We start from the raw sequence: 72,089 nt of genomic DNA on the forward strand, positions 1-72,089 counted from the left end.
TCTCTCCCAACCCCACATATAAATCCGCCAACCTTACCCCCAAACCTAATCCTAAAGTCCAAGGGGGCACACAACCCCACTAACCCTAGCACACCCGGATTATACCTGGCCACACCCCCACAAACCAGATGGCTTGTGTAGGGAGGAGCAAGATCCAATAAAGGCAAGCGCTGGACCTGGTTAATGAAGGCACGGGCCAGATCAAAGTGACAGGGTTGCATGACACTGGATCTCAAGTGACGAGATCAAGAAGCACAAGAGGAATGAATCACCCACTGCCCGCACACGCTCATCGTATCAGGAATAGCTTCTTCCCCTCTGCTATCAGCTTCCGGGTAGACATTGAATCCTTGGACACTACCTCATTTATTTTTTAAATATACAGTATTTCCATTTTTGCACATTTTTTAAAAAACTATTCAATATAAGTAATTGGTTTACTTGTTTACTTATTATCATTTTTTTTCTCTCTCTCTGCTAGATTATGTATTGCATTGAACTGCTGCTGCTAAGTTAACAAATTTCACATCACATGCTGGTGATAGTAAACCTGATTCTGATATCTCTACCCGCCATCCAATTCAGAAGTAGAGGCTTATTATATGGTTAGTTAAACGTTAATCATGAATACAGTTATGCACAGTAGCAATTTAATCTTACATACTTACTTGGTTCATGATTACATGTAAAATTGTAAGCAGCTAGGAGCAAGTTACAAGACTACAATTCAAACCAAGATAAACCCAACAGCAAATCTCTAGCTCTTTAATTATATCAAAATGGCTATTACAGACAGTCCCCAGGTTACGAACGAATTCCATTCCTGAGTCCGTCTTTAAGTCGGATTTGTACGTAATTCGGAACAGGTACATCTGGTATTATTTAGCATCAGTTAGTCAAACGTTTGTCTTAGTATAGAGTATATATTTTACCCTTCTATACACATAAAACACTTAAGAAACATATGTATTTCAATAATTAAACCACTGCATTGCTTAGTAATAATTGTAGCTTTCATCGGGGCAGGGCCTTTCACATGTCACATTATCCTTTCACATTCTCACTTTATCCTTTAAAATTGTTCCAATCATTGACCGACTATAGCCTAACACTCTTCCAATGGCTGATGGCGTTTCACCTCTTTCCAATCGCTTTATTTCCACTTTATTTTCAATCGTGATCGTTTTCCGTCAACGGAACAGAAATACTGCGGATTCAGCAGCAGCCGCGGGTGGCAGGTCCCGAGCTCCCCCAGGTCCTAAAGTCCACCCACACTAACACAGATTAAATGGGACAAGTGGAGGTGGTACTGACTGGAAAAGGGGTGAATCTTGCTAAGAAAATTTTAAGCCAAATACAAAGTTACACACTCAACACAGTGTTAACAGCAACATGATCAGACTTAAAATGATGGACGCCGACGAAGTTTTAGCATAATAGGCTTTATGACAGGCCATTCGTAAGTACGAGTTGTTCATAAGTCGGACGTTTGTAACTCGGGGACTGCCTGTAATTTAAGTACATAGACTATTTTTTATAGCAAGAATGCAACTTGGTGTAACAGTACAGCAGCAGTATACTTAAAATATTTCTTATGAACGATGCATCAGTAGCTGCCATGTTTGACCCAAGTATTCTGTTGTTTACTAGGTCTGATTCTCCTTGCTCACCTTTGCTCCATATAACTTAATGCTCATGGTTAACAAAATCCATTAATCTCAAATTTGAAATCAATTTTGATCCATCTCTAATTTTTAAGTCACTTGCTGTGGTCTGACTTCCTTAACCAGCACATTGGTCCTTAAGCTAACCTTTCCAAGCCATCACTTATGCAATTCTCTTAAGTTTGATCCTGGAGTCCATATAGAATCCTGCTAACTCTTCTTAGCAGTGGTTCAAGATTTCCGGCATCTGTGGAGTTTCTTGCATCTCTGCCTGCCTAAGCCAAGTGGAATTTACTTTTGCCATTTAACCCACCAACTTGCACATCTTTAGGACGTTCAATGAAACCAAAACTACCAGAGAAAAAAATTACCTGGCCATGGTGAGAATGTGCAAGCTCATGTAGACAGCACTGCAGACCAGGTTGAAAACACATGCCATTCTACTGGCAGTGTCATTGGGCCACCCATTCATCATTGGAGCAAAAAAGCACAGAAACTTTCTTCTGATTTCCTTATTCATTCAGGTTCATTACTGCAATTATTTAGAAATGCAACAATCAATTAAGTCATAATACTGCAACGTGTAAATAACAGGTAGGATATGGGATCAAATCTTTTGTGATCATGCCCTGTGCTGGTACATAGCTGTTATTACCAAATCCTCCAACAATGATAGTTCCCCCAGTTAAAAATAAGTGGATAGAAACCCAAATACTGTAAAAACAGAAATATTCAGCAGGTCAAGTAGCATCAGAGGAGAGAGAAGGAATGAACCAGTTCCACTGAAAGCTCACTGTGAAATGTCAAAAACACAGGAAATTTTGTAGGTGCTGGAAATCTGGAACAACACACATAATGGTGGATGTACTCAGCAAGTCAAGCAACATCTCTGAAAGGAAATGAATTGTCAACATTTCAGCTCATGACCCTTCTTCAGGACATCTGGTACTAATGAAGGGTCTCAGTGCCAAATGTTTTTCTTCCTCTTCATTAATGCTGCCTGACTTTGAAATGTCCGTTCTGTTTCTCTCTCCACATATGCTTTCCAACCTGTCGAGTCATTCCAACAGTTTTGCTTTTAGTTTAGATTTTGAGCAATAAACCCTTTTTTTGGCTTTCCTAAATATTTAAGGTTGAAATGGCTAAAAGCAAGCCAGTCCAAAAGCATTACAATTAAGGTACAAGCAGAATGGAGACAGAGGGAGAGAGAGTGTGAGTGAGAGAAAAAGAGAAAGACTAAAAGAATGAGAAATAATGAGGGAAAAAAAGATTGATTTATCATCCTTAATAACAGAGTACACAAAGCACTTTACAGTAAGTACTTCTAAATGTAACCATTTGGAAAACCATCAACCTGTTTGTGTGAGATTCAACAAATTGCTAAATGATAGATATCTGTTTTGTTAATGATATAGGTTAAGAAATCAATATTGCCTAAGATACATTTCTATTCATGAAAGGTAAAACCATCTTACATAAAACAGCCCTCCCTTTGAAAAACTCAATTACATCAGTCGAAATATTATAGTCAAGTTTCTGTAACAGCACTTGAACCCACAACCTTCAAATTCAGAAGCAAGGTAATAGGCATGGACTATGTCGGCAGAGCAGTCATGTGAAGAATTTAACAAGAATTTGATCTTGATATCACTTTTTTTTTACTCTACATAGAACATAGAAATTTACAGCACATTACAGGCCCCTCGGCCCACAATGTTGTGCCAACCTTGTAACCTATTCTAGAAACTGCCTAGAATTTCCCATGCACACAGCCCTCTGTTTCTCTAAGCTCCATGTACCTATCTAAGAGGCTCTTAAAAGACCCTATTGTATCCACTTCCACCACCGCTGTCAGCAGTGCATTCCACAGACCCACCACTCTCAGTCTGACATCCCCCCGGTTCCTATTTCCAAGCACGTTAAACCTATGCCCCCTCGTGTTAGTCCTTTCAACCCGGGAAAAAGCCTCTGGCTAAACACATGATCAATGCCCCTCATCATCTTATACACGTCTACCAGGTAACTTCTCATCCTCCATCGCTCCAAGAAGAAAAGGCCAAGTACACTCAACCAATTTTCATAAGGTATGCCCTCCAATCCAGGCAATATCCTTATAAATCTCCTATACACTCTTTCTATAGTATCCACATCCTTCCTGTAGTGAGGTGACCAGAACTGAACACCTCCAAGTGGGGTCTGTAATATTACCTCACTCTTGTACTCAATCCCACGGTTGTTGAATGCTAACACACCATACGCCTTCTAAACAAAACTGGCAACCTGCGCAGCAACGGTATGTGTCCTGTTGACACAGACCCCAAGATCTCTCAGATCCTCCACACTGCCAAGAGTCTTACCATTTATTTTATATTTTGTCTTCAAACTAGACCTACTAAAATGAACCACTTCACATTTATCTGGGTTAAACTCCATCTGCCACTTCTCAGTCTTAGGTCTGCACCCTATCGATGTTGTGCTGTAACTTCTGACAACCCTCCAGACAATCCACAACACCCCCAACTTTTGTGTCATCAGCAAACTTACTAACCCACCCTTCTACTTCTTCATCCAGGTAACTTATAAAAATCACAAAGAGGAGGGGTCCCAGAAGAGATCCCTGCAGAACATCACCGATCACCGACCTCCACGCAGAATACGAACCGTCTACAACCCTTTGCCTTCTGTTGGCAAGACAATTCTGGATCCACAAAGCAAGGTCTCCTTGGATCCCATGCCTCCTTACTTTTTGGAGGACCCTTGCATGGGGAACCTTATCAAATGCCTTACTGAAATCCATATACACAACATCAACTGCTCTACCTTCAATGTGTTTTGTTACATCCTCAAAGAATTCAATCAGGCTCGCAAGGCACGACCTGCCCTTAACAAAACCATGCTGTCTATCAGTAATCAGATTATGTGTCTCCAAATGCTTATAAATCCTGCCTCTCAGGATCTTCTCCAACAATATGCCCACCATGGAAGTCAGACTCAGTGGTCTATAATTTCTTGGTTTTTCTCTACTCCCTTTCTTGGACAAGGGAACACCATTTGCAAACCCTCAATCCTCCGATACTTCTCCTGTCCCTATTGATGACACAAAGATCATTGCAAGAGGGTCAGCAATCTCCTCTCTCACTTCCCGGGTATATCTCATTCAGTCCCAGTGGCTTACCTAACTTAATGCTTTTCAAAAGCTCCAACACATCCTCTTTCTTAATGTCTATGTGCTCAAGTGTTTCAGTCTGCTAGAAGTCATCCCCACAATTGCCAAGGTATTTTTCCCCTGGTGAATACTGAAGCAAAGTATTCACTAATTACCTCCACTACCTCCTCCTCTGAATCCATGCACACATTTCCACTATCACACCTGATTGGTCATATTCTCACACGGCTCATCCCCTTGCTCTTCACATACTTGTAGAATGCCTTGGGGTTTTCCTTAATCCTGTTCACCAAGGCCTTCTCATTGCCCCTTCTGGCTCTCCTAATTCCATTCTTAAACTCCTTTCTAGCCTTGTAATTTTCTAGAGCTTTGGCAGTACCTAGTTTCTTGAACCTTTCATAAGCTTTTATTTTCTTCTTAACTAGATATTCTACATACTTTGTACACAATGGTTCTTTAACCCTACCATCCTTTCCCTGTCTCAGTGGAACATACTGATGCAGAAATCCATGCAAAGGTTCTCTGAACATTTGCCACATTTCTGCTGTGCATATATATGGGCCAGCTGGTGGCGCAATGACATCGGTGCTGGACCCGGGAGCGGAGGTTCAAAACCAGTCAGCTCCGCTCCTGAATACTCTTTCCATCCGTGCCGGGTTGAGTATATACACACACACACACACACACACACACACACACAGTGGTATGCAATAGTTTGGGCACTCCTGGTCAAAATTTCTGTTACTGTGAATAGCTAAGCGAGTAAAAGATGACCTGATTTCCAATAGGCATAAGGTTAAAGATGACACATTTCTTTAATATTTTAAGCAAGATTACATTTTTATTTCCATCTTTTACAGTTTCAAAATAACAAAAAAGGGCCCGAAGCAAATGTGTGGGCACCCTGCATGGTCAGTACTTAGTAACACCCCCTTTGGCAAGTATCACTTTCTATAGCCAGCTAAGAGTCTTTCAATTCTTGTTTGGGGGATTTTCTTTCTTTTTCAATCTTTTTATTAATTTCAAAATATTGAAATGAAACATAGCAATAATATAAATAGTAGGAGATATATTGTTACACTTAAAAAAGTAATTGCAAAACCAAATAGTGTAAATTAACAAAGCTCCCAATCATGTAGAACTAGATGATACAAAGCAAAAAAAAACTGGGAAAAAAATATGAAAAAGAAAAAAAACAAAACAAAAAAAAAAGCAAACCCCATCCCCAAAGAAAAACAGAATTAATCAACTAAACTAAAAGACCTGGGCAAAACTAACAACTTAAAAATGGAAAAGAAGAAAACCTTAGTGTCGACGACTCCATTCCCCTCCAACAACAGTACAGAGAGATAAAATAAGTTTGGAAATGATCAAATTACCTCAAATGAAAATGCTGAATGAATGGCCTCCAAGTTTTTTCAAACTTAATGGAAGGGTCATAAACTGCACTTCTAATTTTCTCCAAATTCAAACACACCATAGTTTGTGAAAACCAATGAAATACCTTAGGAGGGTTAATCTCTTTCCAATTCAACAAAATGGACCTTCTAGCCATTAAAGTAAGAAATGCAATCATCCTTCGTGATGAAGAGGTTAAATTATTTAAGTCTATCATTGGTAGTCCAAAGATAGCAGTAATTGGATGAGGTTGTAAGTCTATATTTAGGACCGTTGAAATAATATCAAAAATATCTTTCCAATATTTCTCCAACAAGGGACATGACCAAAACATGTGGGTTAAAGAAGCTATCTCGGAATGACATCTGTCACATATTGGATTAATATAAGAGTAATAGCGAGATAGTTTATCTTTGGACATATGAGTCCTGGGCACTACTTTAAACTGTATCAACCTATGCTTAGCACATACAGAGGATGAATTCACCAACTGAAGAATTTTTTCCCATTTTTCAGTCGGTATATTAATCTCAAGTTCTCTTTCCCAGTCAGCTTTAATTTTATTAGAAGCATCAGGACATAAATTCATAATTATATTATATATAATTGCTACTACACTTTTCTGAGAGAGATTTAAATCTAAGATTTTTTCCAAAGTGCCCATTGGATATGGGTGTGGAAAATTAGGGGAGACAGTAATTAAAAAGTTTCTAATCTGTAGACATCTAAAAAAGTGAGATCTGGGTAAGTTATATTTATTAGAGAGTTGATCAAAAGACATAAAACAATTATCCAAAAACAAATCGCGAAAAGATATTATACCTTTGGTTTTCCAATCAAAGTAAGCTTGATCCATCGTGGAAGGTTGAAAAAGAAAATTTAATATAATGGGACTTGCTAGAATAAATTGATTAAACCCAAAAAATCTTCGGAATTGAAACCATATACATAGAAACATAGAAAATAGGTGCAGGAGTAGGCCATTCGGCCCTTCGAGCCTGCACCGCCATTTATTATGATCATGGCTGATCATCCAACTCAGAACACCACCCCAGCCTTCCCTCCATACCCCCAGACCCCCGTAGCCACAAGGGCCATATCTAACTCCCTCTTAAATATAGCCAATGAACTGGCCTCAACTGTTTCCTGTGGCAGAGAATTCTACAGATTCACCACCCTCTGCGTGAAGAAGTTTTTCCTAATCTCGGTCCTAAAAGGCTTCCCCTCTATCCTCAAACTGTGACCCCTCGTTCTGGACTTCCCCAACATCGGGAACAATCTTCCTGCTTCTAGCCTGTCCAATCCCTTTAGGATCTTATACGTTTCAATCAGATCCCCCCTCAATCTTCTAAATTCCAACGAGTACAAGCCCAGTTCATCCAGTCTTTCTTCATATGAAAGTCCTGCCATCCCAGGAATCAATCTGGTGAACCTTCTCTGTACTCCCTCTATGGCAAGGATGTCTCTCCTCAGATTAGGGGACCAAAACTGCACACAATACTCCAGGTGTGGTCTCACCAAGGCCTTGTACAACTGCAGTAGTACCTCCCTGCTCCTGTACTCAAATCCTCTCGTTACAAATGCCAGCATACCATTCGCCTTTTTCACCGCCTGCTGTACCTGCATGCCCACTTTCAATGACTGGTGTATAATGACACCCAGGTCTTGTTGCACCTCCCCTTTTCCTAATCGGCCACCATTCAGATAATAATCTGTTTTCCTATTTTTGCCACCAAAGTGGATAACTTCACATTTATCCACATTAAATTGCATCTGCCATGAATTTGCCCACTCACCCAACCTATCCAAGTCACCCTGCATCCTCTTAGCATCCTCCTCACAGCTAACACTGCCACCCAGCTTCGTGTCATCCGCAAACTTGGAGATGCTGCATTTAATTCCCTCATCCAAGTCATTAATATATATTGTAAACAACTGGGGTCCCAGCACTGAGCCTTGCGGTACCCCACTAGTCACCGCCTGCCATTCTGAAAGGGTCCCGTTTATTCCCACTCTTTGCTTCCTGTCTTGCTAACCAACTCTCCACCCACACCAATACCTTACCCCCAATACCGTGTGCTTTAAGTTTGCACACTAATCTCCTGCGTGGGACCTTGTCAAAAGCCTTCTGAAAATCCAAATATACCACATCCACTGGTTCTCCCCTATCCACTCTACTAGTTACATCCTCAAAAAATTCTATGAGATTCGTCAGACATGATTTTCCTTTCACAAATCCATGCTGACTTTGTCCGATCATTTCACCGCTTTCCTGTGCTGTTATCACATCCTTGATAACTGACTCCAGCAGTTTCCCCACCACCGACGTTAGGCTAACCGGTCTATAATTCCCCGGTTTCTCTCTCCCTCCTTTTTTAAAAAGTGGAGTTACATTAGCCACCCTCCAATCCTCAGGAACTAGTCCAGAATCTAACAAGTTTTGAAAAATTATCACTAATGCATCCACTATTTCTTGGGCTACTTCCTTAAGCACCCTGGGATGCAGACCATCTGGCCCTGGGGATTTATCTGCCTTCAATCCCTTCAATTTACCTAACACCACTTCCCTACTAACATATATTTCGCTCAGTTCCTCCATCTCACTGGACCCTCTGTCCCCTACTATTTCTGGAAGATTATTTATGTCCTCCTTAGTGAAGACAGAACCAAAGTAATTATTCAATTGGTCTGCCATGTCCTTGCTCCCCATAATCAATTCATCTGTTTCGGTCTGTAGGGGGCCTACATTTGTCTTTACCAGTCTTTTTCTTTTCACGTATCTATAAAAGCTTTTACAGTCAGTTTTTATGTTCCCTGCCAGTTTTCTCTCATAATCTTTTTTCCCCTTCCTAATTAAGCCCTTTGTCCTCCTCTGCTGAACTCTGAATTTCTCCCAGTCCTCAGGTGAGCCACTTTCTCTGGCTAATTTGTATGCTGCTTCTTTGGAATTGATACTATCCCTAATTTCTCTTGTAAGCCACGGGTGCACTACCTTCCTTGATTTATTCTTTTGCCAAACTAGGATGAACAATTGTTGTAGTTCATCCATGCAACCTTTAAATGCTTGCCATTGCATATCCACCGTCAATCCTTTAAGTGTCATTTGCCAGTCTATCTTAGCTAATTCACGTCTCATACCTTCAAAGTTACCCCTCTTTAAGTTCAGAACCTTTGTTTCTGAATTAACTATGTCACTCTCCATCTTAATGAAGAATTCCACCATATTATGGTCACTCTTACCCAAGGGGCCTCTCACGACAAGATTGCTAATTAACCCTTCCTCATTGCTCAAAACCCAGTCCAGAATAGCCTGCTCTCTAGTCGGTTCCTCGATATGTTGGTTCAAAAAACCATCCCGCATACATTCCAAGAAATCCTCTTCCTCAGCACCTTTACCAATTTGCTTCACCCAATCTACATGTAGATTGAAGTCACCCATTAGAACTGCTGTTCCTTTATTGCACGCATTTCTAATTTCCTGTTTAATACCATACGTAAAGTATGCTTAACTATTGGGTTGTTCATTTGTTTATACGATTTAAAAGAAGTAAAAGGAAGTAAAATTCCTAAAACCGAAGCCAAGAAAAACCCTTGTAATGAATTAGATTCAAGATTTACCCAGTGAGGGTTTAAAGATACGTCCAAATCTCGTAACCAAAATTTTAAATATCGAATATTAATTGCCCAGTAATAGAATCTAAAATTCGGGAGGGCGAGCCCTCCCTCCTTTTTAGATTTTTGTAGATACCTTTTACCTAACCTAGGATTTTTGTTCTGCCAAATATATGAGGAAATTTTTGAATCTACGTTATCAAAAGAAGATTTTGGGATAAAAATTGGAACCGATTGAAATATGTACAAAAATTTGGGCAAAATGATCATCTTAATAGCATTAATCCCACCAATCAAAGACAAAGAGATTGGTGACCATTTGGTAAATAAAAGTTTAATCTGATCAATTAAAGGTAAAAAATTAGCTTTAAATAAATCTTTATATTTTTTCGTAATTGTTATCCCTAAATATATAAATGAATCAGTAACCAATTTAAATGGTAAACATCCATAAATAGGTACTTGCTTATTTAAAGGGAATAATTCACTCTTATTAAGATTCAATTTGTAACCAGAGAAGTTACTAAATTGAGCCAACAGACCTAGGATAGCAGGAATTGACTTCTCCGGGTTAGAGATGTATAACAACAAATCATCTGCATATAATGATAATTTATGTATTTTGTTTCCACGGGTAATACCAACAATATTTGGCGAGTCAGAAATAGCAATTGCTAAAGGTTCAACAGCAATATTGAATAATAAAGGACTAAGAGGGCAACCTTGCCTAGTACCATGAAAAAGACGAAAAAAAGGAGATCTATAATTATTTGTACAAACCGAGGCTACCGGGAAGTAATATAACAATTTAATCCAAGATATAAATGTCAAATTAAAATTAAATTTCTCAAGAACATTAAATAAATAAGGCCATTCAACTCTGTCAAAGGCTTTCTCAGCATCTAATGAGATAATACATTCCGGGGTAGTAAATGAGGGGGTATAAACAATATTCATTAATCTCCTAATATTAAAGGATGAATAGCGATTTTTAATAAATCCGGTTTGATCCATGGAAATAATTTGAGGTAACACCTTCTCCAACCTAGTTGCTAGAATTTTTGAAAAAATTTTAGAGTCTACATTCAGAAGAGATATCGGTCTGTATGATGCACAATCAGTAGGATCTTTATTCTTTTTAAGAATTAAGGAAATAGAGGCTTCATAAAACGATTGTGGTAATTTACCTAAACTGATTGCTTCCTTGAATATTCTAGACAACTTAGAAGAAAGAATGGAGGAAAAAACTTTTAAAAATTCCACTGTAAACCCATCCGGACCAGGTGCTTTACTGGAATTCAATGATGAGATTGTGGTTATTATTTCTTCCTCTGAAATGGAAGTTTCTAATGATAAGCAATCTTCGGGTGATAGTTTCAGAAAGCTCAATTTACTTAAAAAATCCTGCATGAAATTAGAATCATGAGGAAAATCAGAGTGATATAAAGAGGTATAAAATTCTTGAAAGGTTTGGTTTATCCCAGCATGATCAACTGTGAAAAAGTATCATCCTGTTTGCGAATCTTAGTAATTTGACGTTTAACCGTATCAAATTTCAATTGGTTAGCCAGTAATTTACCCGATTTATCGCTATGAATATAAAAATCACTTCTAGTTCTAGTTCTAGTTTGGAGGATCACTTCTAGTTTGGGGGATTTTCACCCATTCTTCCTCGCAAAAAGCTTCTAGTTCTGTGAGATTCTTCGGCCATCTTGCATGCACTGCTCTTTTGGGGTGTATCCACAGATTTTCGATGAAGTTTAGGGTAGGAGACTGTGAGGGCCATGGCAAAACCTTCAGCTTGTGCCTCTTGAGGTAGACCATTGTGGATTTTGAGGTGTGTTTAGGATCATTATCCTGTTGTAGAAGCTATCGTCTTTTCATCTTCAGCTTTTTTACAGACTGTGTGATGTTTGCTTCCAGAATTTGCTGGTATTTAATTGAATTCATTCTTCCCTCCACCAGTGAAATGTTTCCCGTGCCACTGGCTACAACACAAGCCTAAAGCATGATCGATCCACCCATGTGCTTAACAGTTGGAGAGGTGTTCTTTTCATGAAATTCTGCACCTTTTTTCCCTCCAAACATACCTTTGCTCATTGCTGCCAAAAAGTTCTATTTTAACTTCATCAGTCCACAGGACTTGTTTCCAAAATGCATCAGGCTTGTTTAGATATTCCTTTGCAAACATCTGACACTGAATTTTGTGGTGAGGATGCAGGAAAGGTTTTCTTCTGATGATTCTTCCATGAAGGCCATATTTGTGCAGATGTCACTGTACAGTAGAACGGTGCACCACCACTCCAGAGTCTACTAAATCTTCCTGAAGGTCTTTTGCAGTCAAACGGGGGTTTTGATTTGCCTTTCTAGCAATCCCACTATCAGTTCTCTCAGAAAGTTTTCCTGGTCTTCCAGACCTCAACTTCCACCATTCCCGTTAGCTGCCATTTCTTAATTACATTACAAACTGAGGAAAGGGCTACCTGAAAACGCTTTGCTATCTTCTTATAGCCTTCTCCTGCTTTGTGGGCAGCATTTATTTTAATTTTCAGAGTGCTAGGCAGCTGCTTAGAGGAGCCCATAGCTGCTGATTGTTGGAACAAGGTTTGAGGAGTCAGGATATGTATAAAGCTTTGAAATTTGCATCACCTGGCGTTTCCTAACAATGACAGTGAACAAGCTAATTAAGATCATTGTAAGGATCTTGTGCATTCAAACCCATTGTACTTGGTATATTTGGATCCTCAGATGTTCTGGAAGATCGTCAGCTGGCTTCCAGGGCAGAGAAATGGGCATAATTCCTCTACAGTAGCAGCAAGAGGAACAGCTATTGAGAGGGAGCACCATGCCACAGTACCAGTTTTTAAAACTTTGCCTGTCCATTCCAGACAATTTTTATATCTTCTCAGGTCTCCGTTTGCTCTGTTTCCTTTAAATTCTTTAGGAGTTCACTCGAAAATTTTACTTAAAGGTAAACGAATTAAAATTGCATTGTAGTTTTAATAGGAATAATATCCGTAGTCCAGATAATTTGGCAGTCCAGCACTACAGAAGTCCTGATCTTATTGGTTTAACAGTGTTTTAATGTATCCTGTTTAGCATCATATCTATTTATTGTATCTTGTACTCTATATTAACTTCAAGTTTCCATGGCCGTTCTCATTCTTCCCAACAAACTTTGCACTTCTCAGCATACTTCATCATCTTTTGAAGGAATGACGCCTAGATATATACCAGATTTATCCATTTCTGCTATTACTATATTGCGATAAACTGACCCAAGTATTTTTGTGTGTTTATAGTGGAATCAACACAAATTGTATAACCAATTTTTTTTTAGTATCAAAAGACAATTAACTGCTAGTCAAAAGCTGTTAAATGGTTTACTTCAGTATTTTAGAAAGGGATCAATAGGATTATAGCATTAGAGACAAATCAGGAAATAAAATGCTGTAGAAGTTACACGATAGTCAATACATCCATAATTGTTCTTTTCACTCTCTGATCAAATTCTGTTAGAACAAAATGATGAATAGTCACACAGCCTCTGCCACCTGTGCAATCCAAATGATGAAAGCTCATTTGCAAAATATAATGACCTCAGCATTCATTTGCTTGGCACTGTATTTTTGAAGTTCAATTTCATACCACTCAATGCTTTTACATGTTTATCATGGAAATAAGATGATTCTGCTCAATTAACAATATTTAATCTGGAACTTCCAGGCATGGTGTTCCTGTCCACACAAGACAGCATTGCACAGAAAGGTGACTGGAATACAAAACTCATTAGGTCATTTGCAAAAAGACAGTATTTTCATATTCTTTCATTTACTTCAGGGGTGTTATTTAAGGAACTTATCTCCACTGTACTGTTGAAGCCTGCCTGGGAACAGAGGTGATGATTGCAAACTGTCCAGGTGAACCTGAACGAAAGGTATACCGTTCCTCATCATTGAGAGAATTCAGTTTCTGCCTGATGTGCAGCAGAAGGCTGAGGAGCAAGGAGAGGGGAGAGTATGGAAGAGGAGGGAAAAGAAAAGCAACAGTGCATAGAAGGTAGAATAAAAGATTGGAGTTGTCAGGTGGCTATCTGCAGAGAGCCATGATAACCTTGTGAGCATTTTAAGATTTTGATGCGATAACTTTGGACCAAACAGCAGCTGTGTGGGGCAGCTGGTCCCAAGTCAAATGGAAGGGTACTGCTGAAAATTTAGGGGTGAGAGGCATGATTCTAATGGTATAATAGTTCACAACACTCTCAAGCTCCACAATGCCACTTGTACACTGCTCTAATTGGACACCCAATGGACTTCCAACTAGTCCAACACATTGTTGCCTCCAGGCTCCTTACAATAAATGCAATCAATCTCTGGCAGCAGTTTGTTCCCTGGTGGTACAGAGTTCTTTTAACTGACATCTCTATATCCTGGAGAAAAGGAATTTCTTGGTGATGAGCAAGAGTTCACTGGAGACTGTCCGCCAAGGCTCAAAATCATCTGTCTTTTGCACAACTAGCACACCAAGTATCTACTTTCTCAGAAGGCATTAACTCTTACAGATGTTTATATATGCACCAAGAAACCATCCTATCCTGATATATACTATCTCACACAAAATACTGGAGGAACTCAGCAGGCCAGGTGGCATCCATGGAAATGAACAAACAGTCAACGTTTCAGGCTGACACCCTTCTTCAGGATTGGAAAGGATGGGGGAAGACACCAGAAGGATAGTTAGAAGGTGATAGGTGATACCAGGTGGGTGAGAAAGGTAAATGGCTAGAGATGACGGAGTCTGATAGGACAGGAGAGTGGACCATAGCAGAAATGGAAGTGGACACAAGGGGAGGTGACAGACAAGTAGAAAGGAGGTAAGAGGTCAGAATGGGGAATAGAGGAAGAGGGAAGAGGGTGGGAAATTTAATTTTTACTGGAAGGACAACTTGATATTCATGCCGTCAACCTACCTTATTCTACCTTCTATTCTATCCTGATACATCTTAGTAAGGCAAATGCCACGCCTAAGACTGCAAGATATTGCAGAGATGTGAACGAAGTCCCATCCTTCACGCAAATCAATCGCCCTTTCGTGGACTCCATCTACACTTCCTCAGGAAAGCAGTCAATATAACCAAGAATCTCTCTTACCTTAGTTACTCCCTCTTCTTCCTCCCATTGGGCAGAAAATACATGAACTCAGAGCATGAACCACTAGGTTCAAGGAAAACTTTGCTATCAGACTCTTGACCAATCATGTATTAAAGGTTGAATTCCTGCTTTGCCTTGGCCCTTGCACTTTATTTGTCTACTTGCATTCCACTTTCCCTGAAACTTCAATACTATGTTCTGCATTGTTTTCTTCTTGTTACATCGATGTACTTAGTTATGTCATGATCCATCATACATAAGCTTTTTATTGTATCTCACTACATATGACAATAAAACCATACCTTTGCTTCAGTGGACATCCACATCTTTCTATTCACTGCTGCATCTGGTATCTGATACCCAATACACACGACAATGGAAATGTGAAGTCCTGGCTCCGCAGAAAATCTCTATGACATCACCCATGGTCCTTTTTTTTTTTTGACAACTCTTGCATGCTGTCAGTCAGGCCAAGAAATGGACCACTGCAGCCTTACCAAGTATACAGCCCATCACAGAATCAAGGAAAATCATAGCAGAGAAAGCAATTATTAGGCCCATCATGCCTATGTCAGCTAAAATGGAGTAATTTCCACTATCCAGCCCTCAATCTGAAATATTATAGGTCACAGCTTTAAGCATCCCGGTAATTTTCCCCCTCCCCTTCCTTCTTCTTCATTTCCCCACTCTCTGCCCCCTTATCTCTTGCCCTCACCCTCCAATCAGCTCTCCCTGGTGCCCCTTCTTCATCCCTTTGTCTCATAGTCCACTCTCCTATCCTATGAGATTCCTTCTTTTTCAGCCTTTTACCTTTTCCACCTATCACCTTCTAGCTTCTTACTTTATCCCACTTCTCCCACCCACCTGGCTTAACCTATCAACTTCTAGCTTGTACTCTTTCCCTGCCCTCCACCTTCCTATTCAGGCATCATCTCCCTTCATCTCTAGTCCTGATGAAGGGTCTCGGCCCAAAATGTTGACTATTTATTCACTTGCAAGGTCCTGCTGAGTTCCTCCAGCATTTTGTTTGTGTTGCTCTGGATTTCCAGCATCTGCAGAATCACTTGTTCGTAAAATTAAAAAATCCTGTTTTGGATTATCTTATAGTTAATGTATATTTAAGACTGGAAGAGCTGGGTTGTTTTCAGCAATGTTACTGCCACAGAATCCCTCTAGCACGGAAAATTAACGGCTACTGGTGGCATTTCAGTCTTTCAGTTTATAAATGTTAGTTAATATTGTGACGAAAGTACACATAGACTAAGATGTTAACTGTCCTGTGCTGGCACCAGTGGGATCAGTAGTTGGTCTGCCACCTGTCCTCAGGAGAAAAAGAGATAAGGAAAACAATGGCACAGCATTTGGAGATGTTAATGAAGGGACGGGAGAGTTTAACGGAAGGAGACACGGTCTGAGAGCTGTCAAGATTGGCTCCTCTTTGAACCCTGAACTGTTTGAAGTGATGGACAGGCGATACCTCAGCAGGGGGATAAAAAGGGACAGGTTCGCTAAGGCAAGACACACAACACCACGAGGTAACGAGACCCGGGAAGCGGTGCACCTCCCACAAATCGGTGGGAGTTTTGGAGGGCTGATCGTGGGACCAAGCCGTAGACGCACAGGGTGGAAAGGTACAATTGGCGGGAACCTGGTGTGTGTCCGCCCTTGCCTGGGTGCCAGGTTCACTGCAGAGGAGCGATCGTATCTGAAAACGGAGGGGTCACAGTCGGTGACCTCAGAAGACATTACAAAGGGCTCGCCCGAAAGCTGACTGCGAAGAATATCGAAGGTCTGTGTGGAAGCCGTTTGAATATTCATTCGCTTTTGCTCTCTCTCTCCTCCCCCTGCCCCCCCCCGTCCATCGCCACTGCAGTGATTACTGTGAACTGAACTGAACTCAATTGAACTGAACTTTGCGTCACTTTGAAACTGGTCATTTACCCCTAGACGACGATAGAGCTTGATTGATCCTGTTATCCTAATTCTGTGTACGTGTGTGTTTATCATTGCTGAACTGTTGCATTTATATCCTTACTATTAGAGTACTGTGTTGCTTATTTCTTTAATAAAACTTTCCTAGTTCCAGTAATCCAGACTCCAACTGAGTGATCCATTTCTGCTGGTTTGGCAACCCAGTTACGGGGTACGTAACATAAGTGGGGTTCTCGTCCGCGATTTTGAACGCTAAATTTGGGACGGAGTAAATTGATTGGGTTAAAATTCCCGAAAGAAAGAAAAGACAAACAGCAGAAATGGAGATTGAGGAATTTCTAAAGGCGCCGACCTTGGAGGCATTAGAGGATGCCAGGAAAGCGGAATTGGCAGCTGTAGCCAAACAGTTGAATCTTGTTAAGGGGAAGTCGACAATGAGGAGAGAGGAGATACACAGAGCTATCGTAGAGCACTATGTATCTAAAGGTGTGTTTCCCCAAGGGGAGCTGGAGGTGGTGTCTATTGAAAAACCTGCTGGAGACGCGGTACAGGTGCAGCTTGAAAAACTGAGACTAGAGCACGAGTTCCGGGTACAGCAGCTAGAACGCGAAGAGAAAGAGAGGCAATGGGAGCGAGAAGAGAAAGAGAAACAGTTAGAAAGGCAGGAGAGAGAGAGACAGTTACAACGGCAAGAGAGAGAGAGGCAGTTGTAGCGAGAGGAGAAACAGAGGGAAAGGGAATTTGAGCTGGATAAGTTAAAGATAAGGGCAGAGCAGGGGCCCGTGCCGAACCAAGATGGAGGTGACCCAGGAGTTTAGGCTGGTTCCCCCATTTGACGATACCGATGTGGATCGGTACTTTCTCCATTTCGAAAAAGTTGCTACAAGTCAGGACTGGCCGAGGGATAAGTGGGCTGTTTTGCTTCAGAGTATACTTAAAGGGAAAGCCCAACAAGCTTACTCAGCTTTGTCCACGGAAGATGCCCAGAGGTATGAGGTGGTGAAAGAGGCCATCCTCAGGATTTATGAGTTGGTCCCGAAGGCATACCGGCAGAGGTTCCGGAATGCGAGGAAGCAGTGGGACCGCACGTATTTAGAGTTTGCCCGTGAGATGCAGACGTATTGTGAGCGTTGGTGCGCCTCGAAGGGGGTGGGTGGGGATTATGACAGACTGCTACAGCTGATCCTGATTGAGCAGTTTAAAGGTTGTGTCCCTGAGGGTATGAGACCCTACCTAGATGAGAAAGAGGCAGCCACGTTAGCTGCAACTGCTAAGTTAGCGGATGAGTACGCATTGACGCATAGAATGAAGTTTGCCCCGAGTAAAGGCTACCAGAAGGGTCGTCAGGACGGCGGGGAGAGTCCGCCAGAAAAGTCAGTAAGTAAGCCGGAGACTAGTGAGAAAGATAAGGTAGACCGGGAGCAGTCTGGTAGGAAGTCTCCTGGGGTCGTCTGTTATAATTGTGGGAAAGTCGGACACTTTGCGTCCAGGTGCTTTGTCCCAAAGAAGGAGACGGGGAAAGGAAAAACGGGGGTTCCGACTGGCTGTATTGAGCCAGCAAACCAACCTCCAGGAAAGAGGAGGTCTGATAAAGTTCAGGAAGGGTGCGAGAGGTTTATCTCGGCCGGATTGATGTCGGTGAAGGAGGGGTTAAACCCAGTTCCAGTACGGATCTGGAGAGACATGGGAGCTAGTCAGCAACTGACCTTGAGAAGTGTTTTAGACTTTAGTTCAGAGACCGAGACTGGGGAGGTCAGTGTGATCAAAGGCATTGGAAAAGGGACTGAAGCCGTGCCTTTGCACCAGATACACCTACAAAGCACCTTGGTCTCTGGACTAGTCATGATTGGGGTGAGGCCCGAATTACCGATGAAAGGCGTGGAAGTCTTGCTCGGTAATGACCTCGCAGGGGGAATTGTGTTCCCAGCCGTGAGATTGACAAGTCAGCCTGCCAGCATTGAGGCCCCGCCCATGGACTCGCAGGTTTATCCCGTTTGTGCAGTAACTCGGTGGATGTCGAGGAAGGCTGCAGAGGCTGATATACAGTTAGCTGAGACGTTTCTGCCAGCCTTGTACGAGGAGGGGGTAGAAAGTGAAAAGAAGGAGCGTGGTGGAACAAGAGGATGTGAAGGGGCTGAGGCAGACTTAGCATTAGCCAGGAAGGACTTTATACAGGAACAGGAGCGAGACGAGGAGGCTGATGGATTTGGCGGAGACAGCTCTCTCTGACGCAGAATTAAAAAGGGAGCCAGTAGGCTATTATGTGAAGGAGGGAGTAATAATGAGGAAATGAAGACCACGTACTGTGCCCGCAGATGAGGAATGGGGACTTGTACACCAGGTGGTAGTGCAGAAAATTTATAGGGGCGAGATTTTTAACCTGGCCCACAAGTTACCCCTCGGTGGACATTTTGGGGTGAGGAAGACAGTCGACAGAATTATGAAAGAGTTTTACTGGCCGAACATGAGGAAAGATATTGTTGAATATTGTAGGCGATGTCATTTATGTCAGGTGGTGGGAAAGCCGAACCAGGTCCTGCTTAAGGCGCCCCTTCGACCGATACCCACTTTCGGGGAACCTTTTTCTCGAGTAATTGTGGATTTTGTCGGTCCCCTGCCCAGAACTGCGAGTGGGCGGGAGTACGTGATGACTATGATGTGCGCCGCCACCAGGTTTCCGGAGGTGGTGCCCCGGCAAGCGTCAAGGCTCCCGCAGTGGTAAAGGCGCTTGTGAAATTTTTCACTACGGTGGGGCTGCCCAGGGAAATCCAGTCGGATCAGGGGAGTGTCTTCACATCTCACACATTCCGACGGATGTTGGATGAGATGGGAGCAAAGCAGATTTTGGCCTCCGCGTACCACCCTGAGTCACAAGGAGCATTGGAACGATTCCACGCCACATTAAAGACCATGATTAAAATTTACTGTCAAGAATTAACGCTAGGAGCTGGGATGATGCTTTGTCCCTCCTCTTATTTGCCGTGAGGGACACGGTTCAAGAGTCACTGGGGTTCAGCCCATTCGAGCTCGTCTTTGGTCATCGGCCCAGAGGACCCCTGACCTTACTAGAAGAGCAATGGTCCAGTCCGGCAGTCCAAGTTAATGTGATTGATTACGTTTTAAAATTTCGTGAGAGGCTTGAAAGGATCTGTGACCTTGCCAAAGAAAATCTGCGACGCTCCCAGACTAAAATGAAAAAATAGTATGATTGGCGTGTCCGCGAAAAAGTGTTCCAAGTGGGCGATCGGGTCTTAGTTCTGTTCCCAGTGGTAGCCAACCCCCTCCAGGCGAGATTCCACAGTCCGTACAAGGTAATTAAAAAGATAGACCCTTTGAATTATGTTATCGAAACGCCGGACAGGCGGAAACCCACACGGTTGGTACACATTAACATGTTAAAAGCCTACCACGATCAGAAAGAAAACCCGGTTGGTAGAAATTAATGAGACTGGGGTGTCGAATGATATGGGAAAAACTCAGCTTGAGAAGATGAATATGGTGCCGACCCGATTGGAGAGCTCTATTGTTCTGGCGAAGTTTGCTGATAAGGTCCCTCACCTAACCCCCGAGCAAAGCGGGCCATTGATAAAGCTAATTAACCGGCACGCGGATGTATGTCCTGATGTCCCGAGGCGATGCAAAGGGACGGTGCATGATGTTGTGGTCACCTCAGACCAGCCTATTAAACAACAGCCCTATAGGATGAACTTGGAGAAGGGCAAGCTAGTGGAGAAAGAAATTGAACACATGCTAGCCACAGATATTATTAGGCCATCCAAGTCGGAATGGGCGTCCCCCTGTGTGGTTGTCCCGAAAGCCGATGGGAGCATCCGATTCTGTACAGATTACAGAAAGGTGAATGCTATCACGAAAACTGATGCTTACCCCATCCCAAGGGTAGACGATTGCATTGATAAAGTGGGGAGGGCTACGTACATCACCAAGATCGATTTGCTGAAAGGGTACTGGTGTGTTCCTTTAACCGACCGGGCTAGAGAAATCTCGGCATTTGTCACTCCCTCCGGTTTATACGAGTATAATGTTCTACCTTTTGGCATGAAAAACGCCCCAGGGACCTTCCAGAGGATGATTAATTCAGTAATAAAGGGACTAAAGAACACAGAAGCATATATTGATGATTTAGTGGTCTGGAGTGACACGTGGGAGGAGCACATTGTGGCGGTAGAGGAGCTATTTAAACGGCTGTCCGAAGCCACCCTGACAGTGAACCTTGCAAACAGTGAGTTCGGCCACGCGAAGGTCACTTATCTGGGATTTGTGGTAGGACAGGGGCAGTTGGCTCTGATGCAGGCTAAGGTGCAGGCTATCTCGGAGGTCCCCACCCCGACAGACAAGAGAGCCCTGGGAAGGTTCTTGGGGATGTTGGGGTACTATAGGAAGTTTTGCAAAAACTTTGCGGATATTTCCCTCCCTCTCACTAAGCTTTTGCCAAAGAATGCGAAGTTTGTGTGGAACGACCTTTGCCAACAAGCCTTCGAGAGTCTGAAGGCGATTCTGTGTCACCATCCTGTGCTAAATGCGCCTGATTTTTCAAAACCCTTCTCCCTAGCAACAGATGCTAGCGCCGAAGCTGCCGGGGCGGTGCTGTTGCAGACAGACAAAGAGGGGGTTGAGCACCCAGTCGCTTACTTTTCCAAGAAATTTAATACCCATCAGAGAAGTTATTCCACTGTGGAAAAGGAGTTACTGGCCATCATACTAGCATTACAACATTTTGAAGTTTATATTTGCCCGGCACGGAAACCACTGGTAATTTACACCGACCACAACCCATTAGTGTTTTTGGTCACTATGAAAGATAAAAACAAAAGATTGCTAAGTTGGAGTCTGGCACTACAGGAATTTGATATAAAAATTACACATATAAAAGGAACGGAAAATGTGATTGCTGACTGTCTGTCAAGGTGTTGACAACTTAAAATTCGCTGTATTAGCCAAATAGCTGATGAAGATGTATATTTGTGTGTATCAAATAATGTATTCACGTTTGTAATTTTTACCCCGGTAAAAATCCTTAAAGGTGAGGGGTGTGACGAAAGTACACATAGACTAAGATGTTATCTGTCCTGTGCTGACACCAGTGGGATCAGCAGTTGGTCTGCCACCTGTCTTCAGGAGAAAGAGAGATAAGGAAAACAATGGAGCAGCATTTGGAGATGTTAATGAAAGGACGGGAGAGTTTAACGGAAGGAGACACAGTCTAAGAGCTGTCAAGATCGGCTCCTCTTTGAACCCTGAACTGTTTGAAGTGATAGACAGGCGATACCCCAGCAGGGGGATAAAAAGGGACAGGTTCGCTAAGGCAAGACACACGACACCACGAGGTAACGAGACCCTGGAAGCGGTGCGCCTCCCACAAGTCGGTGGGAGTTTTGGAGGGCTGGTCGCGGGACCAAGCCATAGACGCACAGGGTGGAAAGGTACAATCGCTGGGAAACTGGTGTGTATCCGCCCTTGCCTGGGTGCCAGGTTCACTGCAGAGGAGCGATCGTATCTGAAAACGGAGAGGTCACAGTTGGTGACCTCAGAAGACATTACAAAGGGCTCGCCCGAAAGCTGACTGCGAAGAATATCGAAGGTCTGTGTGGAAGCCGTTTGACTATTCATTCGCTTTTGCTCTTTCTCTCCTCCCCCTGCCCCCGTCCATCGCCACGGCAGTGATTACTGTGAAATGAACAGAACTCAATTGAACTGAACTTTGCGTCACTTTGAAACTGGTCATTTACCCCTAGACGACGATAGAGCTTGATTGATCCTGTTATCCTAATTCTGTGTACATGTGTGTTCATCATTGCTGAACTGTTGCATTTATATCCTTACTATGAGAGTACTGTGTTGCTTATTTCTTTAATAAAACTTTCCTAGTTCCAGTAATCCAGATTCCAACTGAGTGATCCATTTCTGCTGGTTTGGCAACCCAGTTACGGGGTACGTAACAATATTTACAGAAAAACATGGGAAATCATGTGAAAAATGCAAAATTTTCTTCCACGTTTCTTTGCCTTCCTTTTTCTCCCATTTATTCATACAGCTCCCTTTTCTCTAAGATTGAGGCACCTAATTTAATATTGCATTCACCTATTAAGAATAATTATTTGTTGATAGCTCTTTAATCTGATTGGTCACGTAAATACAGAGTTGCTTTCCTCATTCAACTAATTCAAGAAATCTGGATTCCCTCAACTTAACATGAACAGCTCGTAATTCCAGTAATTCATGACACAACACTGTCAATATTCGGTCAAAAGCAGGCCAACAGTAAATTTTGCTTTTAAAAACTATTGCTGCTACAGTATAATACAGCCCAATGTTGCCCTACAAATTTGCATGGAAAAGCAAGAAATCCTAGTCTTTTTTTGATTGTTCTCCCCTCCCCATCGTTATTAAGATAACAAACAAGATCATCAATATTGACTCAATATTTCTAAATGAGTTATTTTAGAATTCTAGTCCTGTTCTGTTCCTCCACAGTGTTCTGAAAGTACAATTCAGACCAGAAACAAGCCATGTAGACCAAAAGGTCCTATCAGTACCATAACCCTTCTCTTCTCAGTATCAACATATTCTTTGATTCATTACAGATGAATTAGTGAATTGACTGCTAAATTTGAACTACAACTGGAATCATGGATTTTCAGTGAATTTATCCTAAAAGCCCAGGATTATCTTCAAATATGTCAGCGCATTTTCCACAAATGATATGCAAGCCATGCCTCTGGTTTTATTTAAACCATAAAATTATAGCTTTAGGGACAAAGAAGAGATAAAGTCCTCTGTAGAAATAATTTCTCTATTGAATATCTTGTTAATTCAAAAAAAAAATCAATGCTCGTTTCATTGCTTTGTCATTACCATAGTTACCCAGCAGCAAAATCTTGCTAATTGAATTCAATGGCCCACTTTCTTAACTTTGCTTCTGTGTAATACTAGCAAATTTACTTCCAACTAGTTACTCTTAACACATGTATATCCACGACTTTTTAAGAACTAAGATAATGAAAACCCAATTAAGCAACATACAGACAGAAAATGTAAACTATGGTCCTGCCTTGCAGATGCTGAGTATTTGCAGCATTCCTACATCTGCACTACTTTTATTTCTTGGGTTTAAATCTCTCAGATCTAGCACTTTCCGTTCACCAAACTTTTACTACTCTCACTCAGCCAGTACCATAAAATCACAAGACATAGAAGCAGAATTAAGCCACTTAGCCTACTGGGTCTGCCCCACTATTTCATTATGGATAATTCATTAACCCTCTTAACGCCATTACTTTTGACACCCTGATTAATCAAGAACCTGTGGATTAAATATACTCAGTAATTTAGCCTCCACAGCATGAACAGTAATGAAATCCACAGATTCACCACCCTCTGGCTAAAGAAATTTCTCCTCATCTCCGTTCTAAAGGGACATAACTATACTGAGGCTGTGAGCTCTGGTCTTAGACTTTCACACTATAGGATTAGATTAGATTATGAGGACACGCAGTGCTCTTTTATTGTCATTTAGTAATGCATACATTAAGAAATGATACAATGTTCCTCCAAAATGGTATCACAGAAACACAAGACAAACCGACTGAAAAACTGACAAAAACCACATAATTATAACGTATAGTTAAAACAGTGCAAAGCAATACCGTAATTTGATGAAGAACTGATCATGGGCACTGTAAAAAAAAAAGTCTCAAAGTCTCTCGAAGTCCCATCATCTCACGCAGACGGTAGAAGGAAGAGAAAAAAACTCTTCCTGCCATGAGCTTCCAGCACCCCAAACTTGCCGATGCAGCATACTGGAAGCACCCAATCAGGGACGACTCTTGAGTCCGTCCGAAAACTTCGAGCCTCTTACCAGCCCTCCGACACCGATCACCGAGCACCATCTCTGCCGAGTGCTTCGACCCCAACCCCAGCAACAGGCAATAGGCAAAGCCGAGGATCTGGGGCCTTCCCCTCCGGAGATTCTCGATCGCACAGTAGCAGCAGCAGCGAAGAAAGCATTTCAGAAGTTTCTCCAGGTGTTCCTCCAAGTGCTTCTCACTTCTGTCTCCATCAAATCAGGATTGTGCACTGCCCCTAGTTAACACATACGATATAATTTTGAAGCGGCCGCGCGCACTGCGTCGCGTCGCCATCTTCTTCTCTCCACATCAACTTTATCTGGTATTTCAATATTCAATAGCTTTCAATGAGATTCCCCCCCCCCTTCCAAATTTCAGCAAATACAGGCCCAGAGTCAATCAAATGATCCCCATAGGTTAACCCTTTCAATTCCCGGAACCTCCTAAGGACCTTCTTGTAAACCTCCTATGGACCTTCTCCAATGCCAACACATATTTCTTAGATAAGGTGCCCAAAACTGCTCATAATACTCCAAGTGCCATCTAACCAATACAGGTTTCCCCCGCCATCCAAAGGTAGAGCGTTCCTATGAAACGGTTCGTAAGCCGTAATGTCGTAAAGTGAAGAAGCAATTACCATTTATTTATATGGGAAAATTTTGTGAGCATTCGCAGACCCAAAAATAACCTACCAAATCATGCCAAATAACACATCAAAACTAAAATAACAGTAACATATAGTAAAAGCAGGAATATGATAAATACACTGCCTATATAAAGTAGAAATACTTTTCCACAATCATTACTGAACTGTTCTCCGTAACGAAAATCTCATGCAAGCGCCGTCAGCAGAAAATCTCACGCAATCGCTGTTGGCAAGAACACTCTCTCCAGTAACCTTTAAGCTATGAAGCTGCCAAATCATACCAAATAACACATAAAAATACACAGCTTATAGAAAGTAGAAATAATGTATGTACAGTGTAGTATCACTTACAGGAATCGGGAAGACAGCGAGCACACTGATGATGGTGTGTTAGACTGGGTCGTCGCAGGTTGGGTGGTGCAGTGGCCCCCACCCTCCAGGCCGCTGAGCGATACATTGCCGCGAAGAACGCAGGGGTCCAGTGGTAGCCAGGAGGTACACAGCACATCCTTAAGAAAAAAGCTGAAACAAACATGCTAATTAATTAGGTGCCGCCTGTAATTGTCGGCCCAGATCAGTTCCGATTTCCGATTGCATCGTCTCTGATCTGGGCTGACAAATATGTGTCGGCGGCACCTAATTAATTAGCATGTTTATTTCAGTTTTTTCCTTAAAGATGTGCTGTGTGCCTCCCAGCTACCTTTGCATTCTCCGCGAATCGGTATCTGTCCGTGGCGTGGTGGTTGGGGTGGTGGGACACTGGGGTGTCATCTCGTCACCTGTTTCCATTAGAGCAGGCAGCTCATCTTCTTCTATCTCTGCCCGCCTCGATGTCGAAGGTCGAGGTTCGTCGTCTGCTGTGGCTGATGTGGAAGGCTTGCTTGACTGCTGAGCCTCATGCATTTTCCTATCACACAGTTCTTTAATAAGGACTCAAACCATCCTGCAAATAATCCCTAAACCAACGTACCCTTTCAAAATTGAAGTCGTACTTTATCATTACTCATTCGATTGTTATCCTTTTTCCTTCTAATTGCATCAGCTCTTCATCTATCAGTTCTTGCTGATGGGATGCCAAAACCTCTTCAATATCACGTTCGTCAGCTTCCACAAGCCAAACTCACGTTGTCCTTACTTCGTTCACCACGATCAAAACGCTTAATTATGTATAGTTTTACCATAAGTGTAACACCCTTACGAGCTCTTTCAGGCTTTTCCGATACCATAGAACTCATCTTGCAAACGGCTGCTCACAGGCACGTGTTAAAGAAAAGCAGTTCCGAACCCGGGTGAGAGCGGCTGCTCGGGGCGCGCTGCCTTTTATCGCGCGCTGATTTTTTATCACGCGCTGAATTTTTTGTCGTAACAGTGAAGACACCTTCTGAAAGCGAAAACAGGGTACTAATGTAGGTCTTTCGTAACAGTGAGGTTTCGTAAAGCAAACGTTCGAAAAGCGGGGGACACCTGTACCTATAAAGCCTCAGCATTACATCTTTCCTCTTATATTCTAGTCTTCTCAAAATGAATACTAACATTGCATTTGCCTTCCTTACCACTGACTCAACCTTCAAGTTAACCTTTTGGAAATCCTGCACAAGGACTCCTCACATCCCTTTGCATTTCTGAATTTTCAATTTTCTTCCCGTTTAGAAAATAGTCTATGCCTTTATTCCTTCTACGAAAGTACATCACCATACACTTCCTTACAGTATATTCCATCTGCCACTTCTTTGCCCATCCTCCCAATCTGTCTAAGTCCATCTGCAGACTCCCTGCTTCCTCAACACTACCTGCCCCTCCTCCTATCTGTGTATCATCTGCAACTTGGTCACAAAGACATCAATACCATCATCCAAATCATTGACATATAATGTGAAAAGAAGCAGTCCCAATACTGACCCCTGTGGAACACCACTTGTCACCACCAGCCAACCAGAAAAATGTCCCCTTTTTCTCTCTCTGACTCCTGCCAGTCAATCAATTTTCTATCCATGCTAAAATCTTTCCTGTAATATCATGGGTTCCTATCTTGTTAAGCAGACTCATGAGTGGCACATTGTCATTGTCCTCCTTTTATAACAGTTCCTCATCTTTGGGATGTATCTATCCTATGCCTTCTGAATTACCCCCAGAAACTCCAGCCATTGCTGTTTTGCCGTCATCCCTTATTAGTGTCCCCCTTCCAATCAACTTTGGCCATCTCTTGTCTGATGCCTCTGTAATCTGCTTTACTCCACTGTAACAATAATACCATAAGACTGTATGACACAGGAGCAGAATTAGGCCAATTGGCCCATTGAGTCTGCTCTGCCATTTCCTCACAGCTGATCCAATTTTCCTCTCAATCCCAATTTCCTCTCTTCTCCACGTATCCCTTCATGCCCTGACCAACCAAGAGTTTATCAACCTCTGCCATAAATATACATAAAGACTTGGCCTCCACAGCTGCCCGTGGCAAAAAATCCCAGATTCACCACACTCTGGCTATAGAAATTCTGCCTCATCTCCGTTCATAAAGGGCACCCCTCTGTTCTGAGGCTGTGTCCTCTGGTCTTAGATTCTCCCACCATAGGAACCATCCTCTCCACATCCACTTTATCAAGGCCTTTCACCGTTCGAAAGTTTACAATGAGGTCACCCCTCATTCTTCTGAATTCCTGTGAATAAAGGCTCAAAGCCATCAAATTCTCTTCATATGACAAACCATTCAATCCTGGCATAATTTTTGTGAACTTCCATTGAACTCTCTCCAATTTCAGCACATACCTTCCAAAGTATAGGGCCCAAAACTACACATAATACACCAAGTGAGGCCTCACCAGTGCTCTATAAAGTATCAACATTACATCCTTGCTTTTATATTCTGGTCCTCTTGAAATGAATGCTAACATCGCATTTGTCTTCAACACCACTGACTCAACCTGCAAATTAACCTTTAGGGAAACCCCTTTCTTTGAAGAAGGAAAACCTTCAGAACAAATGAGATGTCCTCCTTCTTCAAAGAAAGGGGCTTCACCATCAATGCTGCCCTCAACCACATCTCTTCCATTTCGTGCACATCCTCCCGCCACCCCACCAAGAAAGAGGAGATGAGTTATACAGCTCTCAATATATGCATGTGCAGTTCAACTCTGAGTGAAAATGCAGAAAATTTGAAGTTTCTCCTCATCTCCTTCTACTTTAGGCGTGAACTTATCAATCACCCCTGCTGTAGACCACTTCTGGAGGTCCAAGACGCCGACTTCAACAAAGAAGGGATCCGTATGCTCCACGACCACTGGACTAAGTGTGTAAATGTAGGAAAACTAAATGTAAACACGAGGAATTCTGCAGATGCTGGAAATTCAAGCAACACACATCAAAGTTGCTGGTAAACGCAGCAGGCCAGGCAGCATCTCTAGGAAGAGGTACAGTCAACGTTTCAGGCCGAGACCCTTCATCAGGGCTAACTGAAGAAAGAGCTAGTATCACCAAGACTACAGGCACTTTACAACAATCACCATCTGCAAAATTCCCTCCAATACAAAAGATATCCCTGACTTTGAAATGTATCATTATTTTGCCTTGACCAGTGGTCCAAATTCTTTTAGTTCACAACCACTGCATTTTAGGAGTAACTTCTCTGGAAGGTTAGCAGCAAATTATTACCCACAAGCTTTACTAAGGCAATTAGGAATGGAAAATAAATGGGGGTCTTATTAGCAGCACCTACATCTTGAGAACTGAAAGAAAGGTGCTGTGCTGTTGAAAATTGACATAGCAAGACATCAAGCAATTATGCGATGATTTTGATTGTTCAATGATAAATTTATTTACGTAATTTTGATAGTAATTTGGCTCTCCCTGGTACTTTTTATTCTGCCATAAAATTCTACAGATGACATTAATAATCATGCATCTCACACAGCTTGCATAGCGAGATTTTCAATCTCAATGGCCTACAAAACAGAAGTGCCTATTTATCTTCAGAACAACTAACTCTCATTAACTCTGTTTTTCCTGAAACCATACAATTTAAAGAGACAGATTCTCAATGGTGAGAGTGTCTGCTGGTCCTCAAGTTGGGTGAACTCAAATAAACAATTGTAACATCGAGACAGCAAGTAGTTGGCCTCCCCTCTCGTTGTGGCAGGAGCAATACCTCTCTCTCCCCCATTAGTGACAGCAAGGACCTATTGAGATGTCGAAGTGTTGGGGTGGACAGTACATTTTGATGGACTCTAGATCATGGTCTCTGGGGGCTTGCTATTGCTTACATGGTGGGTGGTGGGGGAAGCTGATGCTTTTTCTGGAGCAAGTGGGGGAGGGTAGATGCTTTTGCTGCAGCTTGTGCATGGGGGGGAGTGGGACTTAGGGCATCAACGTTTTTCTGGCATTCACTGTGGTTTTTTTCTCTCCGTTTTGGGGATGTCTGCGGAGAGCAATAATTTCAGGTTGTATACATCCTCTGATATTAAACTGAACAACTGAACCATTAAAATTACATTCTTAGAGTCCACAAGATCCCAGATCTCCTGAAATCCAGAAACAAAACTAAACATAAATGTACCTAGACTGATTGGACCCTGGAGATAAGAACCCCATTTTTTAGCTTCTGAATCTCAAGATAAGACCATAAGACACAGGAGCAGAATTAGGCCATTTGGCCCATCAAGTCCGCTCTGCCATTCAATCATGGCTGATCCTTTTTTTATCTCCTCTTCAACCCCATTTCCTGGCCTTCTGCTCATAACCTTTGATGCCATGTCCAATAAAGAACCTATCAACCTCTGCCTTAAATACACCCAAAGACCTGGCTTCCGCAGCTGCATGTGGCAACAAATTCCACAAATTTACCACCCTCTGGCTAAAGAAATTTCTTTGCATCTCTGTTTTAAATGGACCCCCTCTATCCTGAGGCTGTGCCCTCTTGTCCTAGACTCTCCTGCCATGGGAAACATCCTTTCCACATCTATTCTGTCCAGGCTTTTCAACACTTGAAAGGTTTCAATGAGATCACCCCACTTATCCTTCTGAGTTCCAGCAAGTACAGACCCAGAGCCATTAAATGTTCCTCGTATGATAACCCTTCCATTCCTGGAATCATCCTTGTGAACCTCCTCTGGACCCTCTCTAATGCCAGCACATCTCTTCTAAGATGAGGAGCCCCAAACTATACATAGTACTGTGTACAGGGAAACTAAGATTACTCTAGGATGCAATTGATACACACCAGCAAGTCACAAATTGAGGCATTAGGGACATCGCTCAAATTCCATATGATAACAGAAAACTCCTGCTACTCTTCCTTGAGGTTGGGTATGCAGACAGTAGCATTTGACTACATTTATGCTTCCTCAGAATGCAGGCATTCATCGGTTACCTTATGCCCTTACAGAGATTGCCCTAAACACCACCTATCAGGAGAACCTGGCTGTTATCCTGCAGAGAGTTTCCTGCTCCTCTTGCACAAAGAAAGGGTGTCATGCAGATATTTGCATAGGTCCCTCTGAACCTATGGGAGCAATGTTCCATTTCCTGCCATCATTGGAGTATCCCGTGCACATAGAGAGAATTCAGCTTAAACCAACTGCATTTTCAGTGTACTTTGCAATTGGAGCACTCGCCCTTTACGTGACTTATATATACAATACTAAGGTGATAAACAAAACCGTTTGGATAACAATAAAAAAGTATGGAACAATTTCTGGTATGTGACTATCAATTTTTACAATGGTGACAAGAAACACATTTCTAATGCAATTACAGTACACTCTCCTCCATCAATGAGAATGATGTTAACAGTTGCATGATAATCACTTTTAAAAAAGTGTACATCACATACTGTTATTCTGTACACAAATCTCTAAATTACAGAACTATATGTGTTTTCTTAGCCTTTTAAATAACAATGCTTTTACAATGCAATTTTATAGTTTAAGACTTTATACTCATAAGATAAACTACAACAAAAATAAATGAATTGAGGTACTCTCACATGAGGAGACAAATCTTCAAAGATGTCACTGCTATTCACCCTACAACTGCACTGGCCTATGTATCAACATTAGTAAACTAAAAAAATACTATTTTCAAACCTATTTTGGAAGAGGCCCACAAGAGAAAGGCCTTGAAGTACCAGCCCTTACTGCAGGAGTGTAAAGACAAGGGATGGCAGGCATGGTTGTTCCCTGTGGAAATCAGCTGCAGAGGTTTCCCAGCCAAATCAGCATGGAGGTTGTTGTCAGATCTGGGCCTGGACAAAAGGAGCAAAAAACAAGCAGCTCACAGGATGGGGGAAGAGGAAGAACGAGCTTATTGTTGGACAGGGGTACGCGAGAGGAGGGGAGCTGGAAGCCAGGAGCAGACGGGCAGTGATTTGGCCACCACTGCCGGCCGACCAACTGGAGAGTGTCATGGTTAAGGGTCGAAACACTCCTTGAAGGTTCGGAACCACCTGATGACATCTGCTCCTGGCTGAAGGCTACGGTTACCTGATAAGGTAACTGGAGAATGCACCCTACAGGTGTATGTAACAAGTGTGTAACACTTGAAATAAAATTCACTTATTTTCATTTAAAAAACTAATTGCTAATTTTTCCAAGTTGCAAGAGAATTTCACATGCATAAATGCCCAATATACAAAGGACTACTATTGCTGGTTTTGAACTGAAACAGAACTAATAGTGTATAATCTCCTACATCTTTCGAGATGATTTTGTTTGCAAAATCCCCTTCAAAAGGTACTGAAGTCTATACTGTTCCTTCACGCTTTCAGTAACCTTACGAATTTTTCAAGGCTATTAAAGAGATTACAGAAATGTAATAAAATGCAACAGAGAAGCATGAAACAGGTTCAGTGCACATTTAGAGTATCTAATCTACAAATTTGTCAGGTTAGGGTTCTTGCTCCAGGCATAAATTGCAATATAAATGCTGCAGTCAGATGAGCAGAATATTTCAAGCAAACTAAGAGACCAACTCAGTAAATTGCACTAATAGACCAGAAGACCCATCCCAACCCCCACCACCCCCAAGGCTGGTTTCAAAGTCAAAATATCAAAGCTCCTTAGCATTGAACTGTCAGAGGCAATTGAGAAATTATACCAAAGACAACTCCAATAAATATACTGAAGCTTTTGAATGGTCTGGTGAAGTGAAGTAGTTGTTCAGCATAAACTGCCATACATTTCTCTTTCAGATATGTTTAAAGTGCTTGTTTGTCTAAGCTTGACCTCACAGCAATCTCAACTCATTGGTTCTGAATGTCACACCACTTCAGTTCCAATAGTGCATGGAATATGAACTCTTTCATAGCACCAAACTATTACTATTTGACCAGGCAGCAGTATTTTAAACAGCCCAACCACAGTTTTTCCTACTACATAAATACTTGTACTTGCTAAAAGACAATACATGTGCATGAAGCTATTTCTCTTCAACAATTCAGTTTTGAACCAACCCACAAAACACTATGACCATCTTGACCCACTTTCACTAAAATGGACTTTGCATTTTAGTGCTCGACTTCTGTTCTTTCTTGCAAAGTTGTGTATAATTTATGTTTTGCTTGTTAATGCTTCTTATATGATGCTATGCACCTTGATACCACGTCCAGATGTGCTCAAAGTTCACTACTTTATACTTTATTGTCGCCAAACAATTGATACTGGAGCATACAATCATCACAGCGATAGTTGATTCTGCTCTTCGTGCTCCCTGGAGTACAAATCGATAGTAAATATTAAAAATTTAAATATAAATCATAAATAGAAAATAGAAAAATGGAAAGTAAGGTAGTGCAAAAAAACCGAGATGCAGGTCCGGATATTTGGAGGGTATGGCCCAGACCCAGGTCAGGATCCATTCAGCAGTCTTATCACAGTTGGAAAGAAGCTGTTCCCAAATCTAGCCGTACGAGTCTTCAAGCTCCTGAGCCTTCTCCCCGAGGGAAGAGGGACGAAAAGTGTGTTGGCTGGGTGGGTCGTGTCCTTGATTATCCTGGCAGCACTGCTCCGACAGCGTGAGGTGTAAAGTGGGTTCAAGGATGGAAGACTATCATAGAGGACAAGCGGGCATTTAGCATCTAACCACTAAAAACATGACTCTAGAGCTATTTTTGCCTCCAGCCAAGCTGTCCAGCGCAGTTATAAAATTGGTACCTAGCAATCCAAATTTCTAGACGTGACCTGTTCAAGTAAAGCTGTGCAAATCCAATCCAATGAACTTAGTCTAAATGTGAGCCAATGAGCCAAATTTCAGAGGTGAGATACGGGTACCTTCCCTTGATATTGAAAGTAGTTGACCAATCACAACATCAAGAAGCCCTGACAAGACTGAAGTCAACAGGTTTCTAAGGAAAAATATTCTAGTGCTGGAATCATAACCGTGTGCAAAGGAAGATGATAATCACCAGGACTCGTGTGGGCCCAGTCTGCAGCTACTTCTTCAATGATCTTCCTTTCATCTAAGATTAGAAGTGAGGCAGTTCACTGACTGTTTTAAGATCTTCACTTCATTCTCAGCTCTTCAGTAAATGAATCAGTTTATGTCTGCATGCACCAACACCTAAAAACAGTCAAACATGGGCTTATAAGTGTCATCTAACACTTGCATTACAATGCAACAGACAATGACAGTTATCAAAAGGGAGAATGCGATCATCTTCTTTTGTAATCACAAGGATCACACCATCAACATCCTGTTGGTTACCACTGACCACACACTCATGTGGATCAGCCACTGGGTATGCTGTAAGATCAGGTCAGAAACTGGACGAGTGGCTCACTCCTTAATATCCACAAATCAAGAGTGTGATAGAATACTCCAGGATGAGTGCAGTTCCAACTCTTAGGAAGTTCAACAACATCACGGATAAAACAGCCACCCGTCCATTACATGAGATGTTCATTCTGTCCACCACTAGTACAGCATCAACAGCTGATGTCATTTTAAAAAAATGCATTGTTACTCATAATGCTATCTAACACCACCTCCCAAATCCACTAAACTGAGTGGAAAATGCTATCTTAGATCTAGTCCTGTGCAATGAGATAGGTAAGATTAACAATCTTGTAGTCAGGGATCCTCTTGGAAAGAGTGATCATAGTATGATTGAATTTTCGCATTCAGATGGAGAATGAAATAGTTAGATCTAAAACTAGTGTATTATGCTTGAACAAGGGAGACTACAGCAGGATGAGTGAGGAGTTGGCTAACGTGGAATGGGAACACAGGCTATTTGGTAGGACAGTTGAGGAACAGTGGAATACTTTCAAAGAGATTTTTCACAGTGCTCACCAAAAGTATATTCTAGTCAAAAGTAAGGACAGTAAGTGTGAGGAGAGCCAGCCTTGGATAACTAAAGAAATAAAAGATAGTATCAAATTAAGAGCTCATGTGTACAAAGTCGCAGAGAGTAGTGGGAGACTGGAGGATTGGGAAACTTTAAAAAGCAACAAAGAACGCGTAAACAAGAAATAAGGAAAGGGAAGATAGAGTGTGAAAGTAGATTAGCACAAAATATAAAAACAGATAGCAAAAGGACCTCGATAAAATCACGGTCACCAAAGAGATAATGATGAGCAAACTAAAGGGCCTGAAGGTAGATAAGTCCCCTGGTCCTGATGGGATGCACCCCAGGGTACTGAGGGAATTGGCGGAGGTTATAGTAGACGCGTTGGTAATCATTTACCAAAACTCTCTAGACTCTGGGCAGGTCCCGGCAGATTGGAAGACAGCAAACGTCACGCCACTATTTTTTAAAAAGCATGTTGGTAAAAGATGGGCAACTATAGGCCAGTTAGCTTAACATCTGTAGTCGGGAAAATACTTGAAGCTGCCATTAAGAAAGAAATAGTGAAACATTTAGAAAGGAATGGTTCCATTAGACAGATGCACCATGGATTCAAAAAGGGCAGGTCCTGTTTGACCAACTTACTGGAGTTCTTTGAGGACATAATGAGTGCAGTGGATAGAAGGGAACAGGTGGATGTCGTATACTTGGATCTCCAGAAGGCATTCGATAAGGCACCTCACAAGAGACTAATAAATAAGATACGGATGCATAGAGTCGGAGGAAGTGTATTGGCATAGATAGTGGAATGGTTAACCAACAGAAGGCAGAGAGTTGGTATAAACGGGTGTTTCTCCGGTTGGCAGTCAGTGGTGAGTGGGGTGCCGCAGGGGCCGGTGCTGGGCCCACAGCTGTTTACCATTTATACTGATGATTTGGAAGAGGGGACTGAGTGTAGCGTTGCAAAATTTGCTGATGACACTAAACTGAGTGGAAAAGCAAATTGTACGGAAGATGTGGAGAGTCTACAGAGGGATATAGATAGGTTAAGTGAGTGGGCCAAGGCCTGACATTTGGAATACTTCTTCTCTTCTTCATGTGCCTTGTGCATTACACGCTTGGGCGATCATGGCTTTCCACATCGAATGATCCCACGCAGCATCAATGATATCTCGCACATTTAGATCTGATAGTTCTTTCACAGTGTCCATATATTTTCTTCTTTGCTTTCCCAGGCATACGGCCTTGTAATGTAAGGCATTCTATTTCTCCCTTTCTGATGACAGGGCCCAGTGATTTAAGTTTCCTCTCATTTAATGTTCTCATTAAAGATCTTTTTGTAAGGGGACATTGGAGTACTGTCTCATTAGTTACCCTATCTCTATATGATATTTTCAGCATTCTTCTAAGAAACCACATTTCTGTTGCTTCTAAGTTTCTTTGGAGTTCTAGTGTTATAGTCCATGTTTTGGAAGCATACAGTAAGATTGACTAGATGTAACATCTTAGTAGCCTAAGCCTTGTTGTTATAGAAATGTGTCTGTTGGTAAAAATGGGTTTCATTTTTTGGAAGTTGGTTTTGGCAATGGCAATCTTTCTTTTTATTTCTACTTTATTTCTAGCATCTTGTGATATAAAGCTACCAAGGTAATTAAAGCTGGTCTTTTGTTCAACCTCTTGGTTACCGATGTACAATTGGCAGTTGGGAGTATCCTGCTGTTTTGATATTACCATACATTTGTTTTTTTTTACAGTTGACGGTTAGACCAAAGTCTGCACTTGTTTGTACTACTTTGTCTACGGGGATCTGTAGGTCTTCTGCAGCACTTGCTATTACGGTGGTATCGTCTGCATATCTTATATTGTTGATGTTAACACCTCTAATTTTTATCCCATCTAGGTCTTCTATTTCTCTGAGAATCATTTCACTACAGATATTAAATAATTCCGGTGGGGCAACGCATCCCTGTCTAACCCCTCTTTGAATTTTAGTCCAACTGCTTATATTATCATCAACTTTTACTACCACCATTTAGTTCCAATATAAATTTTGAAGCAGTTGTTGGTCCCTTCTGTCAATGTTTAGCGAGAATTTGAAATAATTTTTCATGTTGCACTTTGTCGAATGCATTAGTGAAATCAATAAAACATAAAATCATTTTGATATTCAATTGCCCTTTCTGAAAGCATTCGTAGTATGAAAATTGCGCTCCCAGTTCCTCTATCCTCAATAAACCCATATTGCAGTTTAGTTCTGGCATACAACATTGGTAAATGTGAGATCATCCACTCTGGAAGGAATAATAGAAGAGCAGATTATTATTTAAATGGTGAAAGATTGCAGCATGCTGTTGTGCAGAGGGACTTGGGAGTGCTTGTGCATGAATCGCAAAAAGTTGGCTTGCAGGTTCAACAGGTTATTAAGGCGGCAAATGGAATGTTGGCCTTCATTGCTAGATGGATTGAATTCAAGAGCAGGGAGGTCATGCTGCAACTATACAGGGTACTGGTGAGGCCGCACCTGGAGTACTGCGTGAAGTTCTAGTTTCCATACTTAAGGAAGGATATACTGGCTGTGGAGGCAGTGCAGAGGAGGTTCACCAGGTTGATTCCAGAGATGAAGGGGTTAACCTATGAGGAGAGATTGAGTCACCTGGGACTATACTCTCTGGAGTTCAGAAGAATGAGAGGGGATCTTATAGAAACATACAAAATTTTTAAAGGGATAGATAAGATAGAAGTACGAAAGTTGTTCCCATTGGTAGGTGAGACTAGAACTAGGGGACAATGCCTCAAGATTCAGGGGAGAAGATTTAGGACAGAGATGAGGAGAAACTGTTTTTCCCAGAGAGTGGTGAATCTGTGGAATTCTCTGCCCAGGGAAGCAGTTGAGGCTTCTTCACTAAATATATTTAAGATACAGTTAGATAGATTTTTAAATAGTAGGGCAATTAAGGGTCATGGGGAAAAGGCAGGTAGTTAGTTGGAGCTGAGTTTACGGACAGATCAGCCATGATCTTATTGAATGGCAGGGCAGGCTCGATGGGCCGGATGGCCTACTCCTGCTCCTATTTCTTATGTTCTTATGACTTCTACCACCAAGGGAAACAGATGTATGGGTTCACCAGCACTTGCAGGCTCTCCTTCAACACACACACCAGCCTAACCTAGAAGCATAAACTAAGTAATGCTGAAGAACTAGCTACAAATCTTGAAACTCCAGACCCAATATCACCAGAAACACTGCAGTTGTTCCAGAATCTAGCTCACCACTATATTCTCAATGCTTAAACAGATCTCCAAAAAACGAATTAATAAAAAGGACAAAAGCAATGTAGAGTATTTTGGCAGAATGGAATTCAAACTGCACCAAACATGTACAAGAAAAGAGCTACTTTACGGGGCAGAAAGGAAAATCTTAATGCTATGTGTCTCCATTCTAGGACCAAGATTAGTTCAACTTCAATCCATGGCCAATATTTGTGACAGCACACTCTCATACTGAGTCATTATCATTGACTTTTTCAATGAAGCATACGAAAGGACTGTGTGCAGTTTTAGTTGCCATGTTTCAGAAAGAACACAGAAGCTTTGGAGAGGCTGCAGAAGTTCACCAGCTGAGACTGAGGAGGGACATGAAGAAATCTTATTAGCAAGTTTACAAACAACACAAAAATTAATGGGAGCTGTGTATAGTGAGGAAGGTTGTCAAAAGATACAACAGGACATAGATCAGTTAGAAATTTGGGTGAAAAATGACAGATGAAGCTTAACCCTGACAAGTGTAAGGTTTTATATTTTGAGGTCAAGGACAAGAAGAAAGTACAATAAACAGCAGGGACTTTGGAAGTGCTAATGTACAGAGGAAATTTACAGTGCAAGTTACAGATCCCTGACAATGGCAACAATGTGGAAAGTCACATGGTATACTTGCCTTCATCAGTCAGGGCCTTGATATAAAATTTGGGATGTTATGTTGCAGCTGTATAAGAGATACAGTTAGGCAACATTTGGTGTATTGTGTGCAGTTCTATCTTGACATAACAGGAAGAACGTGGAGAGTTTGCAGAATGTGCAGAGAAGGCTCACCAGGATGTGGCCACATTAGCTGTAACCAGAGGTTGGACAAACCCAAGAATAAGATAAACATTGCAACAAAAGACTTATTTGACTGCATGGAACATAATTTCCTTGCTTGCTTAAATAACAATGGAATGCAAATATTCTTTAAGTAACAGATTTTAAGCTAAACTTGCTCATTAATGCTTTGGTAGAGAGGAAGAAAATTGGGTTCCCAAAGTTAGACCAAAATAAAATGACTAATATACAGATCATAAAACATCCAAGTTGGATTGATAGATACATCACTGCTGCCCAGTAATAAATTCTAAAATAACTTTTTCCAGCAATTACTTGTAATAATTATTATTAGCTGACTTGTTGAAATGATGATCATGGCAGACATGAGAGTATCAACAATTTATTTCTACATGAAATATTACTTGTCACATTTACAATTGCTTGTTAATATACTTTTACTTGTAAAACCGATATCTCAATCCATTATGAAACCATTTTCTCTGCTAAATTAAAAGGAGATATTCAAGCAGCTTTCAAATATCTTTTGATTAAATTATAACAGCTTATGCTGAAAGGAAACCTTCCAGTCTGAGTATAACTAGGACATAGTGAAATCCCAGGATGTTGACAAGCTATCTAGGGATTCAGAGGCTTCCGTTTCAATAAAGGTTTTTACAAAATCTTTTCTTGAAATTAGGTTCAAGATTGCAGCTCAACGCCACCTTCTCAAAGGCAATTAAGAATGGGCAATTGTTATTGGACTTGCCAGTGAACTGAGAAATAAAATATGTACATAAATATTAAGTGGAGGTAATGATTAAAAGGTAACAAGTTTTGATTTATTTTCTGCAGTAGGCAGCGATAAACTGTTTCTGATATTAAAAATCAGCCACAAGAGACTACTAGCTTGACATGTTTAGTTAAAATAAAAGAGAAATTGGTTGCATTTGATTCGGAAAACCTTCAAGAAAGGGTAGTAGAATAGATTCAATAGTACCTGCAAAGAGAATCAGATATGTACTTGAAAAAAGACTTAATTGACGATGGGGAAGGTGGGACCTGTACAGATTGAATGGGTTGCACCTGAACTCGAGGGGGAGCAACATCATTGCAGGTAGGTTTGCGAGCATGGTTCGGGAGGGTTTAAACTAATTTGCAAGGGGGATGGGACCCGGAGCGATACAGCAGTGAAAGAAGTGCATGGAGTAAAGCCAGATCTAACATATAGAGAGGCTTTGAGGAAAGAGAAGCAGAATAAAGGGTGCAAAGGTAGCAAGGTAGAACGGCTAAAGTGCGTGTAAGAAGTGTGTTCAATGCAAGAAGCATCAGGAACAAAGGTGATGAACTGAGAGCTTGGATACATACATGGAATTATGATGTAGTGGCCATTACAGAGACTTGGCTGGCACCAGGGCAGGAATGGATTCTCAATATTCCTGGATTTCAGTGCTTCAAAAGGGACAGAGACGGGGAGAAAGGGGAGGAGAATTGGCAGTACTGGTCGGGGATACTATTAGAGCTACAGAAAGGGTGAGTAACGTAGCAGGATCCTCTTTTGAGTCAGTATGGGCGGATGTCAGGAACAGGAAGGGAGCAGTTACTCTATATAGGCCCCATGGTAGCAGCAGATACCGAAGAGCAGATTGGGAGGCAGATTTTGGAAAGGTGCAAAAATAGCAGGGTTGTTATCATGGGTGACTTTAACTTCCCTAATATTGACTGGCATCTGGTTAGTTCCAAGGGTTTAGACGGGGCAGAGTTTGTTAAGTGTGTCCAGGACGGATTCCTGTCACAGTATGTTGACAGGCCAACTAGGGGGAAATGCCATACTAGATCTAGTATTAGGTAACAAACCAGGTCAGGTCACAGATCTCTGTGGGTGAGCATCTGGGGGACAGTGACCATCGCTCCCTGGCCTTTAGCATTATCATGGAAAAGGATAGAATCAGAGAGGACAGGAAAATTTTTTATTGGGGAAGGGCAAATTATGAGGCTATAAGGCTAGAACTTGCGGGTGTGAATTGGGATGATGTTTTTGCAGGGAAATGTACTATGGACATGTGGTCGCTGTTTAAGGATCTCTTGCAGGATGTTAGGGAAAACTTTGTCCCGGTGAAGAAGATAAAGAATGGTAGGGTGAAGGAACCATGGGTGACAAGTGAGGTGGAAAATCTAGTCAGGTGGAAGAAGGCAGCATACATGAGGTTTAGGAAGCAAGGATCAGATGGGTCTATTGAGGAATATAGGGAAGCAAGAAAGAAGCTTAAGAAGAGACTGAGAAGAGCAAGAAGGGGGCATAAGAAGGCCTTGGCAAGTAGGGTAAAGGAAAACCCCAAGGCATTCTTCAATCATGTGAAGGACAAAAGGATGACAGGAGAGAAGGCAGGTCAGTTTAGAGATAAAGGTGGGAAGATGTGCCTGGAGGCTATGGAATTGAACAAGGTCCTCAGTGAATACTTCTCTTCAGTATTCACCAGTGAGAGGGAATTTGATGATGGTGAGGACAATATGAGTGAGGCTGATGTTCTGGAGCATGTAGATATTGAGGGAGAGGAGGTGTTGGAGTTGTTAAAATACATTAAGACGGATAAGTCCCCGGGGCCTGACGGAATATTCCCCAGGCTGCTCCATGAGGAGAGGGAATAGATTGCTGAGCCTCTGGCTAGGATCTTTATGTCCTCGTTGTCCACCGGAATGGTACCGAAGGATTGGAGGGAGGCAAATGTTGTCCCCTCGTTCTAAAAAAGTAGTAGGGATAGTCCGGGTAATTATAGACCAGTAAGCCTCACTTCTGTGGTGGGAAAGCTGTTGGAAAAGATTCTTAGAGATAAGATCTCTGGGCATTTAGAGAATCATGGTCTGATCAGGGACAGTCAGCATGGCTTTGTAGGGCAGAACGTGTCTAACAAGCCTGATAGATTTCTTTGAGGAGGTGACCAGGCATATAGATGAGGGTAACGCAGTGGATGTGATCTACATGGATTTTAGTAAGGCATTTGACTAGGATCATATGGTAGGCTTTTTCAGAAAGTCAGAAGGCATGGGATCCAGGGAAGTTTGGCCAGGTGGATTCAGAATTGGCTTGCCTGCAGAAGGCAGAGGGTCATGGTGGAGGGAAAACATTCAGATTGGAGGGTTGTGACTATTGGTGTCCCACAAGGATCTGTTCTGGGACCTCTACTCTTCGTGATTTTTATTAACAACCTGGATGTGGGGGTAGAAGGGTGGGTTGGCAAGTTTGCAGATGACACAAAGGTTGGTGGTGTTGTAGATAGTGTAGAGGATTGTCGAAGATTGCAGAGAGACTTTGATAGGATGCAGAAGCGGGCTGAGAAGTAGCAGATGGATTTCAACCCGGAGAAGCGTGAGGTGGTACACTTTGGAAGGACAAACTCCAAGGCAGAGTACAAAGTAAATGGCAGGATACTTGGGAGTGTGGAGGAGCAGAAGGATCTGCGGGTACACTGAAAGTTGCCTCACAGGTAGATAGAGTAGTTAAGAAAGCTTATGGGGTGTTAGCTTTCATACGTCGAGGGATAGAGTTTAAGAGTCGCGATGTAATGATGCAGCTCTATAAAACTCTGGTTAGGCCACACTTGGAGTACTGTTTCCAGTTCTGGTCAACTCACTATAGGAAGGATGTGGAAGCACTGGAAAGGGTACAGAGGAGATTTACCAGGGTGCTACCTGGTTTAGAGAGTATGCATTATGATCAGAGATCAAGGGAGCTAGGGCTTTACTCTTTGGAGAGGAGGATGAGAGGAGACATGATAGAGGTGTACAAGATATTAAGAGGAATAGATAGAGTGGATAGCCAGCGCCTCTTCCCCAGGGCACCACTTCCCAATACAAGAGGACATGGCTTTAAGGGGTGGGAAGTTCAAGGGGATATTACAGGAAGGTTTTTTACTCAGAGAGTGGTTGGTGCGTGGAATGCACTGCCTGAGTCAGTGGTAGAGGCAGATACACTAGTGAAGTTTAAGAGACTACTAGACAGGTATATGGAGGAATTTAAGGTGGGAGGGTTATATGGGAGGCAGGGTTTGAGTGTCAGCACAACATTGTGGGCCGAAGGGCCTGTAATGTGCTGTACTATTCTATGTTCTATGAAAGGTCTCAGCCCAAAACATCGACTGTTTATCCCTCTCCACAGATGCTACCTGCCTGCTGAGTTCCTCTAGTATTTTGGATGCGAGTGGAATGGAACTCAGAAAAGGCCAGAACAGACTTGAAGAGGTATATTATTGGCTCTGTTGCTGTGTGATTCTTTGAGGATAAACAAGATGTCTGATGTCAATCTCTCCAGTTAGCTTGTTCTTCTTTGAAACTGTATAAAGTTCAAAGCTCTTTTAAAGCTCTCTTTGAATACAAGAATATGATTCAGCATAATCACTATTTTGTGGTCAGTAAAAGAGAAACATGTTTTTATAGTCCAATTATTGCTGCTAATTTAGCAGCAAAGGTAATGGCATCAAACATTAGTTTTGCACAGATCATGTAACAATATTGAGTGTGGAAGTTGTGTCCAAAATGTATTTATCCATTGCTAAATCTGCAGTAACAGCAACTGGATATACAATTTACTATTCAAATACTGTACAAACAAAGGTACCTTGGAGTTTTTAGGGCTGTAAAATAATCTAGAATTCATTGCCCCTTCTCTCCTCCCTCCCTCACCCCATCACTGAATTCACAGTTCCTACATGCACTGTGTTGCTTCTTTTAGAATGCTACAGTCTGAGTGGTTAAGGAGATACACAGTCACATGTCCTGGTTACACAAGCCCCAGTAACAAGCCATTTGACCATGCCTGAGCTTGCCATGCAAAATCAAAGCATATTTGACCTAATAGTTAAACTACAACTGTTAATTTAGCTCTGCATTTCCTACAATTTACAAAGCAGGAATGGATGCTCAACTCAGATGGTGTCTGATAATCTTAACAGTTCCCATGGTAATTCATCTAACAAATTCAACATATCCTTCATTCCTTACTTCTTACACTCTGAATTAACTTTCCTTTAAATGCATTCATGTTATTTGCTTAAATTATTCCACAAGATAACAATTCTTGCATTCTAGCCACCCTTTAAGAAAAAGAATTGTCTTACATTCTTAATTTTATTCATTTGGCAGTTACAATTTTTGGACTTACCCTAAACATGGATAAAGTCCGAGAAGCTCATTTGATCTGAATCAGAATACTGAAACCATCAGAGTATTGTTGATGGTGGAAAAAAAACCTCATGGGATTCTACTACAGTCTTCTTGGAGTGAAGAACAATTTTTTTAGGAGTACTCACTCATACACACATCACCATTAAAGTTACCAGCCCTACAAGTTACAGGGGCAGCACCATTAGGTAACAGAATTGTGAAGCCAACTTAGAAAAGTAGCACAGTGAAAGAGCATGAGGGCAGGAGCCAAAACAATCACACTCATACTGCTGGTTTTGAAAACTCCAGATCCCTCCAGCAGAGAGTCTCCCTCTCTGATTCAACTAGGAGAGTCAAAACAGAAATACATCACCATCAACAATGGTGCTAACTACACTCATGGGAAAGTCAATAATTTGTAAATGGTCCTGAACCTTGGCCTCCAATTCCAATGGGCACTGAAGCTTCCAAAGAAATGGCCTTTTGTGGTCTGGCCTACAATAACTCAATGTATTAATGCTAAAGGCTCAAGTGTCATTACTGCAGAAATAAAAAAATTACTTGAAGCTTGACCTTAAGATTCCACTCAAAGAGAATGCAAGCTATAGGAGACCACACACAAAATGCTGGAGGAATTCAGCAGGCCAGGCAGGATCTATGGAAAAAAGTAGTCGACATTTCAAGCCGAAACCCTTCAGCTGAGGAGTAGATTTGAGAGGTGGGGGAAAGGGAGAGAGAAACGCCAAGCAACAGGTGAAACTTGGAGGGGGTGGGATGAAGCAGAGAGCTGGGAAATTGATTGGTGAAAGAGACAGAAGGTCATGGAAGGAAGAAAAAAGTGGGGGGGGGGGAAGAGGGAGGAGGACCAGAGGGAGGTGATTGGCGGGCAAAGAGATAATATGAGAGAGGGACAAGGGGATGGAAAATGGTGAAGGGGGGTTGGCATTACTGGAAGTTTGAGGAATCAATGTTCATGCCATCAGGTTGGAGGCTATCCAAATAGAATGTAAGGTGTTGTTCCTCCAACTTAAGGGTGGCCTTATCCCAACAGTGGAGGAGACCATGGATGGACATATCAGAATGGGAATGGTTAGTGCAATTAAAATGAGTGGCCACTGGGAGATCCCGCTTGTTCTGGCGGACGGAGCGGGCATACAGGTCCATTACAGGAGGCGGAGAGACCACAACCCAGCTGCAAAGCTCATCCTTGGAATAAGCATCACGATCAAAGCTAATTCAATGAGGCCTTTAGAGACCTCACTGTGCGTGATGTGCTATCATTAACATCTTTCCTCTAGAGCAGGGGTTCCCAACCTGGGGTCCATGGTAGGGGTCTACAGCACAAGAAAGGTTGGGAGCCCCTGCTCTAAAGACTAGCCAGCCACTGAAGTGTCAATACTGGCTAAGCCTCCAAACTAGTGAATTGAGTGAGAAATCATCTTTTGCCCTGGTGGACACAAGGTTCTGCCCTCACTCCCCTTGCCTGCTTTGAAGTACATTAATTCTGCCTGGTGTGCAACGTAAATGCAATTCCAAAAGAGACCAATATTAGAATCAGGCTTGTAACATTAATACATGTCATGTAATTAGTTGTTTTGTGACAGCAGTACAATGCAAGACATAAAAATTATTATCAGTTACAATACTAAAAAGTACAAGAGAACAAGGTAGTGCTCATGGTTCAATCAGAAATTTGGTGGTATAGGGAAAGACGCTGTTCCTAAAATGATAAGTGTGATTCTTCAGGCTCCTATACCTCCTCCCTGATGGTAGTAACATCAAAAGGGGCAAGTCTTGGATGATGAGGGTCTTTAATAATGACTGCCACCTTCTTGAAGCGCACCTCTTGACGATATCCTCTGTGGTAGGGAGGGTTGTGCCGTGATGGAACTGGCCAAGTGTGCGACATTGTGGTTTCTCAGTGATAGGGCTTTCCCCCTTAAATTTAACTTAACAATTGCACGGGATCAGATAAATATCCTGCAAATGAAGGAATCGGGAACAAAAAACTGGAAGAACTCAGTAAGTCAAGCAGCTTCTGTAGAGGCAAGAGATGCAAATTGATGCTTCATGCCAAGACCCTACACCAGGACTGAAGGGAAAGAGGAAAGATTGTCAGTATGTAGAAAAATGGGGAGGGTTTGAAGCTGATAGGTGACAGGTAAGACAAAGTGAGGGGAGGGGATAGAAATGACGAACAAAGGTAGAAGTAAATAAGGTGAAAGGTGAGTGTTTACAGGAGGGGGAGGGAAAAGGGGAGGAGGAAAGGCAGTGGGAACGGGAAACTATGGCCTTGTTGAACAAGTCTGCTTAAGTGACTCCAAGAAGCAATTAATAAACAATACTATAACTCTTGGAAACACTCCATCACTTAACTCAATTGACTTGATGGAGTCAATGTTCATTATTACAAATACATGATTCTGGCTTATCACCATGATAATTAATCGGCTACTATTACTGACTAAATGTTCTTCATCATCAATAAGGAATACTTAGTTGGAAGGTCTAACCTTTTTAGTCGTTTTACCAAATAACAACACAAAAAAAAACTCTAGATTACTATACTGATGACAGACTTAGGATGCTACTGCTAACTCAAGATTCAAAGAATTCAAGCTTGCTTCATGTCATTCCCTGCACACAAGCGTAAGGAGAACAAAATGATTGTTACTCCAGATTTGATGCAGTACAAAAACACTAAAAGTAAACAACACAATAATTTTAAAAAGCGCACAATAAATAGAAATACACAAGACATCTTAGATTAATTGCATTTCCACAAAGTGATGCTAGGCTGTACATGAAGTGACTGACAGCAAATAATAAAGCAGTGGTGTAATTAGTGGGTGGAGGTGTTGATCAGCTTTACTGCTTGGAGAAAGTAACTGTTTTTGAGGAACAACACCTTATATTCCATCTGGGTAGCCTCCAACCTGATGGCATGAACATTGACTTCTCAAACTTCCGCTAATGCCCCACCTCCCCCTCGTACCCCATCCGTTATTTATTTATATACACACATTCTTTCTCTCTCTCTCCTTTTTCTCTCTCTGTCCCTCTGACTATACCCCTTGCCCATCCTCTGGGTTTCCCCCTTCCCCCAGGCCTCCTGTCCCATGATCCTCTCATATCCCTTTTGCCAATCACCTGTCCAGCTCTTGGCTCCATCCCTCCCCCTCCTGTCTTCTCCTATCATTTTGGATCTCTCCCTCCCCCTCCCACTTTCAAATCTCTTACTCACTCTTCCTTCAGTTAGTCCTGACGAAGGGTCTCGGCCTGAAACGTTGACTGTACCTCTTCCTAGAGATGCTGCTTGGCCTGCTGCGTTCACCAGCAACTTTGATGTGTGTTGCCACAGCCACAAAGCCAGTCTTCACTGCAGTTAATCCAGGGGTCATTGGCTGCAGCAGCATTAGTTCTGCACAGACGAGTAAGCCTCGCGGAGCACCGAGCTAAACACCAGTCCATCCCATCACCTCCAGCCCTGACACCTTGACTCATAAGGTTTGCCAATTTAAGCCCAATGCTCAATTTGGCAAACTTCGGGTTGTTCCTTGCTCTCGGATCCTGCCACCCCAACTCAGTTCTGCCGCATTGAATCACCTCCAAGTCCACTTCACCAATGACTAAACATTGGCTCATTTTGCACTCTCAGGCCCAGGCTCCGCTGCCTCGAATCGGTTCGTACCCGCTATACAACCATCCTGCACCTTCAAGACTCCAGTTCACATGGTAAAAAATGCCAGGTCTACAGACATTACAAAAGCTCAGCTCCAAAACGGAGGCTACAAGCTACTGATTGCAGTGATCATACCCGAGAAAAAGTCTGTTTAATACAGTAATTTATAATTTGCTTGTTTTGCTTGCTACCAGCAAGTTGTCGCTGTGCTTCACCTGTGTCATTTTAAAAGGTTTCTCCCAGGCAGAAATTTTGCAGCAGGCAGGAGTTTCAAGATACGCTGTCCAAGCTCTTCTGAAAAAGCACAAAGAAACAGGCAAGGTTGCAGACCAGAAATGCTGTGGGCGGCCAAGGAAAGTGACTGCAACAGACAATACATCAAAGTGACGTTCCTCCTAAATCGGAAGTACAGCACTGCTATCAGCTCTGAACTCTCAGAAGGCACTGGAACCCAAGTACACGCCTCTACAGTCTAGAGAAATCTTGTTGAAAAAATTGCTGCCAAAAAAACATTCCTCCAAAGTGGAAACAATACCAGAAAACTCACCTACGTTTGTCCATAGAAGAACTGGAGAATGCTACGTGGATGAGTGTCTGCAGCCAACAGCATGGCGGAGGTTTGATGAGTTAGAATTAATAGAATCCTCAATGCTGAGAAGTACAAGCAGATTCTCATTCATCACACAGTACACTCAGGAAAGCTCCTGATCAATCCTAACTTTACTCTCCAGCAGGACATTGACCCCAAACACAGGGCCAAGGTCATAAAGACCATAGCATATAGGAGCAAAATTAGGCCATTTGGCCCATCGAATTTGCTTCACCATTTCATTATGGCTGATCCATTTTCCCTCTCAGCTCCAATCTCCTGCCTTCTCCTTGTATCCCTTCATGCCCTGACCAATCAAGAATCTATCAATTTCTGCCTGAAATATACCCAATGGCTTGGCCTCTGCAGCCACCTGTGACAAAATTCCACAGATTCACCACTCTCTGGCTAAAGCTATTCATTCTCATCTCCATTCTAAAAGGATGGCCCTCTATTCCGAGGCTGTGTCCTCTGGTTTTAGACTCCCTCACCATAAAAAATATCCACTACACATCAACTCTATCGAGACCTTTCAATATTCAAAAGGTTTCAATGAAGTTACCCCTCAGTCTTCTGAATTCCAGCGATTAGAGGCCCAAAGCCATCAAACACACCTCATATAGTAAGCCTTTCAATCCCAGTATCATTATCCTGAACCTCCTTTGAATCCTTTCTCACGTCAGCACGCTTTCTCAGATAAGGGTCCAAGACTGCTCACAATACTCCAAATGAGGCCTCACTAGTGCTTTATAAAGTCTCAACATAACATCCTTGCTTTTATATCCCCATCCTCTCGAAATCAATGCTAACATTGGCTGCAGAAAAAGACGAAGTCATGGGAATTGTCTACTAAGTCTCCGTGGGCGGAAGTTAGAAACAGGAAGGGGTCAATAACTCTACTGGGTGGTTTTTATAGACCACCCAATAGTAACAGGGACATTGATGAGCAGATAGGGAGACAGATTCTGGAAAGGTGTAATAGTAACCTTTGTGGTGTAATAGTAATCACCTGTTGTGGTAGAAGATTCTAATTTCCCAAATATTGATTGGCATTTCCCTAGAACAAGGGATTTAGATGGAGTGGAGTTTGTTAGGTGTGTTCAGGAAGGTTTCTTGACACAATATGTAGATAAGCCTACAAGTGGAGAGGCTGTACTTGATCTGGTACTGGGAAATGAACCTGGTCAGGTGTCAGATCTCTCAGTGGGAGAGCATTTTGGAGATAATGATCACAATTCTATCTCCTTTACTATAGCACTGGAGAGCGATAAGAATAGACAAGTTAGGAAAGTGTTTAATTGGAGTAAGGGGAAATATGAAGTTATCAGGCAGGAATTTGGAAGCGTAAATTGGGAACAGATGTTCTCAGGGAAATGTACGGCAGAAATGTGGCAAAAGTTCAGGGGATATTTGCATAGCGTTTTGCAAGGTACGTTCCAATGAGATGGGGAAAGGATGGTAGAGTACCGGAACCGTGGTGTACAGAGACTGTTGAAAATCTAGTCAAGAAGAAAAGAAAAGCTTACGAAAGGTTCTAAATAACTAGGTAATGACAGAGATCTAGAATATTATAAGGCTAGCAGGAAGGAGCTTAAGAAAGAAATTAGGAGAGCCAGAAGGGGCCATGAGAAGGCCTTGGAGAGCAGGATTAAGGAAAACCCCAAGGCATTCCACAAGTATGTGAAGAGCAAGAGGATAAGACGTGAGAAAATAGGACCAATCAAGTGTGACAGTAGAAAAGTGTGTATGGAACCGGAGATACTTAATGAATACTTTGCTTCAGTATTCACTATGGAAAAGGAGCCTATTATAATTAAAATATGCACAAGTTGGAGCTCAACTCTTCCAACAGTCATATTCACTGATCCTCAGTAGACCTCCTCTTGCTCCACTGAATCATTGTCCCCCACCAGGTTGAATCCTACGACCTGTTCTTCCAGTGTCTTCTCTCTTCATATTTCTAGCTTACCTTCATATTCCATCTTTTCCCTCTTTATGACATTTTTAGTTGCCTTCTGTTGGTTTTTAAAAGCTTGCCAATCCTCTAACTTCCCACTAATATTTCTCTATTATATTCCCTCTCTTTGACTTTTATGTTGGCTTTGAGTTCTCTTGTTTACCACGGTTGTATCATCTTTCCTTTAGAATACTTCCTCCTTGGGATCTATCTATCCTGCACCTTCTGAATTGCTCCCAGAAATTCCAGTCATTGCTGCTCTGCCATTATCCGTGTCAGTATTTTTTTTCCCCAAACAGTTTTGGCCAGCTCCTCTCTCATGCCTCTGTAATTCCCTTTACTCCACTGTAATACTGACATATCTGACTTTAGCTTCTCCTTCTTGGAGAGTGAATTCAACTATATTATGAACACTGGCCCCTAAGGGTTCCTTCACCTAAGCTCTCTCATCAGTTCCAGTTCTTTGTAAAACACCCAATCCAGAATATTTGATCCTCTAGCAGGGTCAACCACGAACTGCTCTAAAAAGCCATCTTGTAGGTATTATACAAATTCCGCCTCTTGGGATCCAGCACCCATCTGGTTTTCCTAATCTACCTGCATATTGAAATTTCCCATGACTATGGTAACATTGCCCTTTTGGCATGCATTTTCTATCTCCTGTTTGTATACCACATCTTTACTGTTTGGGAGTCTGTATACAACTCCCATCAGGGTCTTTTGACCCTTGCAGCTCCTTAACTCTACCCAAACGATTCAACACCCCCTGACCCTATGTCATCTTTCAAATTATTTGATTTCATACTTTAACCAACAGAGCCACATCACCCCCTCTGCCTACCTACCTGTCCTTTTGATGCAAAGCATATTCTTGGACATTAAGCTCCCAGCTATAATCTTGTTCCGGCTGTGATTCAGTGATGCCCATAACATCATACATGCCAATCTGTAACTGTGCTACAAGTTCATGTACCTTGCTCAGTATACCGCGAGCATTCAAATATAATGCCTTCAGTCCTACTTTTTAACCCCTTTCGATTTTCTCCACCTTTTACTTTACAACTCATCCAGTTGACTGAAATTTTGCCCTACAATCAGCCTCTCTTTGCTAGTAGTCTCACTACACACTGCCCCCGTTTGTAAACCAACTACATCATCCTCAGCACAATCTCTCCAGTTCCCATCGCCCTGCCGAAGGATATTGGTCCCCCTCGGGTTTAGGTGTAACCTATTCTTTTTGTATAGGTTGTACCTTCCCTGGAAAAGATCCCAATGATCCATATATTTGTATCCCGGCCCCCTGAACCAGTTCCTCAGCTTCATATTCATCTGCCAAATCATCCTATTCTTACCATCACTGGTGTGAGGCATGGGCAGCAATCCAGAGATTACTACCCTGGAAGTCTTGTCTTCAGTTTTCTACATAGCTCCCTAAAACCTCTCTTCAGGACCTCCTCACCTTTCCTATCTATGTCACTGGTGCCAATATTTACCAAGACTTCTGGCTGCTAACACTCACTCTTTAGAATGCCAATGACCTGATCCGGGGCATCTCTGACCCTGGCACCTGGGAGGCAACATACCATCCGTGTGTCTCTATCACACCCACAGAATCTCGTCTCTGTTCCTCTAAGATAAGAGATGACCTTCAGTGAAAAGAAGGACAAGGAGGTCTGCAACAGATGGTATGGCCTCCATCGAGCCCTGATCTCAACATCATCGAGGCTGCATGGGATTACCCGGAGAGACAGAAGCAAGCAAAACAGCCAAAGTCTGTAGAAGAACTGTGGCAAGTTCACCAAGATGCTTAGAACGACTATCAGTTGATTTTCTTCTAAAACTGCACAACAGAACTGATACAGTTGTAAGGGCAAAGTAAATATTGATTTGATTTAGTTTTTTACTGTTTATGACTCTTCATAGTAAATTCCGATACTCAGAAATTTTTTATTTCATTACTTTTGAAAGCATCTTCACTTCACATAATTTTTTTTACGTGCCCAAGACTTTTGCACAATACTGTAATTTTATATACGCTGGTATCCCGATACTCCAAAGAAACCAATCTACATTTGCCCCACCTCTCCTTACAGTTAATCTGTAATCCAAGCAACATGCGGGATTTCTGCACCATTACAAGGCCTCCACACTTCCTCTAGTGTGGCAACCAGAATTGTAGACAATACCCAAATGTGGCCTAAAGTTGTATACAATTGCCACTTGACTTTCTGATGTTAATACCCAATTTCCTGATCAATGAAAGCAAACATACCGTGCATGTTCTTTATCACTCAATCCACTTGTGTTGCTACTTTCAGAGCTATGAACTCGCTTCCCAAGATTTCACTATACATCAGTGCTAAGGGCCCCGCCATTTACTGTCCTCTTGCATTTGAGATACCTCGCACATGTCTGGACTTAAGGCCATCTACCATTTCTGTCCAGATTTTCAACTTGTATGCAACCTGCAGTATTTCCTTGACAACCTTGCTCACTATCAACAAAGCCAACAACTTCCATGATGTCTGCATACTTTCTCATCACACCACCTCCAAATATGTAAAATAAACACAGGTCCCAGCACTAGTCCCTGTACATACCAATCAGAGCAAGAACTCACCACCACTAAACCTTAACTACCACTACTACTTTTTCATCCCTACTCGGGGCATAGACCGCCGAGAGCAGCTCGCGATAATCCTCTGTCAGCCCTTTGGCTTCCACTTTCACTTCACGACTTCATACGTTTTCTAAGCAAAGGTCCTTCCTCTCCCAGGAATGAGGGTTCTGGAGCTTCTGTTGGTGTTTCTGTAGCTCTGGGTTTTAACTGTATGGTGTTGCTAGCCCCATACCCCACCCTCATCCCTTCACAGCTGGTCTTGGAACCGCCCATGGCATTGTTCCCAACTACTATGATCAAGAAAATTCTGTATTCATCTTACCAATTCACCATGCATCCTATGTGACTGAATCTGCTGAATCAGCCTACCACGAGAGACCTTATCAAAGGTTTTATTAAAGTCAACGTAGACATCATCCAGTGCTCTAGCCTCAATCATCGCCATTATCTTCTCAAAATTTTCAAACCAATTTGTGAGATAATATCTCTTCTTCACAAAGCCATGCCATCATACCATCTCCCAGTTGTCTAACAAGACCAAGCCAATAAGACCCAAGTACAACAAGAGAGCATATGCCTCTGCACATCTCAATAGTACTGAGATAGAGATGGTAAGAGCTTCAAGTTATTGGTAAACAAAATCAATAGATTGTTTTGGCCCAACTACATCAATGCTTTGGCAAGAAAGCACACTAATGTCTTTACTTTCTCAGATGTCTAAGGAAGCCTGCCATGTCTTCACTGGGCTTCACCATTTATTTCATAGATACACATTTGAAAGCATCCGACCCAGATCTATCACAAACGAGAAAATCTGCAGATGCTGGAAATCCAAGCAACCTACACAAAATGCTGGAGAAACTCAGCAGGCCGGGCAGCATCCATGGAAATGAGTACAGTTAACATTCCAGGCTGAGACCCTTCATCAGGTCTGGAGAAAAAGAGTCAGAGTTAGAAGGGAGGGGAGGGAAGGAAGAAACACAAGGTGATAGATGAAACCAGAAGGGGAGGAGGGGTGAAGTAAGAGCTGGGAAGTTGATTGGTGAAAGAGAAAAGGAGCTGGAGAAGGAGAAATCTGATAGGAGAGGACAGAGAGCCATGAAAGAAAGAAAAGAGGGAGGAGCACCAGAGGGAGATGATGGGCAGCTAAGAAGATAAGGTGAGAGAACGAAAAAGGAATGGTGAAGAGGTCGGGGTGGGGGGAGGGGGGAGTGACTTGTCGGAAGTTCGAGAAAGCAGTCTTCATGCCATCAAGTTGGAGGCTACCCAGGCGGAATATAAGGTGTTGCTCCTCCAACCTGAATGTGACCTCATCACAGCAGTAGAGGAGGCCATGAACCAATATGTTGGAATAGGAATGGGGAGTGGAATTAAAATGGGTGGTCATTGAGCAATCCCACTTTTTCTGGCGGATGAAGCGTAGGTTCTCGGCAATGCAGTCTCCCAATCTACATCAGGTCTCACTGACATACAGGAGGCCACACCAGGAACTCACTACCAATCAGAGCCTCAAACAGTGCTTTTCTGAGGGAGTTAGAAATATAAACAGAATCTATCCCTCCATAGATTCCGCTTATATTTCTAACTCCTCAGAAAAGCAGCCACCATAATCAAAGACCCCTCCAACCCTGGACATTCCCTCTTCTTTGCCCTTGCCTTGGGCAGAAGATAAATAGCGTAAAAAAAACACCAATGGCTTCAGGCTGCCTCCATGTACTGTTATAAGACGCACAGACAGATCCCTTGTATGTTAAATTTAAGCTCATCTTCACAATCTATCTCACCATGATCTTACTGTCTGCCTGCACTTTCTCTGAAACTGTAACACTTTATTCTACATTCTTATGATTCTGCATACATAGCAATAGAAATGTGTCAGTGAGCCCTTCAAATCATGAAAAACATTATAACTGATCATAGCTGTTTCCATTTTCCCAAACCTCAGTTTAGATTTTGATGATCTTAAGTAATCAAAATCTACTGCTGATAGTCTTGAGAGCTCAAACCAACTCAGCAGCTATCAAATGCAATGGACTTGATCTAAAATCCTGCCAATTGCCATTGGCTTTAATTAACAAAAGAGCTATAGTTGACAAACAGCTAACACTGTTTTTTCCCTTCAGGGTTCCAACATCTGCACTACTTTGGCAGTACAGAAGAAATACACACATTTTAATTGCTTTTGGGCATAAAACAGGTGTAATGTTCAAGTTCAGGACCTAAAATTCTCAGCAGTGGTACAGCCTACAGCATATTTATTTCTATTTTCCTAAGCTACTCCTGTCCACAACTTGAAATCATTGTGGGTTAACTTAAATAAGTATACAAGTATGCAATGTTCCTATTTCCAAGCCTTTCAACTTCCATAAAAAGCAGGGTGATACACATGCACTCTGCAAGAATTAATTAACCTTTCCAGTTCTACAGTGGATTCCACACATTTATCTTTTGAGATGCAGAAACTCAAGAATGTTCATTTCACGACCATCTATGAGGTATTTTAGATGATGTTACTCAGTTGACTAAAGATCATCTGAATCAGGGTAGTGTGCCCCAAGTCAATTCAAACAGAACATTAATCTATCAATGAATGAAAAAGCAGCCAATTTATTATCATATCTCCCCCTTTGCAGCACGGCAGTTTAAGCGGACTGTTACTTTCTCGATGTCATGATAGGTTCTGTATAAGGTACTGTATTGGTTTATCGAATAGAAGAGTACCCACAGGAAGAAACCCTTCACCCCACAACGTTGTGTTGCACAACAATAGTAAGTAAATGCCTTACTAAGCTAATCTCTTCCGTCTTCATAGTGTCCATATTCCTCAACATTCATGCAGCTGTCTATGAGATTCTTAAACATCTCTATTGTATTTGCCTCCACCGCTACCCCTGGCAGCACGTGCCAGGCATCCATCATCATAATTTTAGAACACTTTAATCATAAAACATACAATAACTTAGAAAAGTAAGGGAAAAATCTACAGATGAATTTTACATAAAGTATATAAATTAAATATTATAAGGCACAGAATAGATTAACCAGCGACACTTCGAACCAGGGAGTTCAAAAGCCTCATGGCCTGGAGGAAGGAACTGTTTCCCATCCTGACCGTTCTTGCTTTTATGCATCGTAGTCTCCTACCTGGTGGTAGAAAGTCAAAGAGGAAGCTGGATGGATCGGTAGGATATTGATAATACTAAGGGCCCCGTGAACGCAGCACTCCTGACAATGTCCCCAGTGGATGTAGGGAGACCCCTATGATCCTCTCAGCCGTTCTCATAGCCCTTCGTAGGGACTTCCGGTCCGACACTCGGCTGCTCCCATAGCAGACAGAGATGCAGCTTGTCACGACGCTCTCAATGGTGCCTCTATAAAATTCAGTTAGGACGGGGCGGGGGGGGTGAAGCCTCACTTACCTCAATCTCACTAGGAAGTGGAGGTGCTACTGTGCCTTTTTGCTCAAGTAGGTGATATTGTTCAGGGTGGCAACTAATAAAGGCAGATTTTTTTTTAACCAATTGATGCCTCTTATAAGCCACTACTGGAAAAGTTATGGGACAGTAACCAGTTGATATTAAATATTAATAGTTACTTTAAGTCTGAATGTAACAGTACGATTACTGTGCTAGCTGACTATGGATCAAGCAGATGGCAAGCTCACCAGGATACAGCATTCTAGAATTATTTTAAGTTTGAAGCTCAAAAAGGTTTGTTTCAGCAAAACTGCAACTTTAAAAGCACCAGAACTTTGGAGAGCAAAGATCATAAAACATTAAATAATTTCAGAAGCTACAGGTGAAGTGCAATAATTGTCAGTCCAGGTAATTGCACTTGCAGTTTGTCCACTTAAAACAATTCATTTACAATTAAATATTTTTTGACTTTCTTCATTAAATGTAATTACCAATGTATCAATACCTCTTTTAAAGAAAGGCTGTTATTAAGTCCAAGTTTATGTGTCCAAATGGAAATGGAAGCAATATATTTAACATGGAGAAAATCATATAAAATTACATTCAGAGCTACCATAAATAGAAAATATGTTTGTGAATGCCTTGCAATGTAGACTTTTCAGCTCTGTACTGTGTATTCAATTGTTTAATATTTGATTGTTTCAACTCTTTCATTGGACCACCAGTACTTTAAAAATAGAAGTGCTTGTATATTTAAAATTCCAAATGCTAAAAAAAAGTAACATTTTAATAGCTCAGGACTGAAACATTCCTTTAATTTAAGATGCAGAGTGGATTTAAATTATAATTAGTTACTAAGTACAAGTTATTCATAAAATGATAATTTATTCATCAATAACACTAGATTTGTTTAACATAATTACTGCTCTGAAAGCAAATCAAATGAAATCTAGAAACTATACTGCCAAACACTTTCACTTTAATTTTGTTTCAAACGTATTCATTAATTAAATCATTTTGTCCAAATTGAAAGCTAATTTCTTCCATTACTCACTCAAAGTGAAACACGGTAAATATCAGAAGTCCTGCCAGTCTCCCCAGTAGAGGCTAAGCCACTGTTTTCACAAACCAACACTGGACCCGTCTTGTTTCCTCTACACCTGCTGCATTTGGCCAAGTTAACAAGTTGATAAACTCATGAAGGGCCAGCGTTGTATTAAAAAAAAACAAAAAAAAAACCTTGACAATTATTGGATTGCTCTTAAAATTGAGCCTGGCATCGATATAATTAAAATTAATGTATTGCTCCAACTAAATATTTCAACTGAGGCAAACTACTGACATGAGACGTGTTTATACGGTATCACTTAGGAAGCTGTAAGGGCAGCATGGTCCAGACACTCAGCCACTGCATCTGCAAGAGTACCACTTATCCCTCTTGTCTCTCCTTCCCTCCCTCCCTTACCGTGCAGCCCGGAGACTTCAGCAGCGGGGTTCCCCGTCAATCCAAAGCCGCGGGCAGCCTGACACTCTCTGGCACATCTCCCTTCCCTCCGTGCTCTGGGGAAGCCGCGCATCCGTCACTAGGGAGGCAGCGACTCGCCCTCCTCGGCGGGGAAAGAGGTGACGCGACAGCCGGGGATCACGCCATCTGCAGGCCTGGAGAGCCGGCTCAACCGCAACTGGTACCCTCGCTGAATCTCCCTGAGACTGTATTCTCCATTCCCACTCGCATTAGAATTCAAGGGGGAAAAAAAAGAATAAAGGGGTGGGATTAAGTTGGGGAGGTTGCTTGGAAACTTGTAGAGGTTTAGAATGAGGGAGGCAAAGGTCCAGATTTCTCTCATTTCCCCACCCAGATGGATTCATATCTCATAATTTGGTGGATTGGAAGAAAAAAATGAAGGTTTCAGGGAGTTTGGTGTTTAATACTGGGGTACAGACATACTTCAGGATGTGGAGATGGGTATGAATGATTGGTTTCTTAAAGGTGTGTGATCTCCAACCCAAGTGTAAAATGTTCCAAATCCTGAATTCTTCATGTGGGAAATGATCCTGTCAGAAGTAGCTTAGGTTTGCTGCAGGCATCAGGTGGATAAATATTGCTATTTCTGCTAGCTTTCAGTGTTTTCTTTAACCACAAAGCCAACCTTAACTCCATTCAACTGCCAAATTTTCCAAGATCTGAGAAAGCTGGCTGCAGCAGAGAACACAAAAGTCACATTAAATCTGAAGTTAACAGCCTCATTAAAACATTGGCCTCTCATTGTCTTACCTCTGTTCAACTCAAAACTGGTTAGACATACAATTAAGATTTTTACCATTTTTTACTATTATGTTTAATTTGTTAATCTGTGATATTACATAGAAACATAGAAACATAGAAAATAGGTGCAGGAGTAGGCCATTCGGCCCTTTGAGCCTGCACCGCCATTTATTATGATCATGGCTGATCATCCAACTCAGAACCCCGCCCCAGCCTTCCCTCCATACCCCCTGACCCCCGTAGCCACAAGGGCCATATCTAACTCCCTCTTAAATATAGCCAATGAACTGGCCTCAACTGCTTCCTGTGGCAGAGAATTCCACAGATTCACCACTCTCTGAGTGAAGAAGTTTTTCCTAATCTCGGTCCTAAAAGGCTTCCCCTTTATCCTCAAACTGTGACCCCTTGTTCTGGACTTCCCCAACATCGGGAACAATCTTCCTGCATCTAGCCTGTCCAATCCCTTTAGGATTTTATACGTTTCAATCAGATCCCCCCTCAATCTTCTAAATTCCAACGAGTACAAGCCCAGTTCATCCAGTCTTTCTTCATATGAAAGTCCTGCCATCCCAGGAATCAATCTAGTGAACCTTCTTTGTACGCCCTCTATGGCAAGGATGTCTTTCCTCAGATTAGGGGACCAAAACCGCACACAATACTCCAGGTGTGGTCTCACCAAGGCCTTGTACAACTGCAGTAGTACCTCCCTGCTCCTGTACTCAAATCCTCTCGCTATAAATGCCAGCATACCATTCGCCTTTTTCATCGCCTGCTGTACCTGCATGCCCACTTTCAATGACTGGTGTATAATGACACCCAGGTCTCGTTGCACCTCCCCTTTTCCTAATCGGCCACCATTCAGATAATAATCTGTTTTCCTATTTTTGCTACCAAAGTGGATAACTTCACATTTATCCACATTAAATTGCATCTGCCATGAATTTGCCCACTCACCCAACCTATCCAAGTCACTCTGCATCCTCTTAGCATCCTCCTCACAGCTAACACTGCCACCCAGCTTCGTGTCATCCGCAAACTTGGAGATGCTGCATTTAATTCCCTCATCCAAGTCATTAATATATATTGTAAACAACTGGGGTCCCAGCACTGAGCCTTGCGGTACCCCACTAGTCACCGCCTGCCATTCTGAAAAGGTCCCATTTATTCCCACTCTTTGCTTCCTGTCTGCTAACCAATTCTCCATCCACATCAATACCTTACCCCCAATACCATGTGCTTTAAGTTTGCACACTAATCTCCTGTGTGGGACCTTGTCAAAAGCCTTTTGAAAATCCAAATATACCACATCCACTGGTTCTCCCCTATCTACTCTACTAGTTACATCCTCAAAAAATTCAATGAGATTCGTCAGACATGATTTTCCCTTCACAAATCCATGTTGACTTTGTCCAATGATTTCACCGCTTTCCAAATGTGCTGTTATCACATCTTTGATAACTGACTCCAGCAGTTTCCCCACCACCGACATTAGGCTAACCGGTCTATAATTCCCCGGTTTCTCTCTCCCTCCTTTTTTAAAAAGTGGGGTTACATTAGCCACCCTCCAATCCTCAGGAACTAGTCCAGAATCTAACGAGTTTTGAAAAATTATCACTAATGCATCCACTATTTCTTGGGCTACTTCCTTAAGCACTCTAGGATGCAGACCATCTGGCCCTGGGGATTTATCTGCCTTCAATCCCTTCAATTTACCTAACACCACTTCCCTACTAACAAGTATTTCACTCAGTTCCTCCATCTCACTGGACCCTCTGTCCCCTACTATTTCTGGAAAATTATTTATGTCCTCCTTAGTGAAGACAGAACCAAAGTAATTATTCAATTGGTCTGCCATGTCCTTGCTCCCCATAATCAATTCACCTGTTTCGGTCTGTAGGGAACCTACATTTGTCTTTACCAGTCTTTTCCTTTTTACATACCTATAAAAGCTTTTACAGTCAGTTTTTATGTTCCCTGCCAGTTTTCTCTCATAATCTTTTTTCCCCTTCCTAATTAAGCCCTTTGTCCTCCTCTGCTGAACTCTGAATTTCTCCCAGTCCTCAGGTGAGCCACTTTCTCTGGCTAATTTGTATGCTGCTTCTTTGGAATTGATACTATCCCTAATTTCTCTTGTCAGCCACGGGTGCACTACCTTCCTTGATTTATTCTTTTGCCAAACTGGGATGAACAATTGTTGTAGTTCATCCATGCAACCTTTAAATGCTTGCCATTGCATATCCACCGTCAATCCTTTGAGTGTCATTTGCCAGTCTATCTTAGCTAATTCACGTCTCAGACCTTCAAAGTTACCCCTCTTTAAGTTCAGAACCTTTGTTTCTGAATTAACTATGTCACTCTCCATCTTAATGAAGAATTCCACCATATTATGGTCACTCTTACCCAAAGGGCCTCTCACGACAAGATTGCTAATTAACCCTTCCTCATTGCTCAAAACCCAGTCCAGAATAGCCTGCTCTCTAGTTGGTTCCTCGACATGTTACTGACTACATCACAAAAGGAATTATTGATATATAATGATAAATCCTAGAGTGATTCAATCTTTATATGTTCTGTGCTATGGATTAATGGAACCAAGTACACAATGAAAAAGAGAAGTGAATAATGCAGCCTGGATAAGGTCCCTTAAGCCCAACAAGCGAATGCCAACCACTGCGCCCACTCAGCTAGTCCCGACCGTCTACATTTAACCCATGCCTCTCTAAGCCCCATCCCTCCATATACCTATCCAATTGTTTCTTAAATGACACTATTGCACCTGCCCCGACCACTTATTGTGACAGTTGGTTCCCTATACTAAGCAACTTCTGTGTAAAAAAGTAGCTCCTCAGATCCCTTTTATAACTTTCTCCCCTCATCCTAAACCTACGCCTCCTCAATTTTGTTTCCCTTAGCCCTATCTATGCACCTCATAATTTTAAACATTTCTATCAGATAACCTCACATTCTCCTGTGCTTCAAGGAATAAAGACCTAGCCTGCCTAACATCACCTGGTAACTCAGCCCTTCTAATCCTGACAACATCCTCGTAAATCTTGTCTGCACTCTTTCCAATTTAACCACATCTTTCCTATAATATAGTGACCAAAACAGAGTTGTTCCAGTTGGGACCTCACTAATAACTGAAACAACTACAACATGATGTCCCTATTCCTAGTGCCATGACTGATGAAGGCCAGCACGCTAAATACTTTTTTTAACTACTGCATCTGCCTGTGACTCTGCTTTCAATGAACTATGCACGGACACCCCTAGGTCCTGTTCCATTACACTTCTTAATGCCTTACCAATAATTGTACAGTCCTACACTAGTTTCACTTTCCTCACACTTGTCCACATTCAAATCCACTTATCACTCCTCAGCCCACTTCACTAACTTAGCAAGGTCCCCTTGTAATCTACAATAACTTTATTCGCTATCAACAGCACCTCCTAAAGTCATATCATCCACAGACTAGCTGATGAAGCCTTGTGCATTTACAAACAAATCATTTATATATCAAGTCCCAATGTTGACCCCTGCAACACACCACTGGTTACCAACCTCTATTCTCAGAAACACCTTTCAACCACCACCCTCTGCTTCCTATCTCTGGAAGTCTGCAGAAAAATATTACCTCCTTGATAATATGAATGTCCTCCAAAACATCTCCATATGATCCCTTATCTCTTGAGCAAAGAAGATTTTCTACTCAGTAAACACCAAGGAGAAACAGATGTTTAAAAATATCCACCCATTTCCTATGGCTCAGGACGTACACTGCCCTGCTGATCTTTAAGGGGACCTACTCTCTCTTTCTCTCTCTCTCTCTCTCTAGCTCCTCTTTCTCTCTCATTGTAGCTATAGAGCCTTTTGGGGATTTTCCTTAACCATACCTGTTTGATTCATCTCATAGCACAGAATCAAATATTGCTGTGATGATTGTACGTTCTAGTATCAATTGTTTGGCGACAATAAAGTATAAAGTATAAAGTATACCCTCTTTTTGCCCTCTTGATTCCCCTCCTAAGAATATTCTTAATCTTTTTATAGTCACAAAGAGATTCACTCAACTCCAACTTCCTAAAACCTAAACCCAGTATATGCTTCCTTGTCCAGATCCTCAAAATCTCATCAACCAATGTTCCTTAAAGTTGCCAAGCATACCCTTCGCCAAACAGGAATATGCTGCTCCTGGATATTTGATATCACACTCTTAAAAATCTGCCTCATGCCATTTGTTCCTGTCTCTTCAAACAGCCTCATCGTATTGACTTCTGCTAGATCCTGTCTAATTCCCCCCTAATTAGCCCTGCCCCAGTTTAGGGCCCTAACCTGTCGACCTGTCCTATCCTTTTCCATCACTACCTTAAAACTAATAGAATAATGGTCTCTAGATTCAAAGTGTTCCCTGACTGCCCTGCCTTGTTCCCTAACAGGAGATGCAATATTACACCCTCCCAAGAAAGGTCCTCTATATATTGACTCAGGAGATGTTCCTGGACACCTCATAAACTCAACCCCATCCAGGTTGTTAATGATCTGGGTGGCCCAGTCAATACGAGGGAAATTAAAATCTCCCTCTAATACAACCCTATTTTTATTACAGTTATAAGTAATTTCTCTCCACACCTGCTCCTCAAGTTTGGTGGATGCAACTCTTGTGGAGAGACAAAGAACAGCACAGACCGATTGGACTAAATGGACTGTGTCTGTGGTGTAAAATAGGCCAGTAATATTACTTTCATGAACCTTAAAGCTTAATCCTCAGTTTTTGCTTATTCCCCATAAATTTGTTGTAAATAACCAGACCAAACAAATCAAACTGTTATGCTCAAGACGCTTTAACAATGTGAAGATTGTTTGCTGATTCAGTGCTGTGTATGCTTCACTGAGCTGCACTAATGCATGGTCATCTTATTTAAATATTAGCAATTGGCACAAAGTTTAAACAGACAATGGGGATCAACAGTGTAGTTCTTAACTGAAAATGGGCTCCATATACTGAAGTTAGTGCAAACAAAACAGGCTACAACTTGCTGGATCTTTCAATTAAACTTTTTCTAGTAATGTCAGGGATAAACTGCATTCATTAGTCTCTCTGAAGCATTGTTTGTGGCAGTGAAGCCACCTACCTAACTAAACTCTAACAGACATGGTGAAGTATTAAATAATGAGACTACTGCGACATAAAAGAATAACCAGATAAAGATGAAACAATTGTGGGAGATTTAAAATCTCTCAGAATGCAGTGTTGGTGGATAAATTGAGTGCCTGTGAAGTGTGCTCTTCCAATTTAGAAGGGACATCGGTTTCATGTATTTCTCATCTGCTGCTCTCAGTTTCTGTGGCCGACCACTATGTTCTTGGTCCTCAACTTTGCCCGTTTCTTTGTGCTTCTTCAGAAGAGCATGGATAGCACATCTCAAAACTCCTGTCTGTCGTGAAATTTCTGCTTGGGAGAGACCTGGCTGATGCAGGATGACCACCTTGTGTCTTGTTGCTATGCTCACTCTTGTCCCATGGTGTAAGAATTGATGATTTGAAGGTTAATCTGTCACACTTGCCACACCCTCACCTGTTAGTTTAGTTGTCCTTCACCCAGTTTGATTCCTTCTACACCTATTTCTGTTTCGGTTAACCAGTTTAGTTCATTCAACTCATTATGTCATTGATCATTAGCATCCTGCTTGTTATCTGTGTTTAATCATGGACTGGGCTATATACCTACAAAGTAATCAAGTTTTTAATTTGAAAAGTGGTCTATTACTCAGGGCTTACTTTCTTGGCAAAATACAAACACTTCTCTGTAACATTTAATTTTTTGGAAAAATTAACATTTGGAAATCTAAAATTTGCTCTTTTCTGCTGACACACTAATGCAGAAGACAAAAAATAGACATCTAAAACAAAGTGGACATAAAAAAACTACAGTGCCTAAGTCTTGCACAGTATGGTGACTGCATTAATACTGGGGCTACAAGAATAAATCAAAGACCAGGTGTCCTCCAGGAAGAGATTTGTCTTGTTGCATCTACAAAGCAAAGCTGATGGCGTGATGAAATATTCCCTGCTTGCCTGGATGTCTGCAGTTCTAGAAACTCTAAAGAATGCCAACGCAATGCTAGCCAAAGCAGCTTGCATGATTGGCATCCCATCAACCACTGTAAATAGTCAACTCCTCCACCAGCACCTGGTGACTGCAGTGTTTTATATCTAAATGATGCACTGTGTTTACTAATTTAGGCCACTCTAACAACACTCCCAAACCAACGATTTATGTCATCGAGAAAGACAAGGTCATCAAGCATGTGTGAACACCACCATGCCAGATTAACCCTGGTAATGTATTTCCTCATTTAGAAATATATCACTCAGTTAAAATTCTCTACCCAACACCTTTCCCAACAGCAATGTTTGAATCCCTGTATCAGGACTACAGTGATTTAAGCCTGAGTCGTGGCACTTGCACTATCCCCACTTCCTCTCCTCCACTGTCCCATCCGAACTGGGTGGACTGGACTAAGTGTCATTCTGAGTATCCAAGTAATATCACTTCAGCAGGAATATATAGCATTGTGGAGTGTCATAGAGCACTGAAACAAGCACCTTAACCCAGCTGGTCCATGCCAATCAGAATTCCCATCTAAGTTTGCACATCCCTCCAAACCCAAGTGGCCAAGTGGTTAAGGCATTCGTCTAGTGATCTGAAGGTCGCTAGTTTGAGCCTCAGCTGTAGCAGCATGTTTGTGTCCTTGAGCAAGGCACTTAACCACACATTGCTCTAGTGTCTGTGCGAGGAATGGCGTCCCACACAGACTTCCAATCTGAGCCTTGTAAGGCATGAAAATACCCAACACAGACCTCTCATGGTCTGAGTCGATGTCCCTCCCTCCCCCTCCAAACCTTTCCTGTCCATGTATATATCCAAGTAGCTTTAGAACATTGTTAGTGTCCCTGCCTCAACCACTTCTACTGGCAGCTTAATCCATATGCTGCTCACCTTTCATATAACAAGTTGCCCCTTAAATTTCTTTTAAATCTCTTTCCTTTCACATCAAGCCTGTCATCTCTAGTTCTTGACTCTTCAACTTTGGGAAAAGACTATGCATCCACCTTATTTGTGCTCCTCATAACTTTAAAGTTCAAAAGTTCAAAGTTCAAAGTAAAATTTATTATCAGAGTACATACATGTCACCACATACAACCCTAAGATTCTTCTCCTCTGGCCTACTTTTACACAGTGAAGTGAAGTTCAATAACAGTGTAACAATGCAGCAAATCCAGATTTTGCGCTCATGTTCAACTCACCTTTAAACTACTTCTTTTACACTTCTTTCCTCAAGTCAAGTCAAGTCAAGTCACTTTTTATTGTCATTTCAACCACAACTGCTGGTACAGTACACAGTAAAAATGAGACAATGTTTCTCAGGACAATGGTGCTACATGAAACAATACAAAAACTACACTGAACTACGTAAAACACCACAAAAACTACACTAGACTACAGACCTACCCAGGACTGCATAAGGTGTACAAAACAATGCAGGCACTACAATAAATAATAAACAAGACAATAAGAACAGTAGAGGGTAGTAGGTTGGTGTCAGTCCAGGCTCTGGGTATTGAGGAGTCTGATGGTTTGGGGGAAGAAACTGTTACATAGTCTGGTCGTGAAAGCCTGAATGCTTCGGTGCCTTTTTCCAGATGGCAGGAGGGAGAAGAGTTTGTATGAGGGATGTGTGGGGTCCTTCGTAATGCTGTTTGCTTTGCGGATGCAGCATATGGTGTAAATGTCTGTAATGGCGGGAAGAGAGACCTTGATGATCTTCTCAGCTGACCTCACTATCCGCTGCAGGGTCTTGCAATCCGAGATGGTGCAATTTCTGAACCAGGCAGTGATGCAGCTGCTCAGGATACTCTCAATACAACCTCTGTAGAATGTGGTGAGGATGGGGGGTGGGAGATGGACTTTTCTCAGTCTTCGCTGAAAGTAGAGATGCTACTGGGCTTTCTTTGCTATGGAGCTGGTGTTGAGGGACCAGGTGAGATTCTCTGCCAGGTGAACACCAAGAAATTTGGTGCTCTTAACGGTCTCTACAGAGGAGTCGTCGATGTTCAGTGGAGAGTGGTCGTTCCGTGTCCACCTGAAGTCAACAACCATCTCTTTTGTTTTGTTCACATTCAGAGACAGGTTGTTGGCTCTGCACCAGTCCGTTAGCCGCTGCACCTCCTCTCTGTATGCTGACTCATCGTTCTTGCTGATGAAACCCACCACAGTCGTGTCATCGGCGAACTTGATGATGTGGTTCGAGCTGTGTGTTGCTGCACAGTCGTGGGTCAGCAGAGTGAATGGCAGTGGACTGAGCACACAGCCCTGGGGGGCCCCCCTGCTCAGTGTGATAGTGTTGGAGATGCTGCTCCCGATCCGGACTGACTGAGGACTCTCAGTCAGGAAGTCTAGGATCCAGTTGCAGAGGGAGGTGTTCAGGCCCAGTAGGCTCAGCTTTCCAATCAGTTTCTGAGGAATGATTATCTTGAATGCTGAACTGAAGTCTATGAACAACATTCGAACGTATGTATCTTTTTTGTCCAGGTGGGTTAGGGCCAGGTGGAAGGTGATGGCAATGGCGTCGTCTGTTGAAGGGTTGGGACGGTACGCAAACTGCAGGGGGTCATGTGAGACGGACAGCAAGGTCTTGATGTGCCTCATGACGAGCCTCTCGAAACATTTCATGATGATGGATGTGAGTGCAACGGGACAGTAGTCATTGAGGCAGGACTCTGAAGATTTCTTCGGCATGGGGACGATGGTGGCAGTCTTGAAGCATGTAGGAACGAAGGCGCTGCTCAGGGAGATGTTGGAGATGTCAGCGAGAATCTCTGCTAGCTGGTCTGCACATCCTCTAAGCACTCTGCCAGGAATATTCCTGCTTTCCCCATTGGAAGATGGATGGAATCTGCAGGTGGAAGACCACTTTATTCAATTTTTCACAGGTCAGTCTCTTGTAATAGTTTTTCTGGCATCTTCTAAACTTGAATTCACACTTTAAGAGATTATGTCCAACATTTTTTTTGTCAATCCTGCCTAAACCTTCTATGTCTTTGTCCATGTTAGGCCAATGGATAAATCCTCTGTCTGCCGTCATCATGCTTGCTAGACTAATGTGTTATACGTGGAATTCTTTCTTACTCTTCTTCCATCACTTATTTAAGATCATTACCCCAGGTCTCCAGTTTATACAACTGTTGCTTGTAGTTAAATCATACCACTGTCTGAATCTATCTCTTCATTGGGTATGTACTTAGTACATGTATAACAGAGGTGGTTGATGGGCTGACTTTGAACCAGAATTTTATGGTGAAGTTCTGCATCGTTAACCATTGTACTACCAGGAGATGCTTAGACAAGATGAAGCCAAGCCCAGAGGAGACCAGAGATGAGTATGGAATTGAACAATTGAGGATTGGTTAGTAGAAAACACAGGCTAAGGGGTCAAGAATCATTACATAGAAAATAAGTACTGTAAGCTCAGGACTGAGCAAAGTGGAGCAAAACAGAGGGAACTTAAATAGACAAACAAAACCAGGCACAGGTGCACTGATGTCTAAAACAAGACAAAGGTGACAATAATCAACTAGTTATAGGAGTGGAGGAGCGTCGGAGCCCAGCGGTCTCTAGCTCCCCCAGGTGGTCAGACCAATGCATGACAGGAACACCCTACCCCACTCCTACGCCCGGCTCCCGATGGCTCAGGGCCATCCAGGTGGTGACAGTGGAAGTCTCGGATCAGGTTGGCTTACCTCTGTAGCTGCAGAGAGGACTTCAGCAGAGCTGCCAAGCTTACCTCCATTTCTGCCAGCAATGATGGATCAGCAGGTGGGACTGCCACCTTGGACTCTGGCTTGGGAATCAGAGGGAGTGGACACTCGAAGGGAGACATACCTATAGAAGGATGGCACAGAGTGGTACGAGCAAACTCTGCCCAAAGGAAGAGATCACATCAGATGGTTGATTTGCCCAACACAAGCTACCTCAGGGTCTACTCCATGTCCTTCTGCCCATTGGACTGGGTGTGAAATCCTGATGAGACACTGACAGTAGCGTCAATGAGCCGACAGAAGGTTTTCTGGAACTGAGAGGTAAACTGGGGGCCTGGGTCATAAAATATACCCTGGAGAAAGCTGTATACTCTAAACACGTAAGGTTAGTTGTTTCCCAAACGAAGTGGCAGGCCTTGGAGAATCAGACCAGCACCACCATAATCATGTTTTACCTCACAATGGTGGCAGACTGGTATGTCCATGGAGATTCAGGACAAGGGACAAGAAAGATGGGCAGTGAGTGTAGCAGCCCCTATAGTTATGGGCTGGGTTCCAGGTTCTGGGCACAGATGGGACAGGCTGCCACAGTGATTTGACATCCCCATCTATCAGAACCGCCTCTTGGCTTACTCTGCCATTTGAGAAGTCCCCAGATGTCCTGTGATACATGATAACACTGTAACACATGCGCATGGGCAGAGTTAGGGATGAAAAGGTGATCTGGTGGGCTGTTATCTGGGTCTGCCTCCTGATAATAGTCTCAACCTCGTACTGGACTGGTGCCACCAGTCTGAACCTCAGGTGGATGGTTTCTGGGACAGCGATCAGGTCTGGTGCTTCAAACTGCCCAGAGAAGGTGTCTGGTTTCTGATTCTTTGAATATGGATGGTAGGTAACGATAAAATCAAAATGGTCAAAAAGGAGAGATCACCAAGCCTACATGTATTTAACTACTTTGCCTCTTGAATATAGGCCAGGTTCTTGTGGCCTGTTCAGACCACAGGTTGATGTCTCCTCCAGTCAATGTCTCCACTCCAAGGCTAAACTGACTACCAACAACTCTCTATACCTTGTGTCATAATTCTTCTCCGCAGGAGAGAACCATCAGGAAAGGAAACAGGGATATGGAATGTCTGGTCAGATGGGACTGGGAGCACTGTGAAAGAACAGCCCCAATCCCAACATCTGAGGCATCTACTTCAACAATGAGTGGCAGCTCTGAGTCAGGGAGAACAAGGATAGGAGCCATTGTGAAGGAACACTTCAATTCCTGAAAAGCCACCTTAGATTCTGGGGTCCAGCGAAATGGCTGGAGGTTCCTTTAGTCAGAAAAGTAAGGGATGAAGTTGCAGGTGAACCTCTGATATTTGTGAAGTGCAAAAACTGCGGGAGCTGCTTGATCTTGGTGGGTTGTGGCCAATCCCTGATGGCCTGGGTCTTGCTAGGGTCCATTTGCAGGTTTCCCTTGGAGACAATAAACTCAAGAAAGGAGGCTGTGGAGATGTGGAGATCACTCTTCTCCAGCTTGACAAGTAGTTGTGTCTAGAGTAACCATTCGAGGACCACTTGAACATGTTAGATGTGTTCATGTTAGGTATATCATCCAGGTACATGAAAACAAAGTAAGGTAGCATCACTCGGAAAACATTAAAAAGGGTCTCGGCCCGAAATATTGGCTGTTTATTCAGTTCCATAGATGCTGCCTGACCTGCTGAGTTCCTCCAGCATTCTGTGGTGTGTTGCTTTGGATTTCCAGCATCTGCAGAATTTATTGTGTTTATCATTGATAAGAGCCTGGAAGAAAGCAGGTTGACTAGTGTTGACTAAACCAAGTGGCACCATGAGATGTTTGTGGGGGTGTTAAAAGCAGTTTACCATTCATTGCCCTCCGGAATGTGGGCCAGATTGTATACATTTCGGCAGTCCAGTTAGTAAAGATGGTTGCCCCTTGCAGAATCTTGAAAGCTGCATTCATCAGTGGCAAGGGATACCAGTTTTTTATCATGATTTTGTTGAGGCCTCGATAATCGAAACATGGTCAAACTCCACCTTTGCCACTAAGAAGAACCCTGCAGGAGATGTGGATGAGCAGATGAAACCAAATGCTAGGGCATGATAGATGCACTCCTCCTTGGCCACCCTTCCTGTACCTGATAGGGAGTCAGGTCTTCCTTGAGGCAGACAGGTTTCAGGCAACAATTCATTTGTTCAATGAGGCAGGTGTATTGTGGCCCTCTTCCTACTAAAAACCTCGAGGAGGTTGGCATACCTGGGAAGAACTCGGGACAGCTTGGGAGAGACAGGAGGCAGCCTAGGAGAGGCAGGAGGCAGCCCGGCAGTGAACAGACTATCTGTGGAGTGCACCAGTGGAGCAGTCAACTTGTGGGTTGTGGAGGGATAACCAAAGATCAATGGGAACTCAGGAGAATAAATAAGGCAAAACTGGATGGTCTCAGTAAGCTGTTTTACATATAGACAGATGGGACCAGTCAGGAGGCAGATCCTCCCAGGGCCCAGGTGGCTTCTGTCCAGAGCAGTGAGTATGACTCCTTGATCAAGACAGACCAGGAGAACTTGGAGGTACCTTGCTAACCCGAGGTCCATGAAATTGCCTGCTGTGCCAGAATTCACAAAGGTTCCAAGGACATGTTGTTGTTCACCCCAGAAGATAGAAGTGGACAGGAGGGCCCCAGATGTAGCAGACCTGGGAGAATGGTGAAACTCATCAAAGGCCTCCCTTCCCTGGACAGATCTGGATGGCCTGGATCACCACAACAGAGCCAGCACTTTTCCTTCATTCTCCAGCGTGTTGTGAGTGTTCCTTCATTCTCCGGTCCCACTCAACTGGAGAGGGTCAGGTTCTGTTCCGCCCAGTAGCATCAGCTCCTCAGGAGCAAGTTGATGGGAGCTGGGGGTGTGCTGACCACACCGAAGACAATGAGGCTTCTGGAGAAGCTCAGAGAGTGGCAACCCTAGAGGACTCATTGTGGTGCTTCTTCTCCATTCCCAGAGATGGAGGTATCAATGAGAGTCTTGAGATCCTCGACTAGGTCTCCGGCTGAAATTCATCTTGAATTTCACCTGATAACCCATGGTGGAGCATGACTGTAAGGGCATCACTATTCTAACGACTTTCTACCACAAGGATGCAGAACTCAATAACACAGTTAGCCACACTTTGGGTCCCTGTTGAAATTGGAGGAGTTGGTTGGCCTCTCATCCACTGACTGGATGGTCAAGCACCTTCTTCATCTCCCTGGTGAAGAGGGATATGGCTGCACAACTTGGTGAGTTCTCCCAGAGCACTGTAGCCCAGGCGAGAGTATTGCCAGAGAGGAGAGAGGTGATATAGGCTACTTTGCAGCTGTCAGAGGGGGGAAATCTGGTGGATTGCAGCTCGAAAGCCAGAGAACACTCTCCATGTTCCTGGGTTGCCACCAAGTCTCTTGGGCGCTGGTAGGTTTGGAGTGCTACCATAGGAACCAGAGCAGCAGAAGCAGGTGGTGCCTCTGTGTTGGCAGGAGGCTCAGGGGTTGGGGTAACAACGGGGGTCTGCAGGCTCAGCGGGATGGGCTCGGTGAGCAACTGCAGGATGGAGCATATGCTCATGTCTACTGGCTGGCAAGCACTGATCAGAGATGCTCATACTCTGCTGGGTCCATGAATGACTCGGTCTTGCTGTCACAATGTGGTTGACGGGTTGGGTTGGAATCGGGGTTGCTCTGGCCAAGTTCCATATCTTTAACCAGTGGATGACCAGGAGAGACTTAAGTGGAGCCAAATGCAGAGGAT

Source organism: Mobula birostris, chromosome 25 (assembly GCF_030028105.1).
Source record: "Mobula birostris isolate sMobBir1 chromosome 25, sMobBir1.hap1, whole genome shotgun sequence".
Classification (NCBI taxonomy): Eukaryota; Metazoa; Chordata; class Chondrichthyes; order Myliobatiformes; family Myliobatidae; genus Mobula; species Mobula birostris.